Genomic DNA, 60,840 nt, shown 5'->3' on the forward strand with positions numbered 1-60,840 from the left:
CTTATTTATGTCAATATCCATGATCTGCAGGGGATCAACTTTGTGCATGTATATACCATACCAGCATAATATCCGACCCTCCAATATAAATATATATGTATGTATATGTATTGGCGTGGTATCCCTCTCTTCGTAATATAACATGTATATATGATATAACTTACGTACCAGCACGGTATCCGATCCATCCATGCATTTCAAGCATTCAATTTTACATCATTAATAATAAAGATGTTTGAAGACCAATCAACAAGCATTTAACTCAAGTATATACATGAATCTAAGTCAAATTTAACTTCAAATAGTCATAACCAACTAATTCCTCATCCATTATCATGATCGTCAGCCTAACCCGAATTACAGACTCAGCAACACACCCTCAAGCCATCAACAAGACCAGGTCATCCCTACAAGGGATACTTAATCCAAACCCCTAGCTTATAAGTTCATATTGTTCTTTTAATGTTACCTACATTTACATATTCACCTCGTAATTCATCAAGTAAGTCATACCAACACAAATATGCATTAAGGATTCATATAATAACATATCAACATGCACGTATACCTCTTTTAATCCTTAACTCTATGTCTTATCCATCCAAGCATTATATCCTCAGGCATAATCATGATTCTTCCATCAAATCTATGTTATGTATACATTTTTCTAATCATAGTCTACTATTAATAAATCATAGCCTACAGATACTACCCCGGAGATGCGAATACCTGTAGCTAGACCCCCCTTCCAGCGAGATTTTGGAGGAAGGACATCGCTAACTTGAGACTGGAGGTGAGTCTGGGAGGGATCTGTTGAAAAACTATATGCACAGTGGAAGCATACCAAAATCATACTTGCTTACATGAATAATAGATAACTAATAATGTTTATGCTAGAACACATAATCATGCTAGAACACATAAACTTGCTGAAATTTAATTCAAGAATTACCTTACCTTCAAGTGAATTCACAAATTAGATAAACCTTCAAGCGAATCCATAAGATAGACAACAACTTTGCAGTATTCTACAATGATCCCAAGTTCATATTCGAACTCTCTCAATACTTGGGTGGGCAAGTATGAATAGAAAACTGATTGTCTTGCTAGGTTAGGAGAAACTACTTATAGAGATTTCTTCCCCGTTCAAAAAGCAGTCCTTTTCCTTCATGAAAAAGAAACACAGGTTTCTTCTCCAAAAAAAATACACCCTCCGTTTTTTTCCCCTAGAAAATAGGATTCTGAGTTCTAGTTATATATGAGCACTGTAGGGACCACATAATTAATTACTGAGGCTTCCTATTATGGAAATAATTCCAAATAATTAATTTAAATTATTCTTACCATAATAAATTACAAATCATTCTACTAGAAATTCGTAATTGCACTACTCTATTTATATTTTGAAATTTCCCATGTTAAGATTACAAATACTAATCAATAAATTAAATTACTGACGAATTTAATTTAATGATTAGTTTCCTTTAGAGCACTAATTAAATTATTTCATGTGTCAGATTCATAAATCCACTTGCAAGGTTTGACACGATGAAAACTTATAAGGTTCTCAAAAAGACATATCTATCAATCTTTATAACGAGACATGAATTTCATCAACTAACTTATTATTTCACCAATATATATTATCATCATCCAATCTACCAGGCATATTGACCAATCTCAAAATCTCACATTTTAATAAGTCAAAATGATAATTAATATATACATATCATAATAGTTATATCAGGTTTAAGAATATACGCACATTTAATAGTTTAGAGAATATATTTTTATTAGTCAGTCTAAAACAACTATCTCTACTCGGTCCCGTTCAATACATACAAAATGCACTAGCACAAGAAGTTGGAACTATACCGTTCCCATAATCAAGATAAATTACATATAATCTTGTAATGCAATCGTACCGATGGTATGCCCAGTTTCCATCTCAGATTGTGAACAAAAACTTTATACTTATAAGAACCGATGATTTAATCCTCTGTGTATAAGCTAAAACTTTATACACTAAATCATATACTAAATAAGTAAATAGACACCATAAACGAATATATGATCTATTAAGACTTTTATTAAAACTGAATAAATAATTATTCTATAATAAATATTATATCTAAACATATAGTTAATAGTATATATCTCAAGAATCTTCCATTTAGACTTTTAACCATCACAATTGTTATAATGTTCTATATCTAAATGCATGGTTAATAGTATATACCCTAACAATCTCCCACTTAGATATTTAATCTTGAAAATTGTTTGAATATTATGTCTAAGCACACATGATTAATAGTATCTAACCTAACAGGATCCTGCCTCCATGTTATCAAGATTTTTCTATTAGAATAACCCTAGGGTGTTTTTGGGAGGAAAGAAACCTTTTTGAACTTGAACTAAGAAAATATTTGAAAATTTTGATGGACCACTACTAGGTGCCTCTATGGTGATGCCATGGCGGCCTCCTCTATGGCGGACAAACCCGTTGTAGTGGTCCTTGACAGCTTCCCACTCCAAAATCCATGTTTAAAAACTTTATCCCATTTTGTCACGATTCAAGACTCCCCCGTAGTTGTAACATGGTGCTTAGAGTCATAAGTGACTTCAAGTTACATAGTCATGAGCAACGAAATATGAACATATAAAATAACTAAAATGATTGAGTGGAAGCATAATTATATAATATTGGTTCAATATATTTTTTAACAAAGTTTTGTATACAACAACTATAATTTGAAAAGAATATGGAATAGAATAGACTGAATACAACAACTCTAACCGACTATCTATGAAGCTTTTATTAATATTGTTATAACAAGTTAGGACATGACCGTTGCTCCATTTAATCAATACATGCGAATAGAAATAACATAATAGAACAACAATTTGACTTGAGTACTCCAAATAAGAGAACTTATCATCTGCTAGCTGGAATCTGCAATCCGACTGATTCGGATCCTGATAGTAAGAACCTGAATCCACATTACATGAAAAATATAGGCACAAAAGGTATGTGAATCAGTACTTTGAATGTACCGAGTATGAGATATATGCATGATAATTTATAAAGCTGGACATGATGAATATGAGAAGCTAAACTGAATATGAAACTGAAATACATGAATTGATGCAATGACCAAGTAGTAAAACATGCAAATTGAACTAACTAACTGCAAGGTCAAAGCAAAAATCTGAAAAACTGAGTTGTGGGAGATACCGTTAACTGACATAAACCATGTGAGCTATAACATGGAGTCTGGTGTCTTTCCTTATCAAAAAGAGATTATCCTACTTGCCAAGGTAAGGACCATAATCTTAAGTTTAGGTGGATCGACTACCTATATATTGTCTTTCTAAGACAAAGTCCTACAGGGACACGTAGTTATGGAACAAGAGAATTGTTTCTAGAGTCCCAACCTCTACTAACAGTAGATCCTCCTTTCCAAAGTCCTCTCGGTGCTAAGTAAACTCCCAACAGAAATAAGCATAATCAAAATCTTAGTCTTTGAAATAGTAAGAATCTAGTAATATCAATTCAATCATAAATACTCATAAATCATAAGAATAGCTCCTTTAAAATATCATGATTTCGTAACATATTAATTCATAAGAGATACTTAATTGAAAGCACCTAAGTCATGATAATCTTTCATAATGAGAATACTTCAATCAGAAGCAACCTAATTTTATAAAAATAATTTTGACACTTTATTCGGAAGTATACTTGAATCATAATGTCTTCAATTCATGATGCATGCATATAATAAAAGCTTGATTTCATAGTCAAAATACTCATACAAAAATCATTGGAAACACATAATTATGATCAAACCATGCATAATAAGATCAATCATGCTGAAAAAGTCTTAAATCAATTTAATCCATAACAAAATCATGAAACTCTAATAGGAGATAAAGGGAATTCGAAATCATAGAATCTTGAATGAAAATCCTATCTTTGATCTTACTAATTGAAATTGTAAAAGTAAGGTGTGAGGAAGAACAAAGTTCCTCACTTTGATAATCTTACGTACGTTAAACAATCCATGAATCTTGAAAACGAATCTTAATTTGAAGAAGAACAATCAAGAAAGGATTTCTTGAGATTCTTGAATTAGTTCTTGAAAATAAATGACCAAGGCTTAAGATTTCTATCAGAATGATTCATAATTATAAAAAGAAATTTGAATTGAAAAGACTGAAATCTTTGGAGAAAGATTTACCTTGAAGAAGAATCTAATTGTTTTTTGAAAGAATCTTACTTGAAAGTTTGTGTTTGTTTTTCGTTAGATTTTTGTCTTAGGATTTGAGAAAGGAGATGGATGAATAAAAAAATGAAAATATGATTGTGTAGGGCTTTATAGGAGTTAAGAAATCTGTATTACGTTTTTCCTATGGGTATAAGCACATAAAAATTACTTTTCTTAGAATTTATCCATCGGCCAAAACGGAACTACACTGCATCATTTAGTAAAATGATCATAACTCTCTACTTCAAACTTGGTAGTGTTGGAAAAAAGACTCATAGACCTTTAATTTGATAGGTTATGTGTCACCTAACTCTTCATGTTCTAAGAGATATGGTCGTTTGAAGTTGACCACAGTAAAATCTTATATGGAAACTCTATCGGTAAGGAAACTTTCAACACAACTTTGTGTTAGAGGATTCTTATGACCTTAATTCATCTCCAAATCACTTCACACACTAAAGAATTAACCTTAACACCTATACACAGTAAAAAAACACTCGGTACGATCCTATACACATATGAAGAATGGTTGGGGTCTTAACTTGGTAATTTGCAGGGTGTTATGTTACATGTTCTATTGGGCAAAACTTGTTTTGGTTCAACTAACTAGATCATTAGCGTGACTTTGGGTATTAACACATATATTATTAATTACGACATAACGGATCGTTACAAAATCATGTAAGTTTTATCATTTGAACAAAAAAATTGAAAAATTTAGAGATAGTTAGTATAAAAATTGTACGAAAGTCATATCGTGTTGGTATAACTGGTGAACAAGTAGGGGCAGAGACAAAATATTTTCACTAAGAAGTTTCGAAATATATAAAAGTAAACACACAAAGATGTTGAATGGGGTTCAACATTTATTATATATACATAAAAAATTAACCATATATAAACAGTGTAAATTTCCATTGAATTGGATTAGAATGAACCCTTGGACCCTTACTAGCTCCACCATTGTTAATAAAGTCTTGCAAATGCAACAAAACTTCTGAATAATTTTAAATTGAGCAAAATGGAGATTGTACTAAATAGAGACTAACAAAATTAGAAGTTAATGAATTCTTACATAAAATATAAATATTTGTTTATATTTAGTGAATTTATAAATATAAATATTAAATTAGAATAAAAATTATTGAATTTACATGAACCCATAAATTTAAAGTTAGATTCGCCCATGCTAGTAAAGTCATGTCCTCCTACCATAATTTGCAAAATTTAAAAGATCTTAAGCACATTTTGTGAAGTGTTGTTCTAAGGGCGTAAAAAATGAGCTTAACTATAGATAATCGCCCAATTCATCCATAATTTTAAAGGTTGTGCTCAAGATAATTTGAACTGGGTTCAATCTCAACCCGTCAAGTCTTAACTCATTTTAAGAGAATTCTCAATTGTGTCCAATTTAATCTCCAATTTCAATCAGTTTTAGGACTCCTTATTTTCATTGATGTAATGTATGCTACTATATTGAAGGTATGAATTACTATTTATTTTATATATTTTAAAATTTATATATCCATATGTAACTTCTTTTTTAAAATTTTCTTGAGTTGGAATTCAAATTGTGGTTATAAAACTTAAGTAACAATATATTAAAATTATTGAAATTAAGCGGGTCAAGACCCAAACACGCTTTCAAGCCATTTGAGCCCAACCCATTTGAGCCTAAAGTAAACTTGGGCGGGTCAAACCCAACCCAATTTTTATTTCAACCCATTTAAATATCTCAAATTTCAACTCAACCCGCCCATTTGACACCTTTATGTTGTTCTATACCTGTCATTAAGGGCCCGTTTGGTCATGCAATATGATATCATAATATGAAATTATTAGATGAAACTGAAGTTTTGTTTGGACATGCGATATGGAATTTTGATGTTGTATATTTTCTCATAAACATAAGAATCCCATAAGTTGTATAAAACTATTAAAATAACACCAATTGTTTATTTGGACATGCGATATGGAATTTTGATGTTGTATATTTTCTCATAAACATAAGAATGCTATTTGTTCTCCACTTAAGTAACTGTTTCATCTAACTTTAATTCAATAAAAAAATTAAACATAAATTGTAGTGTACTAGTCTTTAATATTACTCAACAATCGGTTGATGTGAGTTAAATTAACTATATGTTGGTGAGGATAATAAATCTTAAAAAGTAATGATGTCATTATAAATTTTATTTACATACACAATAAATGGTTAGTAGATATAAATGTTAGTTGTTTTAACAAAATATAAACTTGTGGATCAATTTTGTATTAAAAATATCTCAAATCATGATATGGTATTCTCATATGATGGTTTTTGGAGAATATGGAATCACATCTCATGATATGGAATCACATATCATGATATGGAATCATGAGATGAAATCAGCGTAAAATTACATGTCTAAACGCTAATTCCATCTCACGATATCATATCGTGATATGATGTCGCATGACCAAACGCCTACTACGTGAAATTTTTCGTTCTTTTGGATACGTAGCGCAGAGGCCACTTTACCGCAAATTTTTACTCGGGATAGACGATAAATAGTGGTCTTAAATGATTTTACTTTTGCAAATCAGAATCCTAATTATTTGATAATTGCAATTTACGCCCACCAAACGAATTTCATTAACTTTTTCGTATTCAACATTTGATCCTTGATTTTTCATGGTGTTCATTCAACTCATCCTTGAGTGTAACTTACTTATATATATGGATGTGTTTGGAATGGATGCGTAATTTACTTTAAAGGTATGTTTGGTGTTGAGGAAAATACTTTTTTTGATTCTTTCATGTTTAGTTGATTAACATGTTTTCTTTAGGAATTTTTTTTTTTTAAATGTGAAAATAGTTTTTCGGATAAAAGCATGAAAATAAATTTTATTAAGTGACATTTAATATTTTTTTTCTCACCCACCCAATATCCCAACCCCTACTCTTTGACCAACCCACTCCTCACCCCCAAACTCTCAGTTCTCACCTCATTTCATAGTATTTTGATAAATTATATATAAATAATTTTATTTATATATTTATTAAATATTAAAAAATAAAAATAAAATATCCTCATACCAAACACACAGCTAAGAATATTTTGTTAATTTGATTTAGTTTGAATTGAATGACAGCTCAAAGATGGACCTTTGCCCTTTTGATTAAGGGGAAAGTGGGTACATGGTGGGGCACATGTTCGGCAATATAATTTATGATAAGGATGAGTTTTAATTGCTGACAACTTTATCTAACAAAATAATAGGCTGGCTTTTGCTCATAGTTGGAGACAATAAAATAAACAAATAGCAAATAGGTGGGGTTTCCTTGCTCTTTGTACTTTCCTAGAAGGATACATATTATTAACATACCAAAACTAACTTTGAAGAATGTGTGTTAACATGTGGAGTATCATGAGAAGATATAGGTCTCTCCTGAATTTGTTTCGAAAAACTGAATACACGTTTAAACTAATATGATGATCTATTACATATTTATACTACTTAAAACTGAATTTATTCCACTTAGGGGTGGGTTTAGGAAGATCAAATGTTTTTTTTAATAAATAGATATATACAATTAAGAAGCAGAAGCAAATGTAGAGTGTATATTCTTTATCTTTAAGTGACACCTCCTAATCAAAGTTGTATGTAGCTTGGTTGGTTTGGGCTTCTATAGGCAATCGAGTTTGAATTGTAGCTAGCGTCATTTTCATATATATTTTTGTGAATTGTGTGTGTGTTTTTTATATATATTTTGTTTTTTTTTAACATGTTACATTATTTCATTTACTGTTTTTCATTTTAAAAGGTGATACCACTTATGAAGAATTATGTGTACACCACTGTCCAGGGTTCGAAGAAGACCCTCGTATTCACTGACAACCCCTAGTTAAGTGTTTGGTTAGTTTGTTTTAACACAAATTTCAACCCCAAATATAAGTTTAGCAATCAACAAGAACATATTTAACTAAAAACACCCACATACTATCATTCCATTGGTTCATAGCTTTCCGATATATGGTTCATGAACCCTAAGTTAAGTAATCAAACCTAATTCAAAGAGGAAGTGAAATTGAACACTCACCTAAATGAATTTTGAGAGATTTGTGAGTGATTCGAAGATGAAACTTGCACAATTGTTGCCGCAAATTGAACCCTAGCTGGACCCGGAATATGCTCTATATTTCTTGAGGAATTCGATGGATTTGGTAGGGAATGGGAAGCAATCGATGTAGGCGATATATGTGAGGAGAGGTAATATTAAAAAGGAGTGAAATAAGTGTGAAATTTTTGGGGAAATTTGATCATGGAATGATTTCAAACGTTCAACTTGTCGTAGGTTGGGTCAGATTTACTTTCTCAGGACTAAAAAGTACAATACCATCAATAGTGTCGTGGATTGAGTCCAGACTTAAAAAATTAAGATACATACCTGAGACTTGTGAACACTATCTACGGACCATGGTTATTTTACGGCTCGTAAAGAGGGTTCGTAGATCTAAACCTGCAACTGATCATTATCCTCCGATCTCAACGAATGTCAACTACGGTCCAAAAAATTAATTACGACTTCTAAATGTGGCTCATAGAAGAAGTCCTGCAGGTTTCCTCTTTTCTCTGAGTTCTATAAGTTGGATCCGTGAACCATGGAGTTAACCATACCCATAAACCCTGCTCGCAAATACTCACTTACCTTGAAATTTTCCAGATTGCTCTCATAATTACTTGCACACTTCATTCTAGCTCGTTATTTTTTTTCCAACTAAAACTAGACTAAAACTAATCTAAATTTGCTAGTGTTATACTGAACTTAAATGGTACATCAAAATAAAGAAGAACTAATATATCGGATTGCCTCCCAAACAACACACGATTTAACATCGCGACACGATACAAACTCCTTGGTTACTCAAACTTCACCACGAGCCCATGTTTCCACCACCTTGATTTCGTCAATAGTGCCCAAATAAGATTTCACTCTTTGCCCATTTACCTCAGCCTCTTTCCTTCATGATTTTCAAGCTCAATTTCACCACATGAGAAAAATTCAACCACATGAAAAGGTCCTAGCAACTTTGACTTTAGCTTGCAAGGAAACAAACGAAGTTTTGAGTTGAACAGAAGCACCAAATCGCATGGTGCAAAGTTTCACTTTTCAATCTTCCAGTCATGATACATCTTCATCCTCTCATTGTACAACACTAAACTTTCATATGTTTTCATTCAAAATTCATCAATCTCATTTAGTTGACTCTGCCGCTGATCATATGCATCTCCTCAATCCATGTTTAACTTTTTAAGCACCCACACGACTTTGTGCTCAAGCTCTAAAGGCAGATGACAAGACTTCCCAAATGCAAGTTCATAAGGAGACATATACCTATGAGAGTCTTATGCAGTCGGATATGCACATAAGGCATCATCAAGCTTTCTGGACCAATCTGTATAATTGATGTTCATAGTTTTCTCCGGGATTTGCTTTATCTCACGGTTTGAAACTTCCACCTGTCTACTAGATTGCAAATGGTAAGGAGTTGCTACACTGTGTCTCACCTCATATTTGTCAAGTAAAGCTCGAAATAACTTGTTGCAGAAGTGGAAACCTCCATCACTAATAATTGTCGCGGCGTATCAAATGTGAAGAAAATATTTCACTTCAAGAATGATGTGTCACTTTTGCCTTCCTTATTGGGGAAGTATGACTACCTCCACCCATTTGGACACATAGTCAACTGTCAAAAGTATGTACTTCATCCCATTAGAGCTCACAAATGGGCTCATAAAATCAATGCCCCACACGTCAAACAATTCAATTACCAGAAAGGGAGTGAGAGGGGAGCTCGTGTATTCTTAAAATAACTCATTCTCTCTCTTTCACAAAATTTTGTGAAATCATGAGTGTCTTGGTTTTGGCCAATAGTATCCGCATAGAAAAATTTTATGGGCGGTCCGGATATCGCTATGATGCCCTCAAACTGGAGAGAAATGACATGCCTCAAATATACTCATCATCTCCTCCTCAGTTATGCAACGACGAATAATTCCATCACCACATACAGAGTAAGTATAGATCTTCCCAAAAATCTCTCTGGCATCTGACATAAACTTTCGGCGCTCGTGAAAAAAGAAGTTAAAATGTGCTACATCACTCACCAAATAATTACCGAAATCAACAAATCATAAAATCAAAGCATGGGATGCAGCTAGCACTTGCTCATCTGGGGAAGTATCTTATATCCCAATACTATCTGTATTGGCTCTTCTTCAAACCTGGACAAGTTATAGGCTACCTGATTTTCATATATCCCAAGCACTACTACACTATCATCACACATAACCTCAAACAATTGGGTTCAATCTAGTGTGATAATAAATGGGATAAGATATCAGCTTCTCCTTGAACCCTTCAAATGCTTTTAGACAAGCATTATAAAAAAAAAAAAAACTCCATCTCCTTCTCTAGTTATTTGCACAATAGGTGTGAAATCTTGGAGAAATCTTTGATAAATCGTCGATAAAAACCATTATGTCCCAAGAATTTTCTAACACCTTTGGTAGAGATAGGTGAGGCCAATTATTCAATCGCCTCAATTTCCGCTCTATCAATCTCAATACATTTACTGGATATCTGGTGGCTAAGAACTATACCTTCTTTCATCAAAAAGTGACACTTCTCCTAGTTAAGCACAAGATTGTATTCTTTACACCTTTTCATCACATCACATAAATGGGCCAATCAATCATCAAAGGAGTGACCTACCATTAAGAAGTCATCCATACATACCTCAATCATGGCCTCTACTATGTCTCAGAATATTGACATCATACATTGCTGAAATTTCATCAGCGTATTACATAACCTAAAAGGCATCATCTAGAATGTAAACGTCCCATATGGATAGGTAAAAATGGTATTCTCTTGATCTTTAGATGTGATCGATATCTGATTGTAACCCAAATAACCATCAAGAAGATAATAACATACTTTACTAGCAATATGGTCCTGAATCTGATCTATTAGTGCATTGGGAAGTGATTTTTTTGGTCCACTCATTAAACTTTCTCCACTCCATGCATACTCTCCAATCTGTGACAAGCTTCATTGGAACAAGATCATTCTTCTCATTTGGGACCACAATGATTCCTCTCTTCTTTGACATACATTGAATTGGGCTTACCCATTTAGTGTTTGCAATAGGATAAACTACTCCAGTATCCAACTACTTGATGATCTCCCTCTTGATGACTTCTTGCATGAGTGGATTCATTCTGCGCTAGTATATAATACTAGAAATCATGAGTTCAATTTTGTGAAACATATAACGAGTGGAATACATATAATATCAACAATGGACCATCCAAATTCCTTTTGATTCAATAACCCTACATAATTTCATGAATCTCACTCAAAATCTAGCAAGAAACAACCCTCATTCGCAATACCCCCACTTCAAGAACTCGAAACCACCATTATTAAAGGATGAATTCAAAACTCAAGAATTCATCAAGAACCTTTACATAAACAATTTCATCAGCGAATTTAATGGAACGACTACATGATTGGCGCGAGGAAGAACAATTCCATCACTATGAGAAACCTCACATACCTGGAAGAACAACGTGCTTGATGAAACTTGAAGGAAAATCTTGGAAGATGAAACCTAGACTTAACGTCTTCTTGAAGTTCTTGAGCGTAGAAATTTAGGAGAGAGTGAAAGGGTTTGATTATGAAAATTGATTTTTCTACACGATTGGGGTAATTTAAATGACTTTCTAAGGGTTTTTAGAACTAAAATACCCTTAAAAAGTAAATAAAATGAGCTGGAAGTCAGAATAATTTTCAAGTGGGCAATGAGGTCTGTATTGGCTCTGTAACGCGGAGCCAGCGCGGACTTGCTGGCAGGCTTGCATGTTTCTAGTAAATCAGTCATAACTTTTTACTCAGAGCTCTTATTGAGGCAAACTTGGTGGCGTTGGAAAAAGGACCCGAAGACCTTCGATTTGATATCTTATGGGCCACCTTACTCTTTATGTGCTAAGAGATATGTCCGTTTGAAGTGACCCAAAAATAAATTGAAGAGCACTTATTCGAATCTCAATTTAACTCTTTCTTAGCTCTTCTAAGTCCGGGGTGTTACACTTTTATCTTAATTAGTGGGTAAAGTTTTTCACAATCTTAATTTACCTTCAAATTGGCAAAACGAGAGATAAATTGAAAACTTGTAACACAGGAGATGATACCTTGCACACAATAGCTATGTCTACAACATACCAATTGAAAATTATAGTGTATACCCTGAAAAGGAGAGAAAAGAAGAGCACATGAGTTATTTAATAAAGAGTACTTACTCTATTAATTGAAAGAAAGTAGTCGTGGATCATGAGTAAATTCCAACTTTTTAGTGTAAGTACTCACATATACATCATTTGTGAATGATGAATTGAAGACTTGTGGTAAGGGATGAGAATTGGACCTCACTAAATTAACATAGGTGGGACCATGAAATATTATTATTTTACAAAGGTATTATTTAATCGATAAATTAATATTTATTAATTTAAAGAGTGATATGAGACTCAATGAAGGTTAATTTTAATTACATCAAACTCATTGTATTTTACTAATTTAGGTATCATATTTATTGAATTCACATAAAAATAAATTTATGGTACAATTTGAAAAACACTTATGGCATCTAAAATAATGTTACACGTTCAGAGCCTAGAGCTAAGAAGAAATTGTGAATACTATTGAAAAACAATGTTGATGATGAAGTTGAAGATGAACAATACTTTTGAAATCAGTTACGCGTAAGGAAACACTTATCGCATTTAGAACACTTCACAATTTTATGATGCAGTTTGAAAAGACATCACCGGAAGTTTTGGATGCAATATGAAGAGTTAGAAAGGAGCTTCTACTAAATTCAAATTTTAACAAAAAAAAAATAGAACACAATAGAATCATATTTCACTAAATTGAATTAGATATATTTGTACTTTTAAAGAATTATTAATTTATAATATTAATGGGACCATATATATTTATACATGGGTCTTTTGAAAATATATTATGTTATTAACTTCGAAATGAGTGAATTTTTTCATTAGCCCAAGTTGGGATCGGAGAAAAATATTATCTTAGAGAGATCATTAATTTACCGAATTAGTGAGGTTTTATTGTGTGTATATATGTGTGTGTGTGTGTGTAACATCTAACCATGTATTTTATCTAGTTTAATTGTCATTATTGATTTTAATTGAAAAAATAAGTGAAGGACATTTTCGTAATTCAACTTTGAATTTTAAATATTTTCACTTACAATAATACTAGTTTTTTGACATGTGCATTGCACGTGATTACCAATTCAGAAATATATGTTATAGTAAATAGTATTACTTATTTAAGTGAAGATTTGTGTCACGCCTTGAGCCTACACCCCAGATGCGACTACCAGTCGAGAACCATTGCTGGCCTCAAGCGAACCCTTAGCCTGACTCAACTCTCAACGGAAGACTTACTCAACAATAAATAAAACTCAAAAGCAGAACTTTTCTCAAATGTCTTTAAAGGAAATAACTCATAATCAGATAAAACATTCACAGGCCAAAAGAAGGCAACTCAAGTCTAAAACATTAATAACTGAAAATGAAGCAGACTTCTCAAACCTTTACAGTCTATCTATGAAGCCTCTAATAACTATGATGGAACTCAGGACAAGACCCACGGCATCCTAACAAGACTGAATTATATAAATGAAATCCTCCGAAAGCAAGGAGGCTCACCAAAGCTAACTCGAACTGTTGTAGTATCAACGAAGCACCCGTTGACGACCCTGATCTCTTGTATCTGCATCATGAAACGATGCAGGCCAAAAGACATCAGTACATTAAATGTACGAGCATGCAAGGGGAACGCTAAACCTAACATAAAAGCTTGAACTTGAAAAGAATGAAATATACTCACCTCATCTCAACTCAATCTCAACTCAACCTCAACCTCAACCTCAACTCATGGACACTCAACTTAATACAGTATAAGAACAACAACAATAAAAATGTATTTTATATAAAGCATATAAAATAGTAGATAACAAATCAATGTATTTAAAAATACAATAATAAGTCTTTATTCTTATTTGGGAGATTCTCTAACCGACAACCATCACTATGAGCTATGTGATGATACAACGTCTCGCCCACGATGCTAGAACTGTCCTACACCTTTCCAGAGTATAAGACATCCTAAACTAAGTGGATCCACTAAGCTATGCTTAAAGGGAATAAGGAATCATCTAAAAAGTATGACCACTTACCCATGTTGGCATACATAGTTTATGAGGACTTTGAGTTGTCTGAACTGGTCCCCATATCGGTGCTCAATATTACTCCCAATAATATAACTAATGCTCATATGTTTAAAAACATTTCCTCATCCATTGAGATTATTACTAAAAGAGTTCTCTTAAAAGAGATTATGCTCAAAAACTCCTCATGAACTCATTTGGAAATCAAGGTTTCCTCTCATTCTAAATGTAAAGCATTTACTCTTGGGAATACTTAGTTCCCATATATTCATTTTGAAAAATGAAACTCAACTCTTCTCATACTCAAATTCTCAAGTCTTAAAACAAGTTTTAAAAGTTTAAAAACGACTTCTCAAAATGACTCGAAAGAACTCCCTTGAACTTTACTCTTAACTCTATGTTGAATTTGAATTATGTTTTCAAGAGTTATGATTTATGATATGAAGGATCTCGTGATGATTAAATGGAGTTTAGATAATTGATAATAGAAAAAACGAGCGAAGACACAGACTAGGGAGAAAAGGCGCGACGTGGAGAAGAATTAAAATATTTGGTCACAAAATAATTTTTGAAACAGTGGAGTCCGCGTTCTCTTCGCGAGGCTGAGAGGGAGGTACTTTCCTGGCTGGGCACTGGATTTTAAAGCATGTCCGCGACGCAGACCTGAGCGCTTATTTTTGCCCAATCTTTTCTTCCTCTCCCAAACTCGATTCAACTCATACCCACTGAAATTCTAAGGTCAAAACTCTCAAATTCTTATAACCCAGAACAAACTCAGTGAAACCCACACAAGAACTCTCAATTTACTCAACTCATTCGCAAACCCTCGCCTCAATTTACTCAAAACAACACTCCATTACCAATTAAATTCAAGAACTCAACAATTCAACATTAACAGTGAATTCATGGGTAAAGATTACAAGATTGGCGTGAGGGAGAACAAACCCAACACTATGGAAGCTTACATACCTTAATTTGGCAAAATAAATCCTCGATTTGCAAGAAATCTTGATGAACGCTTGAACTCCTCCTTGTTTCCTCTGAACCTCTCAAAACCCTAAACGTGATTTTGAATTATGAAAACTAATCTAAGTCAGCTTAGACCCCTAAAATATTTCCAAAAATGTTTAGAGCTAATGGGGTAAGGAAAAGACAAAATTACCCCTCATTAATTTGGGTAAATTTTCTTAACTGGACAGACTGACTTCAAAAGGGCTTATCTCCCTCATCCGAACTCAAAATTTAGCAAACTTAGTAGAATTGGAAAGAGGATTCAACGACATTTCATTTGATATCTTATCGGCCACCTAACTCATCATGTACTGAAAGTTATGGTCGTTTGAAGTTGACCCAAAACTCACAACTTAAGCATAACTTAGAAAAATCTCAAAATGGTTCTTTCCAATTTAGTTCTTTCTAAGACCAAGGTGTTACAATATCTCTCCCTTGGGATCATTCGTCCTTGAATGAGATTACTCTAAGTAGAAATGAGGGTGTAAACATTTACACCAAACTAAAACACCCCACATGCAATAAATCATAATTCAACATTTCAACTTAAAGAGTACCAAGAAAAGAATTAGTACCTTGGTTTAAAGCTTATCTCTTCATATCCTCCTCAGTCTCCCAAGTAGCTTCCTCAACAAACTGATTCCTCCATAAGACCTTGATTGATGCTACCTCCTTGGTTCTCAACTTGCGAACCTGACAATCAAGTATCTCAATGAAAATCTCCTCATAAGATAGGTTTTCCTTAATACCAATATTTTCTGTCACACCCTGACACTACTCCCTGGACGCAACACGAGACTTAGGATCATGAGTGACCCCAAGCTAACCCTGCTGGCATAATCGTAAGCATACTAAAGATAAACTGAAATAATAAATACTATGTTGAAGCTAAATCATGATAAAATTGAAATAATGGGGAATACCCATATACTAAATCTGAATAAGGATAACTGAGAGTTTGAATATAAAATAAAAGTCAAACTCTAAGACTAAAGCTTAAACTAGTTATGTCTGAAATAAAGCCTCTTCTGACTAGAAATACTGGGACATGCCCTAGCTAGATCTAGCAAAACTGAAACTAAAGCTAAATAAATAATAAGATTATCATGTCACTAGTCCTCGAAGAATAAGGACTCACCACTGATGCTGCTGAATTGAAGATCAGGAATTGATCTATGCGTGATCTGACTACTGAGGACCTGAACCTACATTACAAAAAGATGTAGCGCAGAGTATGCGTCAGTACTTGAAAGGCACTGGGCATGTAGGATAGAGTAAAGCTGAATAATAGTCATAGCTGAACAAGCAATAAGCAATAGTGTAATCTGAACATGATAAGGATGTTGAAAGTACTGTACATGACTAAACCGAATACAATGACCAAGTTATAACATGCTGAGACTGAGTACTGAACTATACTGATAATATGGTCAATGCAATGGAAGTTGACTGAACTGTAAGGGAGCTACTAATAACCGACATAACACCACATGAGCTAAATATGGAGTCTAATGTATATGCCCCGGACCCAATATGCCCTACCAAAGGTATAGAGGCATGTTGGCGTGATCACTAAAATGATGCCCACATAGTGGACTTACAACCTACGGGGCACATAGTTCTGGGACTTGAGAGTGACTGACCCTAGTCCACTCGGTATTAAGATTCCTATATGATTAAGTAATTAACACTTTATGACTGAAATGTTGTAATACTGGATAGCTCAAAATACTGACATGCAAACTGAGATTGCAACATTAATATGATGATTGTGATGCATTCGAAAGCTGAGGCATGTTTATATATAACTGAATTAACTGACCTAGCATGTGTAATTCATGAACTGAAATAACTACATAGCTAGGGTTTTGAATTTATGCATGAATCTAGGCAAAACAATACTGAATTCATGATAATATGATTAGGATCATTCTAACAGCTAAAACCCAATCAATTCTACCATTCAAGAAACCCTAAGTCTAGATAATATTAAGGGGATCAAGATTCTGACTGAAATCTAGGGACGTAATGGGTGAAAGGAAACCACTAGTGAAATCCCACATACCTGGTGATATATTCCATGGAGAAATATTTTAATTTTGGGGTTGAAACTGAAGGAACTGTGTTGCGTTCTTGAACTAGGGTTCTTGACTTCTCTCTCCTCTTATGCTGTAATTTTTCTAAATTCTGAAGAATGATCTGATTTAGGCAAGTTCTAGTTTTGTTTCTAGGCTAAAACTAACTAAAACCACGTAGTTTAGAGTCTAAACGACGTAGTTTAGGGGTCCAACACATAAGGAAAAGACCAAAAGACCCCTGACTTAAAAGCTGTTAGGGTCACCCACGGACGGGATTGATGGACCGTCGATCGACAGATTATTGATTTAAATTGTTGAATTATGATCTCTTACGCATGAATTGATGAAATACTATGATTTTATGGTGATTTACCCATGGACCCATGTAAATCCCATATTTTCCCAATAATGATGATATGATGTGGGTCTTTGCTTATGAAAGAGGAGCTTTATGAAATCAAGCATAAAATGATGGAATAACATGAATTTATGATGAAATCCATATCTAATCCTTGTTTTCTAGATGTGGTGATTGAAAGTAGATTTTNCTGTCAGGGTCACCGACGAACGGGATTGATGAACCGTCGATCGACAGATTGTTGATTTAAATTGTTGAATTATGATCTCTTATACATGAATTGATGAAATACTATGATTTTATGATGATTTACCCATGAACCCATGTAAATCCCATATTTTCCCAATAATGATGATATGATGTGGGTCTTTGCTTATGAAAGAGGAGCTTTATGAAATCAAGCATAAAATGATGGAATAACATGAATTTATGATGAAATCCATATCTAATCCTTGTTTTCTAGATGTGGTGATTGAAAGTAGATTTTAAACCTTGAAAGGTGAATTATGAGATTATGCATCTTCTTATGAAACCTATGTAAATGATTTAAGGATGCTTGAGAGTAAAGTATCAATGATGATGTTGTTGTTGTGTTGTTGAAATGAGTTTGTCATGAACACATGGAAGTATGATTGTGAAAAGTCTTCTCACCTAATTGAATCAAAGATAAAGAACTATCCTAATGAAACATAGCTTGGATTGGATACATAATTGTACCTTCCCATGGATAGCTTGGATTGTATACTTAATTGTACCTTTCCATGGATAGATTTGATTGGATACTTAATTGTACCTTTCCATAGATAGCTTTGATTGGATACTTAATTGTATCTTTGCATGAATAGCTTGGATTGGATACTTAATTGCATCTTTCCATGGATAACTTGGATTGGATACTTAATTGTACCTTTCCATGGATATCTTGGATTGGATACTTAATTGTACATTTCCATAGATATCTTATGACTTAGCTTGGATTGGTCATTAAATGACACATTTCCATGGATAGCTTGGATTAGAAAGATAACGTGCCCTTTCATGGATAATAAGAACAACTTAAGAAAATAACTACTTCCCACGTTAATAATGAACTAAGGTTACTCAGGGAGTATCTCATATGTGTTCAAAGGTTTTAAAGATGTTAGCTTGCATTGATCATGTTTTATGACTTATGTTTTCTAAACTTCTTATATCGTGTTTTAGCTTGGTCAATTGCATGTCATGAAATGTCTCCTTTTAGCACGATTTAAATGTTTTATGAATGACTATCATACTTGGTACATTGTTTTTTTTCTAACGCATATTATTACCTACATTTCCCCAAAATGTAGGGTACGATATTCAGGGTCTCAGTTTCGTGGCTAGAGGTTGACTTGGTTTATTTTTGAGCTTGGTGAGTCCTCATGCTTCGAGGATGGATTTTCATTGTTCCTAGTTTCATTCTTATTTTTTGTTTTGAACATGACACTACAAGAAAATGTACATACGACGACATTAATTTGGTGACATTTGAAACGAATGTCGGAAAATAAAGAATTTCACGACATTTAAGAACAAAACGTCATAAAACAATGACATTTGATGTCAAATGTCGTAAAAATAATGGCATTTGGTATCAAATATAGTAAATATAATGACATTTGGTCCAAAATGTCACTATGATAATGACATTTATTGCAAAATGTCGTTGTTTTTAGCGACATTTAGCGAAAATGTCATTTAAATGATGACATTTTGCTAAAAATGTCGAATATAATATGACATTTTGTAATATGACATTTATTACAAAATGTCATTGGTTTTAGTGACATTTAAAAAAATATCACTTAAATAGTGACATTTAGAAAAAATATCACTTAAATAGTGACATTTAATATAAATGTTGAATATATTATGACATTTACTGCAAAATGTCATTGATTTTAGTGACATTTATTGTAAAATGTCGTTTTTAGCGACAATTAGCAAAAATGTCATTTAAATGATGACATTTGCTACAAATGTCGAATATAATACGACATTTATTACAAAATGTCATTGGTTTTAGTGACATTTAGAAAACATATCGCTTAAATAGTGACATTTAATATAAACGTCGAATATGTTATGACATTTACTGCAAAATGTCATTGATTTTAGTGACATTTACAAAAAAATGTCACTAAAATAGTGACATTTGTTGTAAAATGACATTGATTTTAGCGACTTTTAGCAAAAATGTTACTAAAATAGCGACATTTAATACAAATGTCGAATATATTACACTACTAGAATTTCGTTGTTTGCCAACTTCAAAATTGGTCGGAATGTAGTTTTCCGATGACTTTCCAACTACTTTTGAGTAGTCGGCAAACTGAGTGTCGAAAAATACTTGCCGACTACCAGAGTCACTATATATAAATTAAAACCCGACCATTAAAGTACCTGAATTGCTGTTATTGGTCACACTTTAAAAGTGTCGCCTTTTATATCTCATCTACAACAACACTCATTAAGTGTAAGTTTTCTTATGTACATGCTAAAATTTATAATCCATAAGCTAAGCAAGTGTGGCCTTTGCTTCCTTATTGCCCACGATTTTAAAGTGTTGCCTTTTCTATCTTATGTATGACAACACTTTGAAGTGTAGTCCTTGCCCATGTGCATACCACAATTTACAGTCCTTTGGCTACACTTTTAAGTGTGGTAATGTATTATTTTGGCTATAAAATATTTATATGCCACAATTTCTAATTAAAAAACACCAATATTGTTTTGCGATAAATAATCTCAAACATTAAATTAGCTAATAAGTAATTCAAATATATAGATTTGCAATAAACTTCAAAAGATAGTATGTCTTGTGTACATACACATATAAAGCAATATTCTAAATATGTGTACACAATAGTTCAAAAAGTACTCTTACAATAGTTCAACATATATTCTAGCGATGAATATATTTGACAAAATCAAATATAATGTATTCAAATTTTTACAATAGTTCAAAAACTCTTCACTATCCACTTCCACTTCAATGAGATCAAATTGACTTGTGGCGACCCTTCAAATTTGATCACCTCCATTTCCCTAAACATTTAGAAAGAAACTAACAATCAAAACAAACCATGTACAACAAATCAAATTGCAGCAGTTATAGAAGTTGGAAGTTTTGTTGGAGTGGAGGGTCTTGTTTAATAAAAGTATAAAGTTACTACAACCCAAAAAAGAGACATGAACTTCATGTCTCTTTTTGCTTTTTTTTTTCCTCCATCTTCCTAAAGGAAAAAGTATAAAGTTACTATAACCCAAGACACTCTACTGCAAACACCCAGACAAGCATAGAATCAAAGTATTATTGCAGATTACAGATTTCAGATTATTGCAGATCACAGATTACAATTCCAGATTGCAGGTTCCAGATTCCTCCCAGCAGCTAGAACATTATTCAGATTTCATGAAAGTGGATGTGTAATTCAAAGATCAATACAGATGCCCAACAATTCAATAAGCAAAAAAAATTCAGCTGCAACAGAGTTTCAAAAGCAACTTAGAGCTCCAATCTTAGAGCTCCTAGAATTCTACTTCAATCTTAGAGCTCAACAATTCAGCTGCAACAATTCAACTTTGTTTTACTTTTGGTGTAGCATGGAACTTTCAGATGAAGCTTTAATCTATCTTAGAGCTCCTAGAATTCCTACAGATTTAGATAGAGAAAAATCCCAAGATATTCTCTTGGGAACCCAGGCACTCTACTGAAGACACTAAGACAAGCATAGAATCGAAGGAACCTCACAAAATACCTTTTGGAGGACTGGGAATAAATAAAAAACGAAATAGAAATAAAAGAAAAACAAGTAACATGCAGAACAAGCATGCTTTGGGCTTTTCATGTAGTTGTGCCATCTATGAGCACCATTAGGACGAAGATGATCTTGAACTCGAGCAGCTGATTTTCCATTTCTGTAAGTCAAAAAGTAGTTAGGATTACCACGAGTTGCTTCCTTGTAGTTTCCAAAGTACATTTCTTTTGTGAGATGGTCATAATTCTTCTTGAACATCGAGACCTACCACATGATATAGATGTATTACTGGTAAACAATCTAAAAGAACTTTAGTTGCATAATTAAAACAAATTACAGACTACATAAACTTTCTCGAAGAAATTCTAGTTGCCACAAACAAAGAGTAAGGTCTAACACTCAAGCTACTTATTTTACTTTCTTGGCTCCACAGTGTCTAACTCCAACGCAACCTTCTTTTTCATTCGTCTGGAAAGAGATGACTCTTTGACTACTAGGTGTTGCTCCATTCTCAAGTATTGGGTAATAGAATTATCCAAATTTATTTCAAGAAAATCTAAACCTATTCCTAGCCAAACGATTGAATTTAACACTAGAACTTGAAAGATAAGAAAAAAGGATATAGTGAAAAGATATCTTACTTCACTAAAAGGTTCCTTCACATCATCTCTCTCAACACTGCTCTCCTGAAATATTTGTCATCATCAGAGAAGATATTAACAAGAAAAAAGACAGCAGAATATGAAAATGAAGCAAATGCATGTTTTTTGACTATTCGTGCATGTAATTACATGCTTAGACAGAGTTAGAAGACAACCTAGAGCAATCTCAATGACTTACATAGTTAGGAAATATGACCATGTCAACATCTTCAGGTATATCTGCTAGAAGTCTCCGTAAAGAATACTCACTAGTTCCAGGCTTCCAGCTGGATGCATTAGCTCATCAGTATCAAGATGAATGATCCAGTCCACGCTAGCTTCCTGTAAAGTTACAAGGCAATGAAGTGGATCAAAAGGTAATCATAACTGGAAACATATACTATGTCCACGTTTCTAGTTTAGAGGTTCAAAAGGTGACTATATGAAGAATGCTTTTAGCCTAATAAAATGAAGGCTAAAATAAGTGGCACTAAGCATATATATCCTGAAATTTCTAAGCTTCCAGTCTGAATATTGATAAAATGAAGGCTAAAGTGTCATAACCTGTTTCTTAGGTTGCACTGAGAAAGTTCAAATGGAAAGATTGTCGGTATCCAGCCAGTACGAAGATTGCAAGCATTGCTGACCAGGAACTGCTCCGAGAGAACGTGGTGTTTGTCATTGGAAGGAACGGACGCTTATACCAGTATAACAAAGTTACTGAACTATGGCATGAGCATTACCAATCTCAACATTTGGTTCTATCAAGATCTCCTGGAATTGCAATGAGGTTTTCTTTACTGTCACTGCAAGGTTCTCTTTTCATGCTTTCGGCAGATGGTGGACTAGTTGAATATAATTGGAAACTGTCCAACGGATGAAATTGGATAGAACACGGAACACCAGATCCAAGTGTCATTCTTGTTGGTTCACCGGGACCATGCTTCACAGGAGCTCATCTGTTCTTAATAGGTTCAGATGGAAAAGTGTATCTAAGGTTCTTGGACGATGGAGCATGGAAATGGAGAAGCTGTGGCTTCCCATATATGGAAAATGAAAAACATGTATCAGATAATCATGATCGTAAAGAAACTTGTACTTCCTATATCTTGTAGATCATTTAGAGAAAATAGAAGAAAACCTCCAAGCCTTAAACAAAAACTGTGACTCCAAGGTTAGTGTTTATTTACAATTCCTCTACTTGCTTCTTGAATATTTGGACTATGTTATACGGACTTTACATCCCTTTGCACAATTTTGATTCCAAACATTCCCAACTACGTGATCTCACTACAAATAGCAGGGAAAAGATGACAACTCCTCTTTCACACACATATTATCAGAAAAGGTTGTGAAGGAGAAAAACTTTCAGAAATTGCCCAAATTTGTGAGAAATATCGAAAGTACCCTACCTGAAACAGAGTCAATGAAGCCAGATGTTCTTCCTCCGAAACAAAGAGGTGATGGGTGACCCACTTCTCGGCGGAGTCATCGCTCCTGACCTACCTGACGATAACCCGCACCACCCCTTCCTCAAAGGCTGAGAAGAAACCTTGTTTTATCTCCATTATCCAAAAACATCAAAAGTCCCAACACTTTTTTCCACCAAACAAGGAGACTTAAGGTTACCATGGATGAAATTTCCAAGTCATAAATCAGATAAACGCATAAGAATGGAGAATTTAGAATAAGCGACTTAGCTAAACTGATTGAGAAGAAACCTTTGAAAGAAATTTAGGGCTTTTGTTTTTTTAGAAATTGGGGGGAAATAGAAAATATGGGGGGAGCTTATTATTTTAGCCAAAAATATGGTAGTACTCTTATTTTCTGAAATTCAGGCAAAAAGTTATTGGAGGGAACTTGTTAGTTTAGCTTATTTTCTAATGAGTATTTATAGGGCACACTTATAAATATTTGGGGAAAAATTTGGCCATAGATTTCCCAAGTAATATTTGGGAAAAAATTTCGCAAATAGTGTTTGTCCATACAATTTGTCATTAGTTGATAAATATTTTTGGCAAATATCTCAAATTTCCCAAATTTCCATTTTATTTAGCTTAAATATTTTTGTGTGTTCATTTCCATCATTGTACCGTATGTTTTAAAAATTAAACTTTCATCTTATATAACTTAAAAATTAAACTTTCATCTTATTTAGCTTAAAAATAAAATGTTCATCTTATTTAGCTTAAAAGTAAGATTTTCATCTTATTTATGCTTAAAAATAAAACTTTCATCTTTTTAGTTTAAAAATAAAACTTTCATCTTATTTAGAATAAAACTTTCATTTTAAGTTTATTAAAAGTAAAATAAAATCTATTATTAAAGTTATCCACATTTTAATTATAGATCAAATATAATTATTAAGTGAGTAATAAAAAATTTAATGAAAAATATGTAATTTAGTAGTAAAGTGAACATTTTAAGAGAAATCAAAATATAAATAAACATAATAATTAAGGTTGTACAGGCGAGTCCCAATTATAGAATCTTTTAATGGATAAAGATAACAAACGGGTCAAGACCCAACCCAATTCAAATTTGCTTGAGTCAAGTCCGGTAATGAGTTATAGAACGGGTCAAAACTCAATCCAACCCAAATTTTACTATGTTTTACTTATTTTATTGTTCTTTTTACAATATTTTAGTACCTAATAAAATTATTATTTTTCTTTATAATGGCTATATATAACATATCAATTTTTTAAGAGAAAATACATAAAAAAAAAACCCTGAACTTGGTTGGATAACTTACTTTAGTACTTAAACTACACAGGCGTTTAAATACCCCCTTAAATTCTTTGAAGTGATTTTTTTTCCACCCTGAGATTATAACACCACTCTCACCCGCCACATCATAGCCACATGAAAATTTTGTATTTTATTTTTATTTTAAAATATTGCTTGAGAGCTTCTCATTGATTATTTTTTTATTATTTTTGCCATTATATATAGTATGATATCAATTATGTGATCTTATTAGTATAAGTATGATATTTTTCATATTTCTAAACAATTTCTTATATCAAATTTAAATATTTATCGGCTTACATTGAAATTTTTATTTACTATTTTTTCATTTTCTTGTTCATATGTAGCGTATTGTGTTAACATTTTGTCATGTGTGTGTTTTTTTAAAAATATTTGTTCACTTATGTCCTTCTATTACTCATCTTTTAATATAGATAAAATTTTAGTTTCTTGCTTTCACAACTCTATTTATTTCTTATCATACTTTTATTTAATTAATCAAGTATTCTACGTGATGATGGAATCTGATTGATGATTGCACTGCACAAACAAAGAAGATTAGTGAAAGAAACAGGGAATACATACATGTTTGAAATATTTTTTATTTGATTTTTTTTTATTTTTTATAAAATAATTTTTAAATTTTGTCATAAAAACATACGTAAGACATTTAGAATTATTCCTTATGATTATATATTATGTTATATATTTATAAAAAATATGTTTATAATTTGTCGATTCCGTTTCGTAATATTTTTATTTTTTAAAAAACAATCAAAACTAATTCAAATAAAATATTATTGGTATTTTAAAATGTAAGTTTAAACGTTTATTTAGGGATAAGATTAGTGAATATTTGAAATTCAAATTTTAAATTGATTATTTAATGGTTGTGGGTTCTTTTAATTTTTTTTGGATTGGAAGTTTTTTCTTTATATTATTAACTAAGGTTTGTTATATGGATATAATTTAATATATTTTAAAAAATGAAAAAAAAAACAACCCCATTTAACGTATGAAGATCCACAATTTTTAAATTATTTTATAAATTTTTTTGATAATCAGTTTTAATTTTTTTTATATTACTAATTTAAAATAAATTTAGAAAAAATAAAAAAGAAACTACCCCATTTAAAAATAAAAAAAATCACTCTTCTTCCTTTTTTTTTTTAATTAACAGTGAGGCCCTTTAAACCTCATTTATTTAAATAAAAAAGAGAATATATCATCAAAACAAAATTTAAAAAAAAAAAAAAAGTTGAAAGAGAATGGCAAAACCAAATTAGGCAACCAAAGAAGGACATAGAAAGTCATCTTCTTCCATCTCTATGCCACCGCCACGGATGATCTCCAAGCACCAGTCGCTCGCCGAATATCAACTTCCCAATGTCGTATCTCTATCATTTCAGCTGCTTCCACACTCAAACTTGACTCCGGAGATCGGAATCTATGGAGACCTCCCAATCTGAGAAAATGCTGCTCTTGGGTGCTGCTATAAAATGCTCCAGGTAAGACTTGAAAAACATTATATATGAACTAGAACTCCTTTTCTCTAGTCTAATCATTGATGGGTTGAATCCCACAAAGAGATTAATACCACCATCTAAATTTAGAACTTTGAATTGGAAAACTAACTCATTGTTGCTTATATGATTTATGGGTTTGCAAAAATTTTGGATTGGATCTGTAGAGGATGTAGATAGGAGCTATCAACAATTGAATACACCACTAAGAACTTCGGAGTCTTGATTTCGTACCACTTTGGACACCCATATGCTCTCACCAGGTGCATGGTACGGTTGGTTACCGAAATAGTTTCAGACTTTAAAAGTTTGCTAAAGTTATGCATCAATTGTAAAATCCTTCATGCTTCTTATCGGTACTTGTATATCTTATTGTTGTGTAGTACTTGCGAACTAGATAATCTAATTAGTACCTGGCGAATCTGTTTGCTTGATTCTTATGTATGGAGTGTTACATTTTCCTAAATTTATTATCTTCTTGGCTGTTGTTGGGACTTCATGGAAAGAATTGAACTCATAATTACCTGCAAAAACAAAAACTAGGTTAGCAAAAAAATCAGCAAGAGTATTTCCCTCCCTGAAGGAGTGTTGTACTCTTATTGATATAGAATTTCTGATTCTATTGATGGAGTTGACCTCCATTGTCACACTCCAAGGTGACTCCCACTCTCCATTAAGAATATTAACCATTGACAAAGAGTCAGTCTCAATAATAATCTGTTGAAAATGTTTGTCTAAACAGTATTGCAGGCTCTCTCTAATTGCAATTGCCTCAACCATCAAGTTAGAAGAATCAACCAACTTCACACCCTTAGCCCCTACTAGATTACGATTATGATCTCTCACACAAAAAGCAGCAGAACTAGGACCAAGATTACCCTTGGAAGCATCTAAGACGGGTAACCCTCCTATCTTTTCTTCCTTGTTTAAAACTATAGTAAAATCACCCCCAATCAACCAAGGCCTATCAATACAATCTGCAACCTGATATAGATCCTCCCACAAGTTCAACCTCTGCATAGCATCACACTTAGCATATACAATTGTTTAATAAAAGCTCTGGGGCTGAGTTTGATTCTTCAAACTCAAATTGAGTTGTTGTTCAGTATCTTTGACAATAGTGATGTCAAAGTCATGATTAGTAAAGATCCATATCTTTTCGTTGCAATTTGAATTGGCTCGTGGCATTTTTATTCTTCTCCTGTATTTATTGATATATCTAACATGCTAAAAAGGCTCAAATAATGCAACAAAAGCAAAGTGGTGAACCTTATGCAACAATTGAACCCTTTGAAAAGCTTGTTGTGACTTCACTGATCTAATATTCCAAATAAAGGCCTCCATCATTAATGAGATATAGCTTTATTTCTCTTTGGTTGAACTCTGATTGGTTGTGTACTCTCACTACTGCCCTGCTTCTTTCCTTTTCTAGTTGTCATCTCTCTCAATCTCGACTATAGGGCTTCAGATTTTTTGGGATCGTGAAGAACAACACCGTACGGGATGTCGAAACGAGAATGATGAGGTTTCACCGGGAACAAGTTCAGAATGTCACTTGGTCTGCCGGTGGTGGCGACGGTGAACTGTGCCGATAACACTGGTGCGAAAAACCTGTACATCATTTCCGTGAGCCTGCTGTCATTGTTCGTCAGCGCAAGCCATTGTGTTAGTTTCGCTCTTTCCGTCCATCACTAGCCAAGGTTCATTTGAGTTCGAGGTCACCAGTGAAGTCGGTTGTGGTGGAATAGCTTATTTCAGCTCGTCATTGTCTCAATCGCTGCTCATAACGAGGTAAATCACTCTTAGCTCTTTTATTGATTCAGTTTGCACTAAATGTTTGATAATGATGTGTTCTTTGATTGGTTCTAAGATTCTCTTACATGATGTGTTTAAGTCTAACTTTTATTCTTAATCTTCATCTTATTTTCATTGAAATTGGTAGTGTAGGTTTCGTTTCTAATATCACTTAGTGTTTATTTTGAAATTATTTCTCTGTCTGTAGTCTTCATAATTCATGGTCACTATGCCTGCCTCATGTTTTAGCTTATTTCACTGGTTCATCATGATATTGTTCTGTTCTTATATTGTTGAAATAGTATTCATGCTTTCGTTATGTGTTTGGAGGGTGCCGAATGAGTTATGCAGTTGCACATTCAACAGATTTTGAAATAAGTTGAATTTTGAGTTTGTACTCTTTAAAGAATGTTCAAACAACTGTTCGTATGTTGTTTTAGGAGAGAAATGTCTTATACATGTCCTCTGCTGTCATACGTTGCTCATTATTTTTTTAGAGTATGAGAGTGTTGGTAGTACACTTCTATAGTATTCTTGATGGTGTTGTAATGAAGCCTTTGACATGTTTGGTATTAAATCAGATTCCTTATGTTAATATTTTCTTACATATGTGTCCAATTTAGTATTAAACATGTGTAGTTTCTTTCCCTATATGAATCCTGTTCTTCATGACTATCATTTGTACTACATCTGTAGTATATTTTTCATGTTACAGTGATATCTAGTTGAGCATGGATTATGAAGCTTAATTGTCCTTATTAATTGTAGTATTAAGTTGATAATAAGCCCCCTAGCTCCTATCTTTGTCTAAATATAAAAATCTCTCTCCTGATTTCAATATGTTCTTTATCTTAGTCATTTACTTGATGTTACTGCTCAATATTGCCATCCTATATATATAGCTTAGTGTGAGCCCATGATCATAAGTTTGAGTGGAAGTAAGTGGATTTTATGTAGTCCTAGAGCAACTTTATAGTTTGAGTTGTAGTGATTGGATTTTATAGATTTTTTTCAGGTTCTAAGTGAAAGTTTATAGTTTTAGTTGAAATAATTGGCTTAAAAATAAAATTTTCATTTTAAGTTTATTAAAGTAAAAGAAAATTTATTAACTTTTCCCTCTAATTTTTCATGCTTTTAACTTTTCCCTCTAATTTTTCTACTACGATAAAATATTCCCTCCTATTAGTAATAGGCCTCCTATTAGTAATAAGAAACTTTTTTTTTAAAAAAAATAACCCTAATCCTGCTTAAAGTCTATATCGCCTCATGCCCTCAACACATTGCTCAAGCAAAGAAATTCAGGGTAACCATCTCCATCCACATGTAATCCTAACGTACTGGTTAAATTTTTGGATGCTCTACCATGAGCAGCCTTTGCATGTGAAAAGCAAAGAAAGAAAAACCACTGGAGTTCAGAAACTATTCTTCTCGACTCCTCTTTTTTCGTATTAGTTTTAAAGATTTCATGTTTTCTTTTGGCTCTGGATATTAATTTTCACGTGTTGTGATCTTGATGGCTACCGTTAGCATCAACATGTAAAGGGTTAAGGAAGCTGCCAAACCTCCCTTTGTCTTGAACTGCTTGTTGCTGTAAATAAACTGCAATGCCTTCCCATTCTCAATTGGGAATTCTCTGCAAAAAATGACAATAATTGATATTCATATAGTTATATAGGAATACATGATCTTTCGAATTATTAAAGGGAAAATAGAAACTTGATGAACACTCCAAGATGCAAAAAAGAACACCACATGGCTATTGGCTACAGTTTAAACAGAACAATAGTTGAATCTAATTACCCTGCTATTAGTATGTTAAGCATGACAATGGTACCTACTGCAATTTCCGCAAGCTCTCCCACCTATAGTAATAATATTTTTACCTGTATGACTGTGACTTTTTTGGGAATCTGCCTGATCCATTTGTTCTTGAGGTGTCTTAGGTCTCTCCTCATTGTTTGTATTATTTTGTTATTCTTCTTTTTTTGAGTTTGCCACTGTTCTTCCTGCTAATTTGGCTCTTCTTCTTGGTAAATCTCTCTTCTGGCATATTCTATATTAGATTTCAGCTAACCTAGGAAGAATGTGAAAGTTTTAGTTTGACAGTCATATGAACAGTTTATTGTATGAACAACAAACCTATAATTGCAGGTAAGTATTGTACTCCCAACAAACCTAGGAAAAATGATACCTAGTTATGGTATGACATTATTTGTTTCATTTCAGTTTTTAAAAGTTTTGTCATTTATATATTGAAACAACAAGAACCAAGTAAATTCTGACATATAATGCAAGACGTCTTATTTGTTAAGTCAGCTTGGTCACTTTGCCTAGTTGACTTCTTTTATCCAGTAATTTAGATGCATCATGTACAAGTCTTGGAGAAGAACCTGTAATGATGTACCATTACCTTTGTCTTCATTGTTCCGTTAGATTCACCTTTTGTCTCTCTTCCTCTTCTCTTTTACTACTTGATTTACTTGAGGTGAGTATATTACCTCAAGTACTAATAATTTCACATGACTAGCCTTCATACATTATATTGATTTGTTGAAATTTAACTATTGATTTGCAGTTTGAAGATTACAAAGAAAGCAACCGTAGTGGAAGAACATTGATATTAATTTCAGGACTCTTTGTGTGGACTTTGCAAGTTAGTATGTGTTTGGTTGTTTTCTTTAATAGTATGGAGGTATTAGTCTTTAATAGTATGAGGGTATAATTCTTGTTTGCTATATGTATAGGTTATATACTTAATGGATAAAAGTTGGATAAATATATTGAATAGGCTTGATCCTTTATATGAGAATGGAGCCAAAGAGTTTCTTCATTTTGCATCATTAGATAGGCCAGATGCATCTGCAATATTGTGTCCATGTCGAAAGTGTCGTAATATGAAATTTGTTCGAAAAGATTTGATTGTTGAACATATTGTGGTTGATGGATTTCTAACTAGTTACACTAGTTGGATTTATCATGGTGAGGAGCTATTTTCATCAAAATTGGTCAATCAGTTAGATAAAGGTGATGAGATGCAAGACATGTTACATGAAGCATTTGGAGTTCCTCCTACATCTTTTGTTGATATGGACACTAGTGCTGAAGGATTTGATGGGTCAAATCAACATAACATGGGTTTTGATAAGAAGACTGAAGAATTCTTTCGCTTACTGAAAGAAGCTGAACGTGAGTTATATCCTGGAAGCAAGTATTCACTACTTTCGTTTCTTGTTCGTCTATTACACTTAAAGTGTCTCAATGGATGGAGTAACAAATCATTTTCCATGCTATTAGAGTTGTTAAAAGATGTGCTTCCAGAAGGTGAAACATTGCCCAAGTCCTTTTATGATTCAAAGAAGATTATTAAAGATTTAGGACTTGAATATAAAAAGATACATGCATGTCCAAATGATTGTATGATTTATTGGAATGAGACGAAAGATAGAACGTCTTGTAAGTTTTGCAAAGCTCCAAGATACAAACAGTTCAAAGGTGCATCAGTTAATTCCAGTTCAGAAACATCAAAAATTCCATCAAAGGTGTTTAGATATTTTCCATTAATACCACGACTTCAAAGACTATTTATGTCGGCTAAAACATCTACTCAGATGAGATGGCATGCCGAAGGTCGCACTAGAGATGGGGTAATGCGACATCCTGCAGACAGTATTGCTTGGAGGAAATTTGATGAAGCGCATACAGACTTTGCTCGAGATCCTCGAAATGTTAGACTTGGATTAGCTTCAGATGGCTTTAGTCCATTTAAGTCTATGTCTATCTCACATAGCACATGGCTTGTTATCTTGATTCCATATAATTTGCCACCATGGTTGTGCATGAAACAACCATATATGATATTATCAACTATTATTGATGGTCTTCGTGCACCAGGTAATGATATTGATGTCTATCTACAACCCTTAGTTGATGAGTGAAAATAATTGTGGGTTGGTGTTGCCACTGATGACATATCAAACAATCACATGTTTCAAATGTGTGCAGCATTGATTTGGACAATTAGTGATTTTCCAAGGTTAGGTAACTTATCAGGATATGGTGTGAAAACTAGATATGCTTGTCCATGTTGTCTTACCAAAACTAAATATACAAGATTGAAAAATGGGCGAAAATATTGTTTCATGTCTCATAGACAATGGTTATCTCATGGACACAAGTTTTTAAAAGATAAAGTGGCATTCAATGGCCATGTGGAGTTAGATGGAGCACCTAAACGGTTGATGGGAATTGAGATTCTTAAGCAATTGAATAATGTTAAAAACAAGTTTGGTAAAGATCTATTGGCCAAATCTCGTAAAAGGAAATGGGATGATGTTGATAAATTGGTGCAAAATATATGGAACAAAAAGAGCATATTTTTTGAGTTGGAATACTGGAAAGACAATATGATTCGTCATAATCTTGATACAATGCATATTGAAATGAATGTCTTTGACAATATATTTTGGACATTATTGAATGTTGATGGAAAAGGAAAACATAATTTAAACTCCCGTTTAGATTTACAAGAGATGGGGATCCGAAAAGCTTTGCTTCCTAAGAAAAAGGCTAATGGAAAATATTATCTTCCTCCTGCATGTTTCACATTGAGTAACACACAAAAAGACATCCTCTTACAAGTGTTAAAAGATGTGAAAGTGCCAGACGGATATGCTTCTAATATCTCAAGTTGTGTTGATCTTAAGCAACACACAATGCATGGGTTGAAGAGTCATGACTGCCATATTTTAATGCAACAACTCCTTCCTATTGCCTTGCGGAATCTCCTGCCAGTGAATGTACTTAAGCCATTGATTGAATTAAGTAATTTCTTTAGGGGCATTTGTTCAAAAGGTCTGAAGATAGGTGACTTAGAAAAACTCCAAGATCGAGTTGCAATAACTCTATGTCATTTGGAGAGAATATTTCCTCCATCTTTCTTTGATATCATGGAACATCTACTTATCCATTTAGCTGAAGAAGCAATGTTGGGAGGACCTTCACAATATCGCTCAATGTGGTTTATCGAACGGTATCATTTTGTTATTTTTTTAATCATACTTACAAGAAATTGTATTTGTATTCTAAAAATTGTCTATTTTAGGTTCTTGCTTTGTCTTAAAAACTACGTAAGGAATAGATGTTATTCAGAAGGTGCTATTGCAGAGGGACGTTGGATAGACGAGTTAATGACGTTTTGCTCATGGTATTTAGATGACGTCGAGACTAAGTCTAATCCACCTTTAAGAAATGATGTTTTATCTAATGAAACGACAGACCAAGAGGGTCGTCGATCAAGTAGAGAGAAAGGATTTAAGCTTGATGACACTACACGTGCTCAAGCCCACAGATATGTTTTATTTAATTCTACATCCACAACTTCATATCGTGAGTAAGTATTAAATCATAATTTATACTTAGTAATTAATTATTAAATAATTTTCTTTCAATTTTTTATTAGATAGTTATGTGTTTTACTTCCGTAGTGAACATATAAAATAAATCAAGAAGGAAAATCCTCGTCTATCAAGACATAATGTGGATCGAATTCATAATGAAAGATTTCAACTATGGTTTAGAAATCATGTAAGTGTCAACTAGCTAAAATATTTTCTCATATATTACTATATATGTAATTATACCTTTTAGATCACATCTTTATTTTTGAATGCTAGGTCGAGAAGATGCATATGGCTGGTGAAAAAATATCCGAGGATATTCAAACTTTAGCTATTGGCCCATTAATACAAGCAAAAAGAATGACTGGATATATATGTGATGGAGTTAGATACTTAACAGAGTCTCGTGATGTTAAGAGATAAACTCAAAATAGTGGTATTATGTTAAAGGCTATCACTCAAAGTTATGCAAGCACAAACGATAAAAATCCCCTATTGGCAGAGGTTTCTTTTATGGAATCCTCACAGACATAATTGAGTTATATTATTCCAAGAATCTCAAGTTTGTATTGTTTAAATGTAAATGGGTGAACAATAGCAAGGGGCTTATTGAGAAAGATGATTATGGATTTACTCTTGTGAATTTTAATCATCTACTCTATACAAGACATCAGTTATCAGATGAACCATTCATCTTTCCTTCTCAAGCTTAACAAGTGTTTTATGTCAATCATCCTATGGAAAAGGAGTGGCGAATGGTTGTTAAACTTAAGCCAAGAGGTTTTTATGATTTAGGTGATGACACACCAACAATTGAGCATAAGGAAGGACATATGGAGTTGTGGCCTGAACAACAATTGGATGACACAATATTTGAAACTGAAGAAGACATTGAATAGGTTAGAGAAGGTGTACCAGGATTAGAAATTGACCCAAAAACTTTGGAAAGAAATGAAGCATATGATGAAGATGACAACATATCTTATGTTTTGTTACTATAGTAGTATAATCACTATTTCAGTACAATTGATTTTTGAACAATAATGACTTTGATGTTTTTACTCTTCATTCAACTATTAAAATCTCATATGTTTATATATCTTATTATTTGACATGATAATTAGATATTATTTTATAATTTTATATAGTAGAAACTACTTTAAATTTGGCAGGATTCATAGCTGCTGAGGAACTTCGTTGAAATGGCAAGAAAAAGACAGAGAAATTCTAGTCAAGGTGAGCTTTTATATGATTCTTCGGAGCAACAAAAACAACAAATTGGAAGTATGTCAATGCCTCAACCGCCCCAAAATTGGCCACAAAATGAAAGAGATGACTCACATGATACAAAAAATCTTCCAGGTATTAAATATCATGATATTTATTCTTCCTTTCATAGTATAAAGTAGTTAGATAATTTTTATATAAATAATAAATTTGCCTCTTTTTATCTTTGATTATTTATAGATTCTAATGAGAGTGAAGAGCAATCTAAGCGAACTAGGGGTCCCACTATGATGCACTCGGGATGGGGGAAAGATGGTGGAAATTTACATATTGAATTGAATGAACATGGTCAAGTTATTGGGTCAGAAGGAACTAGATTGAGTTCAAAACTTGGTGTGCTAGCACGAAATGGCATCTTAGCGCCACTTAATCATAAAGATTGGAGGCTTGTACCTAGTAGGTACAAGGATAGAATATGGGCTCATATCAAGGTTCTTAGTATACACAAAACCTATATACTAAGATGTTTTTGTTTTTATATTTTATTTTATAAATGAGTTGTGTATTAAATATATGTACAGGAAAATACTGACGCAACTGATGACATGAAGCGCATACTGATGATGTCATTTGGATCTAAATGGAAAGAATCAAAGCATGAAGCAAAAATTATTGGATATGACCCATATAACACTGATATTGAGCGTTTAGCGCATTGTCCAGATAGAGTTGAAGAAGATCAGTGGCGTTCATTAGTTCATTATTGGAGCTCAAAAGAAGCAAAGGTATGTGCTAGATTTCTATTTCTGCATTTGCTCTACTAAATGAGAATTTCATAGAAGTTGTCATAAATTATTAAAGTTGTGTTTTCCCTGATTATACTTCTTATTGTAGAACAACTAGAAGTTCTTTCTGATTTGTCCCTTTCTTCTAATTGGCAGAAATAATGTTGTTGTACATGTCCAGTTTGCCAACCTGCACAAAATGTTATTGTATAGAAATTGATTGCACTTTGTGAAACTCAACTATGCTGCTTTTTTATATTTTTTCTTGGCTATTTCTTTTATATATTCAAGATTGCGCATGTCCTCTTATATATTGTTGTGTTCAAATTTCTAGAAAAAGAGTGAGAGAAACAAAGAAAGTCGAAAAAAATTGACTATGCCACACACATCAGGGAGAAAAAGTCATTCTCAAATTATAAACGATGTACGAAGTAATCACTATTTATTTTCCATAATTTATATATTAAATAATACTTATCATGAATATTTAATGTCAATCTCTTACTATTCAAACAGATGACAAAGATGAATAATGGTGTAAAGCCAACTCGTATTGAGGTGTTCAAAAAAACTCACATTAGAGCGAATAAACAACCAGTAAATGAGATAGCTGGTGAAGTTATGGTAAACTCTTACTCTTTACAAATATATAGGTACTTTCTTTCTATTACAATTTTTTTTAAAACTTCTCATTACTTTACCTTTCTTTCAAAAAGAAACAAATGGATGATCTTGCCGAGGTGTATCCTGAGTTGAATGTCCCTGGAAGTGCTCCTAATGATGTGTACTCCCAAGTAATGGGATCAGACACTCATGGAATTGTCCGAACTCTAGGAAAAGGAGCATCTCCTAGCTTAGTATATGGCCCCGCATATAAACGATCTCAAGCTGAAAAAAGAGATTTTGATACAAGGGTTGAGATGAAAGTTCAAAAAGCTACCGCAGCTATGAAAATTGAGATGACAGAGAAGATGTATGAAGCAAAAAAAGAAATGGAAGTGATGGATAAAAAGAGAATAACAAAGTGATGGAGAGAAAATTATCGGAAGCAAAAATGGATATGGAAGAAATTATAGCGGATAAAGTGAAGGAAGGAATACAAGCATATATAGAGTCTTTGGGAATTAATATTGATGCAAATTTAAAATCAGAGCAGGTGAAATAATTGTGTTGCTCACAAAAAATTACTTTTTTTAGATGAAAACTTAGTTTCTCTTAATTATAATAGTCTTCCTCTTTTGCAATAGGTTCCTGATAACCCACTTGAAGATTGTCAACAACCATCATCACTTGTTGCAGGTGTTCACACAAGAAAGGTTAGAGAAAATTTCATTAAAATTTTGAATTTTATTTTAATTGCGAAAATCCCAACATTTATATGATCATGAGATCAACCAATTCCTCTTTCTTGTTTAATATGGATTAATCGACAAACTGTTAATTGCGTGTCATGTACACATAAATAGTCTAAGTGATCATCTTTTTCTTTTGGTTGTTGTTGTTGTTGTTATTTTTTAGTTGGTATAGAGAAATAAATTGTGTTAATTTATCATATTATTTCTAGTTTTCACCACAAAAGCTAAAACGCCTAATCGTACACACTCCAAATAGAAGCCTCAAAACCCGAACCAAACATCATTCTAAACCAAAAGGACCCAACTATAGCTGATGGAACTGACGGAATTTTGATCCGACATCAGAATCTTCGGATGTTGACAAAAGTCAACTCTTTCATGCATTAAGCCTCCAAAATTGAAAAACTTGCACCAAAGACTATGTGTCCTGATCATACTCATCCTCAGAATGTATCATTTCATAATCTGTATTTATGGTGTTGCTATGTTCATATTGACCAACTTGAACCTGTACCTCTTGCCCCTTATTCTCTTTTGTCCCTGCTGCTTGTTGTTGCCTTCTTTTGATCGCATCTCTCTTCTTTTCTCTTAGTTTGCCCTGAGATTTGTTGTTGATAGTTTGCGCTTGCTTTGTGCCCCCACTATCTTGTATGTTCTGCTCCTATTCTCTCTAATGAACATTCTTTTTTTTTTATTCTTTTTTTGAGTATTATGAGAAGTATTAAGATTACCCTGTTGATCATTTTGTTTACTGTGTCCCTGACCGGAAACCTTTCCCTGATGGATGAGTTGATTGTGCTCGTTCTCTTGTGTGGTCTGATGAGAAGTGGTAGTAGAATCTCTAGGGTCTTTCTTAGGATAAGTGTGTAAATTCTCATGTATATCATGATGAACCCCCCTTTGGATACGCCTTCCTACAAGTTAGTAAAATTCTCCTTCAACCCTCCATCCAACACTCCAACAGCTTCCACAACAGTTAAACAATTATCTAAAGAGGTGAGGGGTAATGGGAGCATTGATTCAATACCTGTGATCTTAGAGGTCTTTGTATTTCCTTCTTTGTCCATGCCTACAAGTACATTAGGCATAGAGAGAGGATTTTGGGATATAGGAGTTGGTAACACATAATCGGTTTAAAATGTAGGCACTAGATCAGGACCATTTATTATTGTAGTGATGAGGTGCTTTCCTAAATCTGCCAACTCCCACGTCATACAGGCAGCTGCACAACACTAACACAGTAACGATAAAAGAAGGAAAAACACATCAGGACATTGGAATTCATAGCCAAAGATGTAAGAGATGCTAATTTATCAAGTAGACACTAGAAATGTATCCAATATTAAAATTGTAGGTACGACTCAAAATGGAAAAGAAACTATGATATTATACAACCTCAACATATCCAAAATCATTAGAGTAGCACTTCTAGAACACAGGTCATTTACTCAATTTTATAAATACCAAAAAATCAAAATGACAGAATCAACAGATCACCACACGAATAAAGATAGAATAACTGGTGCAAATAGTTTAGAGTACTAAACTACTAATAGAGCATAAAAAGAAGTATAAAGTCTAAACCAGGTAGAAGAGTCACTTCCTTCCTTATATAGGACCACAGTCAAGTAAAGGAGATTGAAGATTTCACTTTCTTCCTGGTCAAGGGATAGAGATGTGGACTTTTTCAAGGATTTCACTTGTTTGCCTGTGTTTTCCCAGCCGCTGCCTTGTCTTCATTATGATTTTTGCCTGTACCTGGACTGTTTGGCAGATCTGGTTCAACAAGATCAATATAAGAGCTATGTGTAATAATATTTTTACCTGTATGACTGACTTTTCTGGGAATTGCTTGTGCAGCTTCAGTTAAGTTTGTTTAATATTCCTATGCTTAACTCTATATACTTAAATATGAGTCTAATCTATGTTAGCAGACCTAACCAACAGTTGCTGAGAATGTGCTAACCAAAGTTGGCTTTATCCTTCAAGAGTACCAATTTGGTGAAGTACTTTGCCTCTGGGCTACTTCAATTATTATATTCAAAAAGAAGATATTAGTTGTTGCTAAAGCATTTCTGATGCAAAATACCTTGTCTAAATTTCCAAAAATTATGAACCAATTACAATTTGAAGTTGCAGATGCCTGATGGTTACCTGTGCTTTACATAGAGCTTTACTTAGGGTCGATTACAATTCTTTGATTGACTTTTGTTGTCCTTTGCCTACTCTCTTTTTGATTCTTTGACTCTATGCGTGAAGTCAAGTCATGGTGTAGCTATTGTTTTTCTTTATCATTGGTTCAATTAGTCGGGATGTACGAACTTGGTTGCCCTTCAAATGATAGACAGTTCGTCACATAATATTAATTGTGTTGTTGCAATAGCTTTGGTTCTTCTTTAATACTAATTATTAGCTTGCTGTTATCTCTTGAATCTATTGGATTATGGTAAAATAATCTCTACAACGTAGGACGAGACACCTTCACAAACATTAGTCATTGTCCTCGTATATGTTTGAGCTTCTAATCCAGGTCCAATTGAAAAGGAAGATAATTTAGTTCTGCTTCAGGAATTGTTGATGAGTAATTCACTTTTCTCAATACAAACATATAAGCTGCTTTGTTTGGGTATTTTAAACCACATAAATAATGAACATAATCCTCGGGTTTGATGTCATAGATTAAGCATGGATCACCTCATGTGCTGCTGGAACAACCTGTGGTTCGTCAGAGATATTGAACCCTCGCAATTCATCGTTCATGAGTATCATTCCAGCACCACTAGCATCCTTCACATGATGTCCCTTATCAATTCTAGTAACATTACCATCAGATATACACAATACAAATTTTCCTTTGACATTCATATTCTCCAGTGCCTCTGCGCTGCAAAATGCATCATTGACATTTCTAATCAGTGGTAACAGTGTCTCGGAGAAGTCTTTGGGTTGGAATCCTGATTCCCCATCAATTTCTTTTCCATCACCAAGACATACTGTGGCTCTTAGTTTTCTATCAGTAGTGCTTGCACCAACGGCGAGAAGCCATGGATCTCAATTATTTACAGTGCCTGGTAGTGGACCTGTATTGCCAGCTGAACAACTAACAATTAATTTGTTGATTCTCTTGTTGCTTTTTTTTATTTTCCTTCCGGAAAAATTGGCACACTTATGTATTCAATAAAATGTTAAGTTTTGTATTTCATAAAGTATCAAAATAATCAATTTAATGTTTTTTCTCAGGCTAACATGATCAAGAAGACTGGAACTAGCGTAGTTGGCACAAATAAAAAGAAGTGGGTATGTTTGAAAAAAACTACAAGATGTTTCTTTTCTTTCAAAAGGAGGAAAATTTCATGTATATAATTACTGCTTTTGCATCAATTCCTTAATATTTTTGTTTTTAGAAAAATTCAATTAGTCATTTTTGATATCCCAATTTGTTCTAGTTAATGGGGATCTAATTTCTATTATCATATAGTTATAAATTTTCTTATGTGCATTTCTTGTGCAGAATTTTTAAGGAAATTGAGGTCAAGTATCAACTTCAACATGCTCGACTTTTGGATTGATGATTTCATAAAGATTTATTGCAAATTTACTGGAGATTTTAATTCCATTTGAATTAGAAATTAATTAGTTGGTTTTATGTTGAGATTATTACATTTAGTTAGATCTCAATTTTACTTGAGATAGAAAAGATAATTTGTTTTGACATTGTTTACTTTTACAGGAAACTTATTATGTTGCTATTTTGTTCTTTGATTATAATATTAGAAAATATTTTCTTTATATAATATTTCTTGCTTATCATGAAGAAGATAGTTTTGAATGCACAAATTGTTTGTATGTATTTGTGTCTTGAGAAAAACTATATATAGATTTTTTTGGGATCTTTAAAGAAGCTTGGTAGCGACATTAGAATATTAATATGACATTTAGCAAAATATAAAATAATGTCACCAATTTTTATGACATTTAATAATAGTATTTGTTGACATTAACTAGAGTGTCAGAAATTTCAATGTGACATTTTATAAATGTCACAAGTGTCTTGAAATTTGTTTTCCCAACATTTAATCTAAATGTCAGAAAGTTTAAGTGACATTTCATAAATGTCATTTATCTCATATCAACATTTACTTAAATGTCAAAAATAAATGTCATATATTTCATACTGACATTTACATAAACGTCAAAAATAAATGTCATATATCTCATACCAACCTTTATCTAATTATCGAAAATAAATGTCATATATATCTCATATCGACATTTACCAAAATGTCGAAAATAAATGTCATATATCTGATACTGACATTTACCTAAATGTCGAAAATAAATGTCATATATCTCATACTGACATTCACCTTAATGTCAAAAATAAATGTCATATTTCTTATCGGCATTCATATAAATGTCAACAAATAAATGTCGTAATAATCTTACCAACATTTACATATATGTTGCAAAGTAAATGACGCAAATTCTTTCAACATTTACCTAAATGTCACAAAATAAATGTCACAAAATCTTCCCGACAATTACCTAAATGTCGAAAAAATCCCCGACACTAAAATTTACGACATTTGGTCCAAATGTAAAATAAATGTCGGTAAACAAATTTGTGACATTTAAACATCATAATACGACATTTAGAAAATTTCGTTGTATCTCCACTTTCTTGTAGTGTGATGTATGGGCTATGACCAATCTCATTCTATTGTATTAGATGGCTATTGAGACAAAGTGTTTTAGACTTCCACTTTCCTTTATAAAATGTTGGACTGGAAATGTTGTCTTTACTTCTTCTGTTTTATTTCCTATGTTATGAATGCTAAGTGGCTTGTGTGGGGCCTCTCAGGGTCATATACACCATGTTACATCTAGGGTGTACCCCTAGGTCGTGAAAAACTTGGTAATAAGAGCACAAGCTTTAGAATGGTCCTATGATGTCTCATAAGCGATGTCGAGTAGAGTCTTGTTCATGAGTGTGAAACGCACCACATTTATGAATAAGAGGCTATATGATGTTTAGGAAAATACACTTATTTCATTACTCTAAAGTCGTGTGATATAGTGTAACTCTAGGTGTCTTTCTCTCCTAACCCCTATTTATCTTTTTTAGAATATACTTCCACGAAGAAATCCCGTGAGAATGAATAGGAATATTCGTGAAAATGTGAGACAAGAGGTTCCCCAAGTGTCGGTCAACCCTTTGGCCGAGAAAGTGACTAATGATGAGTTTCGAATTGCATTTTATGCATTAGCCCAATTTGTGATGGCTCAAGAAAATAGGGAAGTTGTGGCTCCCGTGAACCCAAATGTGGGTTCGACGACAACTAGAGTGAGGGACTTTATTAGGATGAATCCTTTGGAATTTTATGGGTCCAAAGTTGAGGAAGATCCTCATCTGTTCATTGATGAGGAGTATAAGGTGTTGATGATTATGTGAGTGACACCAGTGGAAAAGGCGAAATTGGACGGTTATTAACTTAAGGGTGTTGCTCAAGTTTGGTTCAACCAATGGAAAGAAGAGAGGACAGTTGATAAAGGTCCTATTGATTGGGAGAAATTTAAGGTTGCTTTTATCGATATTGTCTTTCCTATTGAGATGAGAGAGGCAAAGGTACTAGATTTCATTAACCTTTGCCAAGGAGATATGAGTGTGAATGAGTATGCTTTGAAATCCACACAAATTGTCTAAATATGCTCCGACTATGGTTGGCAATCTAAGGGCAATGATGAGTATGTTTGTATCGGGTGCTTCCGACTTAGTGGTCAAAAAATGCCTAACCGCCATGCTTCTTAAGGAGGAAATCTTTCTCAAGGTAAGGGTGGTAGTGAGCAAATATGTCCCGAGTGAAAGAAATGTGGGAGAAGACATGAGGGTAAATGTCTAACCGGTTCTAATGCTTGCTTTGGGTGTGGAAAGAGTGGCCACAAGAAAAGAGATTGTACAATCCTTACTTCTAAGGGAAGGGATAGTAGGAAAGATCAAACTCAAAAAGATCACGAGGGTTCCCCGAATGCGGTAATTGGTAAGTTAAGGTTTTTTAGCTTGTGGTTATGTATTGCTTATTGTTGAGTGTTTCATTGGATATGGTAAGACTCCATGTATGGAGATTGTGTTTGGAGTAATTCTTAAAATCCTTATGGAAACTTCTTAAGTGTTTACTTGTATCAATGGTTTAGTGGTTGTTAAGACGTTTGTGTTACGTTTAGATTGAAGGAGTTGGATTTGAAAATAATAGTGGGTATTGCTCTTTAGTGGGAGATAGTGTGCTTCATGGTTGGTATGTGAGTAGAACTATATTGGTTTTGGAAGAGTTACTTGTTATGGTTCTGTGCGTGAAAGTTCGAAGGCGATGTGATGTCTTAGTATCCCTATCTATCCTTTCCTTCTATATTCAAGTCTAGCTTGAGGTCTTAGCCCTCATGGTTCACTCTTTAGGATTCTTGTGTCTTAGTTATTCTTATGTTTCCTCATGTATGCATGCTCATGGAAAATTTGATTTGGCTTACTTGATTGCTTCATGATTATGTGCATTTCAGTATGAGTTGCATATAGACCTTATGAAAAGATATTTTGAATATGCTTTAGCTTGGAGATGAAGTTTCCTCCTTTGATATGTCCTTTATGTGATTGCATTCATCATGGGCTGCTAGTCTTGAGTCTTTTCCTTTACGAGGTGTCTAGAATTCTATTCGAGGATGAATGCTCCTAAGGGAGAGATAATGTAACACCCCGAATTTAGAGAAGGGAAAATATTCACTTCATAGTCGATTTGGTGAAGTAAGTCGATAACGCCGAGTCGACTTGGCGATCCGCTGAGTTGACTTGGCCATCTGTTGAGTAGAGTCCTCACCTTTTTGGCTTGATTTCAACTTCCAGTGTTCTGGATCTTTAGGCGAGCTAAGTCGAGCTCGCCGTTTCATTCGGAGTGTCGCCAAAGTCGAATCCCCATCGTCTAGGTGACTTAGCCCCCAAGCTGACTTACAGTAATTTTCGATGAGCTAAAGGCTCACTTGGCGAGTCGCCGAGTGGCCTTTGGCGAGCTCCAGCATGCCTTGTTTTCAGTTTTTAATTCAGGGCCTTAAAAGTCTTTTTAGATTATTTAATTCGATACTACGTCGTTTTACCTTTCACCTAGAAACCTATATAAGTATTTTACCCCCAATTTTCCCCAACATAAAATCATTCTTCTAAGAATTCAAAAGAAAACCAAAGTTCTTCCTCTCCAAAATATCTCTCTCTAGAAACTTGAAGAAGAAGAAGAGTTCAATCTAGGGTTTCAAGGCAAGCCTCCATTTTCACCATTGAAAATAAGCATTTGGCTTTGAGGTATGATAGTTTTCATCCATGGAGTTCCCACATTCTCATATTTTCAAAGTTAGAAATCCCCAATTAAGTTAGGGTTTTCTTCAATTGCAATGGATTCTCTTCATTATTGATTTAAATGATTGAATTATGATCTCTTATGAATGACTTGATGAACTACTATAATTTTGTGATGATTTCCCCATGAAACCACGTAAATCCCATATTTTCCCAATTATGATGATATGATGTGGGTCTTTGCTTATGAAAGAGAAGTTTTATGAAATCAAGCATGAAGTGATGGAATCACATGAATTTATGATGAAATCCATATCTAATCCTTGTTTTCTAGATGTGGTGATTGAAAGTAGGTTTTGAACCTTGAAAGGTGAATTATGATATTATGTATGTTCTTATGAAACTTATGTAAATGATTTAAGGATGTTTGAGATTAAAGTATCAATGATGATGTTATTGTTGTTTTGTTGAAAGGAGTTTCTCATGAACACATGGAAGTATGATTGTGAAAGGTCTTCTCACCTAATTGAATCAAAGATAAAGAACTATCCTAATGAAACATAGCTTGTATTGGATACTTAATTGTACCTTTCCATGGATATCTTGGATTGGATACTAATTGTTCCTTTCCATGGATATCTTGGATTGGATACTTATTTGTACCTTTCCATGGATAGGTTGGATTGGATACTTAATTGTACCTTTCCATGAAAAGCTTGGATTGGATACCTAATTGTACCTTTCCATGGATGTATTATGACTTAACTTGGATTGGCAAGATGACGTGCCCTTCCATGGATAATAAGAACAAGTTAAGAAAATAACTACTTCCCACATAACTAATGAACTAAGGTTACTTCAAGAAGTATCTCATATGTGTTCAAAGGTTTTAAAGATGTTAGCTTGCATTGACCATGTTTTATTACTTATGCTTTCTAAACTTCTTATATCATGTTTTAACTTGGTCAATTGCATGTCATGAAATGTCTCGTTTTAGCACGATTTAAATGTTTTATACATGGCTATCATACTTGGTACATTGTTTTTGTACTAACACATACTCTTGCCTATATTTCCCCAAATGTATGGTCCAATATTCAGGGTTCTCAGTTTCGTGGCTAGAGGTTGACTTGGTTGATTTCTGAGCTTGGTGAGTCCTCATGCTTCGAGGATGAATTTTCATTGTTCCTAGTTTCCTTCTTATTTTCAGTTTTGAACATGATGTATGGTCTAGACCCAATCTCATTATATTGTATTTGTCATGCCCCGAGCCTACACCCTGGGTGAGACTGGCACTCGGAGACCATTTCTGGCCCCAAGTGAACCCTTGGCCTGGCTTACTTAACTCAGCGGAAGACTTAACTCAATGAAACAGTCTCAAATAATAACTTAAAGAATAATAAGTTGTCCAAAATGACACTTAAGTCTTAAACAACACCTGAAAGATAAAGAAAGACATCTCAACTAATAACTATCTGACTGTCTATGAAGCCTCTAAAATACTGAGATGGATGTTAGGACAAACCCCACAACATCCTAATAAATGAAAGACTAAAAGCGAATAAAAGAGTCCTCCGGAATGCAAGGAGGCTCACTACTGACTCTGAGCTGCTCACTTGGATCAACGAGGTGCTGGATGCTGATCTTGGCTACCTGCGTCTACATCATAATAAGATGCAGGCCAACTGACATTAGTACATTGAATGTACTAGTATGCGAGTTGGAATGCTAAACCACACATAGGCTAGAAGGGATCTGAAAGAAACTGAATAACTTACCTGCTCACTCAACTCAACCTGACTGACTCATTTCAATATAGAGTAATTTAAAGCAAGTGAAATATAAAGAAAAGTTGTTTAAAACATGTTATAAACTTTGTGTGTATGCAAAGATACAATAAATCTGAGATGTATGTAGAAATACAAATGACCTGATGTATATAGAAATACAATAACTGATGTGAGAGTTTCTCTAACCGACAACCATCACATAAGAGCTACAGTGATGATACAACGATCAACCTCACGCTGCCAGAGCATTCTATACCCGGCCAAAGGTACAGAACCTAAAGTGCCTAATGGATCCACTAGTCTATCTTGAAAAGGATTTATCTAAAAAAAGTATGATCATTTTCTACCAATGGTGGCTACATGGTTCTATGAGGGTTGTGGGGTCTTTGAACGCTCCCTCAATTCGGTGCTCAATACTACTCCCAAAAACTTAGCTCAAAGTCTATCTTGGAAATCTCAGTTCCCCTGTTTGCTTCATTTAGAAAGCTATTACTCTTTTCTGAAAACTAGCCCGAAGGCTCTTTGGAAATCTCAGTTTCCGTTCTTATTTAAATGTGAAAACATTTTAAATCTCTTTGGGAATACTTAGTCCTCATATACTTTTGAAGAAATGAACTTCAAACTTTACTCTTTACTCTTTACTCAACTTGAACTTTAAGTCTTAAAACAAAGTTAAAACATTTGGAAAAGACTTTTGGAAAACTCAAAGAACTCATCTNTTGTGTGTATGCAAAGATACAATAAATCTGAGATGTATGTAGAAATACAAATGACTTGATGTATATAGAAATACAATAACTGCTGTGGGAGTTTCTCTAACCGACAACCATCACATAAGAGCTACAGTGATGATACAACGATCAACCTCACGCTGCCAAAGCATTTTATACCCGGCCAAAGGTACAGAACCTAAACTGCCTAATGGATCCACTAGTCTATCTTGAAAAGGATTCATCTAAAAAAAGTATGATCCTTTTCTACCAATGGTGGCTACATGGTTCTATGAGGGTTGTGGGGTCTTTGAACGCTCCCTCAATTCAGTGCTCAATACTACTCCCAAAAACTTAGCTCAAAGTCTATCTTGGAAATCTCAGTTCCCCTGCTTGCTTCATTTAGAAAGCTATTACTCTTTTCTGAAAACTAGCCCGAAGGCTCTTTGGAAATCTCAGTTTCCGTTCTTATTTAAATGTGAAAACATTTTAAATCTCTTTGGGAATACTTAGTCCTCATATACTTTTGAAGAAATGAACTTCAAACTTTACTCTTTACTCTTTACTCAACTTGAACTTTAAGTCTTAAAACAAAGTTAAAACATTTGGAAAAGACTTTTGGAAAACTCAAAGAACTCATCTTGACTTGACTCTTACTTCTCTTGACTTTGCTCTTAACTTTCCTTGAATTGGATTATGGATTCAAGGTTCATTATCTCATGCTTATGGATGATTTCATTATGTTTAGATGTATTTTAGAATGTTAGAATCAACTAAGAAACATAGGTACATCACTTAGAAACACGTATGAGAAGGTGGGGAATGAATGGGGAGAACTGGCGTCTCTGGCGCTATGAGAGGCATGGGGCGCCAGGCCCCAAACCTCTGAGATCTGGGTGGGGCGCTCTGGCTGAGGCGACGCGAGAGAACATTTTGGGGGGCGCTGAGAGGCGCGACGCCCCAACCCCTGTACCCAGGTGTTCTCGACTTTTCTCCTCCGTTTTTCATCTCTAAACCCTCCAAACTTCCATGATACTTTCCCCAAACCCCTAGGATCAATTGTACCCTCAATAAACAACCAATCTAACTCGCAAAACAACCCGGAAATAGGAATCAATTCAACACTAGGCATTCAACAATCAACCCACAAGAATTCAACAATGTTCTTCAAGAACTTCACTTTCTTAACATTCAAACAACTCCAATTTCGCTGAATTAAAACAAGCTAGTGTGTGGGTGAACTAACCCAACACGAAATAAATCTCACATACCTTAATAGGGATCACCCCCGATGAATTCCACTCGCAATCTTGAATGATCTTGGCTAATTCTTGCCTTCTTCTCCCGTTCTTTCCTTCTTTTTTTCTTCTCCAAGCCCTAAGCGTAGTCTAACTTTTCAAAAGTGAATTAAGTTCTGTTTTTACCCCTATAAATCCCTAAAAACGAGTTAGAAAATTAATTAGAGAAAAGACTACATTGCCCTTCCCTAAATCCGGATTGAAACTTTCCTCGATCCAACAACCCAACTTCCGGAAGGCATATCTCACTCATATGATGTTGAAATCGTGCAATCTCGGCGACGTTGTCAAGATCTCTCCAAGGGATTTCCAAACATGTCAAGATCTGATTCTAACTTCTCCTGAGCTAGGAGTTATGGCCGTTTGAAAATGGCCAAAACTCACTTTCTTAACTTAGACAATTTTCCACATTTCCTTATTCTTTCCAAAAATCAATATTTTCGTATTTTAACTCTTTATAGTCATTTCTAGGTGCGAGATGTTACAATATATCCCCCTTGGGAACATTCGTCCCCAAATGAGCTTTATTTCACTAAGCTAAGGGTAGCAACATCAAGTTCAACACTCAACAAGCAAACACATGTAACAATAAGCATACTCATAATTTAGCTAGTACTAAGAAGATGATTAGTACCTTAATCTTAATTTTCTCCGGATTGAAAGAGATGTGGATATCTCTTCTTCATATCCTCTTCAGCTTCCCAAGTAGCTTCTTCAACAAATTGGTTCCTCCAAAGGACTTTGACTGATGCGACCTCCTTTGTTCTCAACTTGCGAACTTGGCGATCTAAAATATGGACCGGAATCTCCTCTAAGATAAATTATCCTTAATCCCAACATTTTTAGTTTGCAATATCAATGAAGGATCTCCCATGCACTTCTTCAACATAGAGATGTGAAATATCGGATGAACCGCCGCTAATTCCTGTGGTAGCTCCAACTCGTAAGCTGCACTGCCAATCCTCTTAGCTATGAGATAATGTCTAATATACCGGGGACTAAGCTTCCCCTTCTTACCAAACCTCATAACACCCTTCATGGGTGAAACTTCAAATATACCCAATCATCTACTTCGAACTCTATCGCCTTTCTCCTAACATCAGTGTAGGATTTCTGACGACTTTGTGCTGTTTTCAATCTCTCTTGAATTACTCTCACTTTCTCTACAGCTTGATGAACTAAATCTGGTCCTATGAACCCTGCTTCACCAACTTCAAACCATCCAATAGGAGATCTGCATCTTCTCCCATAAAGAGCTTCATATAGAGCCATCTGGATGCTAGAATGATAACTGTTGTTGTAAGAGAATTCAATGAGAGGTATGTGATTATCCTAATTACCCTTGAAATCAATCACGCAAGATCTCAACATATCTTCTAAGGTCTGAATAGTGCACTCTGCTTGCCCGTCAGTTTGAGGATGAAAGGCAGTTCTCAAGTTCACCTTTGAGCCTAAACCTTTCTGGAAAGATTTCCAAAATTGTGCACCTCTATCTGAAATAATAGAGATTGGAACTCCATGAAGTCTTACCACCTCCTGAATATAAAGCTTAGCATAATCTTCTGCTGAGTTGGTAGTTTTCATCGGCAAAAAGTGGGCTGATTTTGTCATTCTGTCGACAATCACCCAAATAGAATCATGTTGCCTGCGAGACCTTGGTAACCCTGTGATGAAGTCCATATTAATCATCTCCGACTTCCATTCTGGAAGTTCTATATTTTGAGCAAAACCACCAGGCTTTTGGTGCTCTACTTTCACTTGTTGGCAATTTGGACACTTAGAACCAAATTCAGAAATGTCCTTCTTCATACCATTCCACTAATATACTTCTCTCAAATCACGGTACATTTTGGTGGAACCCGGACGGATGGAATATCTGGAGCTATGAGCTTCCTCCATGATTCTCCCTTGAAGTTCATCCACCATTGGTACACACAATCTACCTTGGTATTTCAACACACTATCTCCCCCTTATTCAAAAATTAATACTCTTTGTTTTTGAACATTTGCCTTCAAGTCAAGCAAATTGGGGTCTTGGTCTTGCTTTTCCTTCACTCTTGACACTAGTGATAATTCTGTCCCGTTCGTCACCACTATTCCTCCTTCTGTGGAATCCATAAGTCTGACTCCTAAGCGTGCAAGTCTGTGCACATCTTTGGCTAACTCCTTCTTTTCTTCCTCAACATGGGTGGTACTACCCATAGATAACCTGCTTAAAGCATCAGCAACCACATTAGCCTTAACTGGGTGGTAAAGAATACTTATGTCATAATCTTTGAGTAATTCCAACCACCTCATTTGTCTGAGATTGAGCTCTTTCTGAGTGAACACATATTGCAAGCTCTTGTGATCAATGAATATATCAATATGAATACCATACAAGTAGTGTCGCCAAATCTTTAAGGCGAAAACTACCGCAGCCAACTCTAAGTCATGGGTTGGATAATTTTTCTGATGAACCTTCAACTGTTTGGAGGCATAGGCTATCACCTTTCCATTCTGCATTAACACAACCCAAACCAACTTTGGATGCATCACAGGACACCACAAAACCTTGAGTACCCTCTGGTAAGGTCAAAACTGGGGCACTAGTCAACCTCTTCTTCAATTCCTGAAAACTTTTCTCACAAGCTTCAAACCATCGAAACTTCACTATTTTCTGAGTCAACTTCGTCAAAGGAGACAAAATTGACGAGAAACCCTCAACAAATCTCCTATAATACCCAGCCAAGCCCAAGAAACTCCTAATATCAGTTGAAGATGTGGGTCTAGGCCAATTCTACACTGCCTCAATTTTCTGAGTATTAACTCTAATACCATCACCGGAAATAATATGGCCCAGAAATGCCACAGACTCAAGCCAAAACTCACACTTAGAGAACTTGGCATACAACTCTCTATCTTTCAAAGTCTGAAGAACTATTCTGAGATGACTAGCATGATCTTCTTTATTCCTTGAATAGATTAGTATGTCATCAATGAAGACGATAACAAATATATCTAAATAAGGTTTGAAGACCCTGTTCATAAAATCCATGAACGCTGCTGGTGCATTGGTCAAACCAAAGGACATGACCAAGAACTCATAATGACCATATCTAATCCTGAATGTTATCTTTGGAATGCCACATTCCCTAACTTTCAAGTGATAGTAGCCTGATCTGAGATCAATTTTCGAAAAACAGGTGGTACCCTGAAGTTAATCAAATAAATCATCTATCCTTGGAAGAGGATACTTATTCTTGATGGTAACCTTATTTAATTGACGGTAATCTATACACATCCTACGGGAACCATCTTTCTTTCTCACAAACAAGACCGGAGCGCCCCAAGGTGAGACACTTGGTCGAATGAAACCCTTATCTAATAGATCTTTTAACTGCTTTTTCAACTCTTTCAACTCTGCTGGTGCCATTATGTATGGCAGAATAGACATAGGACGAGTATATGGAATGATGTCTATGCTGAAGTCTATTTCTCTCTTAGGAGGGACTCCAGGTAGATCATCAGGAAAAACTTCTGGAAACTCTCTTACTATAGGAACTGACTGAAAATGAGGTATCTCAACACTAGAGTCATTATCTCGGACTAAGTGACAGACACAACCCTTCGAAACTAACTTTCTTGCCTTAAGGTATGAAATGAAACGACCCTTAGGCACTGCTGAACTACGACTCCACTCTATAACCGGCTCATTAGGAATCTGAAACTTGACAACTCGAGTTCTGCAATCTATGGAGGCATAACACGCATGAAGCCAGTCCATACCAAGAATGACATCAAAGTCTACCATGTCTAACTCAATTAAATCAGCCATGGTACCCTTGTGATTGACAGAAATGGGACAATCACGATAGACTCTCTCTGCTAGAATGGACTCACCAACAGGTGTGGAAACACTGAATGGTTCACTAAGTTTCTCAAGAAGAATTTCAAACTTATTTGCAACATAAGGAGTTACAAAAGACAAACTTGCTCATGGGTCTAGCAAAGCATAAACATCAAAAGTAAAGACTTTGATCATACAGTGACAACATCTGGAGAGTTCTCTTGCTCTTGGCGACTGGTGATTGCATAAAGGTGGTTTGCTCCTTCGCCAGTACCAGAAGTAGCTCCTCTAGGTGTAGCCCTATCTGGTGGAGCAATTGAAGAAGACTGGGCTCTATTGCCCCCATTACCCTGCATGTTCTTAGGACACTCTCGCATGAAATGCCCACATTGACCACACTTGAAACAACCAGTGGAGCCTTCATGACAAATACCTGAATGGTTCCTACCACACTTGGCGCAGGCAGGAGGCTTACTACCCCTTGCGCCACACTACTCTGTGAATAGGTAGGTTTAACTCTGGAATTCTGACCATAGTACTCACTCTTGTTCTTAGGTGCAGGAGCACTAGCAGGTGATGGAGTAGGTCCCTTCTATTTATGTTGGAAAGATGATCGGTTTGCATTACTCTTCTGCTGTCCGGACTCATTCCCTGTCTTGGCTCTCTTGTTCTTGAACTCCTATCTATCCCTCAACTTCTCTTTCTCTACCTGCTGCATATAGACCATTAACCTCGAAATGTCCATGCCCCCAATAAGCATTGCTGCTCGGCCCTCCTTGCTTGACAGACGATCCAAACCAGCAACAAAGAAACTCATCCTACTCCTCACGTCCGCAACCATTTCAGGAGCATAGCGAGACAGTTGGGTGAACTTCAACCTATACTCATGCACACTTAAGGAATCCTATTTCATTGTTAGAAACTCTCGTACCTTAGCCTCCTTTAGTTCTCGGGGAAAGAAAAGCCCCAAGAAGGCTTCCTCGAAACAAGCCCAACTAGCAGGTGGTGCGTTCTCAGGTCGACTCCCTTTCCACTGATCGAACCATGTTCTAGCAACATCCTTAAGTTGATATGCAGCTAGTTCAACTCGCTCAGTATCTGCCACACGCATCACATCAAATACCTTCTTCTGCTCCTCAATAAAAATTTTCGGATCCTCAGTAGTGGCCGAACCAGTGAAACTAGGAGGATTCATTCTCAAGAATTCGTGAATCATCGAAGTGTCAGTCTCTTCTTGCTGAGCTCCTCTCTGCTGCCCAGCCTGATTTGTCACAACTTGGCTAAGCATCCTTATAGCTTCACTAAACTCAGCATTAGAGACCTCTCCTTGTAGTTGCACTTCAGGTGCTTTAGATAATTCTTGCTCTTGTGGTTCAACATTTATCCTAGCTAGATGACCTCGTTCTACTCTTCGTTGAGGCATGGTTATCTGTGACATGCACAAGCATGAATTAGAGGGAAACTTTTAGAGATACACTCTACTGCACGAGATGGATATGAAAAAAGTGAAGAATTTCCTAAATGTTGTAGCCTCCTAATTATAGATGTGGTGCGCTTCACAGTGATAACTAGGACTCTACAAACACGTCTTTATAGACTCCCTAGGACTCTTGAACTCTGTGCTCTAATACCAAATTTGTCACGCCCCGAGCCTACACCCTGGGTTGGACTGGCACTAGGAGACTATTTCTAGCCCCAAGCGAACCCTTGGCCTGGCTGACTTAACTCAGCGGAAGACTTAACTCAATGAAACAGTCTCAAATAATAACTTAAAGAATAATAAGTTGGCCAAAATGTCACTTAAGTCTTAAACAACATATGAAAGATAAAGAAAGACATCAGAAATAATAACTATCTGAGTGTCTATGAAGCCTCTAAAATACTGAGATGGATGTTGGGACAAACCCCACAACATCCTAATAAATGAAAGACTGAAAGCAAATAAAAGAGTCCTCCGGAATTCAAAGAGGCTCACCACTGACTCTGAGCTGCTCAACTGGATTAACGAGGTGTTGGATGTTGATCCTGGTTACCTGCGTCTGCATCATAATAAGATGCAGGCCAACTGGCATCAGTACATTGAATGTACGAGTATGCAAGTTGGAATGCTAAACCACACATAGGCTAGAAGGAATCTAAAAGAAAATGAATAACTTACCAGGCTCACTCAAATCAACCCGACTAACTCATTTCAATATAGGGCAATTTAAAGCAAGTGCAATATAAAGAAAACCTGTTTAAAACATGCTATAAAATGTGTGTGTAAGCAAAGATACAATAAATCTGAGATGTATGTAGAAATACAAATGAACTGATGTATATAGAAATACAATAATTGTAGTGGGAGTTTCTCTAACCGACAACCATCACATAAGAGCTATAGTGATGATACAACGATAAACCTCACGCTGCCAGAGCATTCTATACCCGGCCAAAGGTACAGAACCTAAACTGCCTAATGGATCCACTAGTCTATCTTGAAAAGGATTCATCTAAGAAAAAGTATGATCCTTTTCTACCCATGGTGGCTACATGGTTCTATGAGGGCTGTGGGTTCTTTGAACGCTCCCTTAATTCGGTGCTCAATACTACTCCCAAAATATACTAGCTCTTATGTTTTCAAAACATACTTCTTCTGTGATTTGAGATTAATGCTCAAAAACTTAGCTCAAATGATATCTTGGAAATCTCAGTTCCCTTGCTTACTTCATTTAGAAAGCTATTACTCTTTTCTGAAAACCAGCCCGAAAGCTCTTTCGAAATCTCAGTTTTCGTTCTTATTTAAATGTGAAAACATTTTAAATCTTTTTGGGAATACTTAGTCCCCATATACTTTTGAAGAAATGAATTTCAAACTTTACTCTTCACTCTTTACTCAACTTGAACTTTAAGTCTTAAAACAAATTTAAAACATTTGGAAAAGACTTTTGGAAAACTCTAAGAACTCATGTTGACTTGACTCTTATTTCTGTTGACTTTGATCTTAACTTTCCTTGAATTAGATTATGGATTCAAGGTTCATGATCTAATGTTTATGGATGATTTCATGATGTTTAGATGTATTTTAGAATGTTAGAATCAACTAGGAAACATAGGTGCATCACTTAGGAACACGTACGAGAAGGTGGGGAATAAATAGGGAGAACTGGCGTCTCTAGCGCTCTGACAGGCGTGGCGCGCCAGGCCCCAAACCTCAGAGAGCTGGGTGGGTTGCTCAGACTAAGGAGACACGCCAAAGGCCAAACCTCAGAGAACATTTTGGGGCGCGCTGAGAGGCGTGACGCCCCAACCCCTGTACCCAGGTGTTCTCGACTTTTCTCCTCCGTTTTTCATCTCTAAACCCTCCAAACTTCCATGATACTTTCCCCAAACCCCTAGGATCAATTGTACCCTCAATATACAACCAATCTAACTCAAAAAACAAACCAGAAACATGAATCAATTCAACACTAGGCATTCAACAATCAACCCACAAGAATTCAACAATGTTCTTCAAGAACTTCACTTTTTTAACATTCAAACAACTCCAATTTCGCTGAATTGAAACAAGTTAGTGTGTGGGTGAACTAACCCAACACGAAATAAATCTCACATACCTTAATAGGGATCACCCCCGATGAATTCCACTCGCAATCTTGAATGATCTTGGCTAATTCTTGCCTTCTTCTCCCGTTCTTTCTTTCTTTCTCTGTTCTCCAAGCCTTAAGCGTATTCTAACTTTTCAAAACTGAATTAAGTTCTGTTTTTACCCCTATAAATCCCTAAAAATGAATTAGGAAATTAATTAGAGAAAAGACTACTTTGCCCTTCCCTAAATCCGGATTGAAACTTTCCTCGATCCAACAGCCTAACTTCCGAAAGGCATATCTCACTCATACGATGTCAAAATTGTACAATCTCGGTGACGTTGGAAATATCTCTCTAAGGGCTTTCCAAACATGTCAAGAGCTGCTCCTAAATCCTCCTGAGCTAGGAGTTATGGACGTTTGAAAATGGTCAAAACTCACTTTCTTAACTTAGACAAAATTTCCACATTTCCTTATTCTTTCTAAAAATCAATATTTTCATATTTTAAACTCTTTATAGTTGTTTCTAGGTGCGAGATGTTACAGTATTAGATGGCTATTAAGACAAAGTGTTTTAGACTTCCACTTTCCTTTATAAAATGTTAGACTTGAAATGCTATCTTTACTTCTTATGTTCTATTTCCTATGTGAATGCCAAGTGGCTTGTATGGGGCCTCTCGGGGTCCTATACGCCATGTTACATCTAGGGTGTAACCCTGGGTCATGACACAAACTCTAAGTCTCTTCTCCAAACATCAGTATCGGATTTCTGATGCCTTTGCGTTGTTTTCAACCTTTTATGAATGATCTTCACTTTCTCCATTGCTTGATGAACTAAGTTTGTTCCTATCAATCCAGCTTCATCAACTTCAAACCATCCAATAGGAGATCTATATTTTCTTCTATAAAGAGCCTTATAAGGAGCCATCTGGATGCTAGAGTGATAATTGTTATTGTAAGCAAACTCAATGAGAGGTAACTCATCATCCGAATTACCCTTGAAATCGATCACACACGCCCTCAACATATCCTCCAAAGTCTGAATAGTAAGCTCTGCTTGACCATCAGTCTGAGGATGGAAAGGAGTACTCTAATTTACCTTCTAACCCAACCTTTCTGAATAGACTTCCAGAATTGTGCGGTGAATTGCGCACCTCTATCTGAAATGATAGACACCGGAACTCCTTGAAGTCTGACTACCACTTGAATATATAATCTTGCATAATCTTCTACTGAATAGGTAGTCTTTACTGGGAAAAAATGGGCTAATTTAGTCATTCGATCTACAATCACCCAAATCAAATCATGTTGCTTGCATGACCGCGACAACCAGTAATGAAATCCATATTGATCATCTCCCAATTCCATTCCAAAAGATGTCATACCACCGGGCCTCTGGTGCTCTACTTTGACTTGTTGGCAATTCGGGCACTTAGCAACGAACTCTGTAATACACCTCTTCATACTACTCCACCAATAGACTTCTCTCAAGTCACTATGCATCTTTGTGGAACCCGGATGGATAGATTATCTGGAGCTATGACCTTCCTCCATTATCCTCTCTTTTTGTTCATCCACCCTTGGTACACACAATCTACCTTGACACCTTAATACACCATCTCCCCCTTGTTCAAAAGCCATCACTTTTTGCTTATGAACATTTGCCTTCAATTCAAGCAAAATAGGGTCTTGATCTTGTTTCTCTTTCACTTCGGACGCTAGTGATGATTTAGCCCCATTTATCACCACTACTCCTCCTTCATTGGAATCCATCAACCAGACTCCCAATTTTGCAAGTCTATGCACATATCTTGCTAACTCTTTCTTTCCTTCCTCAACATGGGAAGTACGACCCATAGATAACCTGCTTAATGCATCAGCAACAACATTAGCCTTACATGAGTGATAGAAAATACTCATGTCATAATCATTGAGTAATTCTAACCACCTTCTCTATCAGAGATTAACCTTTTTTGACTGAATACATACTGAAGACTCTTGGAATCGGTGAACACATCCACATGAACACCATAAAGATAGTGACGCTATATTTTCAAAGCAAACACTACAACAACTAACTCTAGATCATGGATTGGGTAATTCTTCTCATGAATCTTAAGTTGTCTGGAGGCATAAGCTATAACTTTGTCATTGTGCATCAATACACAACCCAGCCCAACTCTGGACGTATCACAATACACAACAATGCCTTGTGTTCCCTCCTGTAAGGTCAACACTGGGGCTGTAGTCAACTGTGTTTTCAATTTCTAAAAACCTTTCTCACAAGCTTCAGACCATTGAAACTTTGTTGTCTTCTGAGTCAACTTTGTCAAAGGGGACAAAATAGATGAGAAACCCTCGACAAACCTTCTATAATAGCTAGAAAATTCTAAGAAACTCTTAATATCAGTTGGAGATGTGGGTCTAGGCCAGTTCTACACTACCTTAATCTTCTGAGTGTCAACTCGAATCCCATCACCAGAAACAGTATGGCCTAAGAACGCCACAGACTCAAGTCAAAACTCATACTTAGAAAATTTGGCATACAACTTCTTATCCTTTAAAGATTGGAGAACTACTATGAGATAATTAGCATTATCCTCCTCATTCCTCGAATAAACAAGAATGACATCAATAAATATGATAATAAACATGTCAAGATATGGGTTAAATACTCTGTTCATAAGGTCCATGAACCTGTAGGAGCATTGGTCAAACCAAAGGACAGGCCAAGAAACTCATAGTGACCATAACGGGTCCTGAAAGTTGTCTCTAGAATATCACTCTCTTACTCTCAACTGATGATAGCCCGACCTGAGGTCTATCTTAGAAAAACAGGTGGCACCCTGAAGTTGATAAAAAAATCATCAATTCTTGGAAGGGGATACTTATTATTTATAGTAACCTTGTTGAATTGGCGGTAATCAATACACATCCTAAGAGAACCATCTTTCTTTTTCACAAATAAGACCGGAGCGCCCCAAGGTGAGACACTTGTCGAATGAAACCTTTATCAAGAAGGTCTTTTAACTTATCTTTTAACTCTTTCAACTCAGTGGGAGTCATTCTATATGGAGGAATAAAGATAGGTCGAGTATCAGGGAGATATTTATACCAAAGTGTATTTCTCTCTTAGGAGGGACTCTAGGAAGATCATCTGGAAAGACCTTTGGAAACTCACTCACAACTGAAACTGACTGAATAGGCGGTGTCTCAACACTAAAGTCATTAACTCGGACTAAGTGATAGATGCACCCCTTGGAAACTAACTTTCTGGACTTAAGGTACGAAATAAAATGACCCTTAGGCACTATTGAACTACTCCTCCACTCAATAACTGGCTCATTAGGAAACTGAAACTTAACTACTCGAGTTCTACAATCAATTGAGGCATAACAGGCATGAAGTAAGTCCATACCTAGAATAACATCAAATTCCATCATATCTAACTCGACTAAGTCTGCCATGGTGTCCTTGTGATTGACAGAAATGGTACAATCACCATAAAATCTCTTAGCTAGAATAGACTCACCAACACGTGTGGAAACACTGAAGGGCTCAAGAAGTTTCTCAAGAAGAATATCAAAATTCATATCAATATATAGAGTCACAAAAGACAGACTCGCACTTGGATCAATTAATGCATATACATCAAAAGTAAAGACTTTGATCATACCAGTGATAACATCGGGTGAATTCTCTTGCTCTTGGCAACTGGTGATAGAGTATAGACAGTTTGCTCCTCCGCCTGTCCCTGAAGTAGCTCCTCTAGGTGCAGCTCTGTCTGGCGGAGCCACTGAAGAGTATTAGGTTCTATTGCCCCCATTACCATTTTCCTGCCTGTTCTTAGGGCACTCTCTCATGAAGTGACCATTCGACCACACTTGAAGCAATCAATGGAGCCATCACGACACGTTCCTGGGTGGTTCCTACCATACTTAGCACATAGAGGAGTCTAATTACATCCTTGTGCCACACTACCTTGAGATTTTGTAGGTCTAGCTCTGAAGTTCTGAGAATTCTGATTCTTAAACTCATCTCTATTCCTTGGTGCAGGTGCACTAGTAGATGATGGAGCAGGTCCATTTGGCTTTTGTTGAAATGATGACCGGTTCGCATTGCTCTTCTGCTGTCCGAACTCATTTCCTTTTGTCTCAGCCTTCTTGTTTCGAAACTCTTCTCTATCTATCAGCTTATCCTTATCAACCTGTTGCACATGGATCATAAGTCTTGATATGTCCATGTCTCATGTTAGCATAGCTGTCTTGCCCTTCTTACTTGACAAGCGAGACAACCTAGATACAAATAGACTCATCCTGCTCCTCATATCAGCAACCATCTCCGGAGCATAGTGGGTCAATTGAGTGAACTTTAAGAAATTCTCTTACCTTCGCCTCCCTTAGCTCAGGGGGGAAAGAAACGCCCCAAGAAGGCCTCTCCGAACACAACCCAACTCACAATTGTTTCACCCTCAGATATACTCTTCTTCCCTTGGTTGTACCAGACCTAGCAACACCATTCAATTGGTATGCAACTAGTTCCACACACTCAGCATCTGCAACATGTGTCACTTGTAACACTTTCTGCAACTCCTCCACAAAGTTCTACGGATCACCACTTGAACAGGTGAAGTTTGGACGATTAATCCCCAGGAACTCACGAATCCTGGATATATCAGTCACATCTTGTCAATTCCATCTTTGTTGCCCAGCTTGGTTGGTCACAACTTGACTCAACATCCAGATAGCATCCCAGAACTCGGTGTTAGTGACCTCTCCTTGGGGTTGCACTTCTGGTGCATTGGGAACCCCTTGATCATGGGAATCAATATTCCTCCTACCAGGACGAACTCATATAGCTTTTCTTGGAGGCATGATCTGAAAGATATGCGCAAGCACGAATTAGAAAGAAACTTTTATAGAGTTGAACTCTATCGCACAAAAAGAATCTGAAAGAAATGAGATAGTTCCAAAATGTCGTAGCCTCCTAATTATAGATGTGGTGCACTTCACACTGATAACTAGGACTCTACAAA

At 35.0% G+C, this 60,840-nt stretch overlaps 3 protein-coding genes across 9 annotated transcripts; 2 read left to right on the forward strand and 1 right to left on the reverse strand.

Moving 5' to 3' along the window:
* Positions 1-20,918: 20,918 nt before the first annotated feature.
* Positions 20,919-24,105, reverse strand: LOC125862200 (glycosyltransferase-like At3g57200). 6 transcript variants are annotated; one of them, XM_049542213.1, is made up of 5 exons: positions 23,858-24,105; positions 22,716-22,787; positions 22,446-22,490; positions 21,881-22,068; positions 20,919-21,091 (listed from the first exon to the last, which is right to left on the reverse strand). In XM_049542213.1, exons 2-5 carry the CDS (start codon positions 22,740-22,742, stop codon positions 21,007-21,009), a joined length of 345 nt encoding a protein of 114 aa, XP_049398170.1. In that variant the 5' UTR covers positions 22,743-22,787; positions 23,858-24,105; the 3' UTR covers positions 20,919-21,006. The 6 variants fall into 6 exon arrangements, with proteins under 6 accessions (XP_049398170.1, XP_049398171.1, XP_049398174.1 ...); XM_049542217.1 differs by having other exon boundaries at positions 20,920-21,091; positions 22,446-22,482; positions 22,645-22,787; XM_049542215.1 differs by having other exon boundaries at positions 20,924-21,091; positions 22,645-22,787.
* Positions 24,106-26,499: 2,394 nt separating this feature from the next.
* On the forward strand, positions 26,500-40,922 carry LOC125863427 (uncharacterized). Of its 2 annotated transcripts, XM_049543623.1 has the most exons (9): positions 26,500-26,704; positions 28,152-28,510; positions 31,089-31,166; positions 35,082-35,271; positions 35,377-35,627; positions 35,718-35,921; positions 37,169-37,237; positions 40,517-40,573; positions 40,788-40,922. In XM_049543623.1, exons 4-9 carry the CDS (start codon positions 35,112-35,114, stop codon positions 40,794-40,796), a joined length of 750 nt encoding a protein of 249 aa, XP_049399580.1. In that variant the 5' UTR covers positions 26,500-26,704; positions 28,152-28,510; positions 31,089-31,166; positions 35,082-35,111; the 3' UTR covers positions 40,797-40,922. The 2 variants fall into 2 exon arrangements, with proteins under 2 accessions (XP_049399580.1, XP_049399581.1); XM_049543624.1 differs by lacking the exon at positions 37,169-37,237.
* On the forward strand, positions 28,268-34,332 carry LOC125861334 (uncharacterized). The gene is made up of 8 exons (XM_049541253.1): positions 28,268-28,319; positions 28,372-28,510; positions 30,947-30,998; positions 31,089-31,166; positions 31,258-32,404; positions 32,516-33,542; positions 33,615-33,864; positions 34,186-34,332. Exons 1-8 carry the CDS (start codon positions 28,268-28,270, stop codon positions 34,330-34,332), a joined length of 2,892 nt encoding a protein of 963 aa, XP_049397210.1.
* Positions 40,923-60,840: the final 19,918 nt, after the last annotated feature.

The sequence above is a fragment of the Solanum stenotomum genome, chromosome 4, assembly GCF_019186545.1.
Source record: "Solanum stenotomum isolate F172 chromosome 4, ASM1918654v1, whole genome shotgun sequence".
Lineage (NCBI taxonomy): Eukaryota > Viridiplantae > Streptophyta > Magnoliopsida > Solanales > Solanaceae > Solanum > Solanum stenotomum.

Excerpts from the sequence above, each read along its gene's own strand:
- LOC125862200 (XM_049542213.1), bottom strand. The coding sequence starts at position 22,742 with ATGCATCCAGCTGGAAGCCTGGAACTA. Across the intron at positions 22,069-22,445 it reads TGAAGGAACCTTTTAGTGAA|GTCTCGATGTTCAAGAAGAA; the intron begins GTAAGATATCTT and ends ATCATGTGGTAG. Across the intron at positions 21,092-21,880 it reads AACTACATGAAAAGCCCAAA|GGAAATGGAGGTGATCAAAT; the intron begins GCATGCTTGTTC and ends CTAAATGTTTAG.
- LOC125861334 (XM_049541253.1), top strand. The coding sequence starts at position 28,268 with ATGTCACTTGGTCTGCCGGTGGTGGCGACGGTGAACTGTGCCGATAAC. Across the intron at positions 32,405-32,515 it reads TGATGGTCTTCGTGCACCAG|CATTGATTTGGACAATTAGT; the intron begins GTAATGATATTG and ends AAATGTGTGCAG. Across the intron at positions 33,543-33,614 it reads TCAATGTGGTTTATCGAACG|GTTCTTGCTTTGTCTTAAAA; the intron begins GTATCATTTTGT and ends TGTCTATTTTAG.
- LOC125863427 (XM_049543623.1), top strand. The coding sequence starts at position 35,112 with ATGGCAAGAAAAAGACAGAGAAATTCTAGTCAAGGTGAGCTTTTATAT. Across the intron at positions 35,922-37,168 it reads GGAGCTCAAAAGAAGCAAAG|GTTCCTGATAACCCACTTGA; the intron begins GTATGTGCTAGA and ends CTTTTGCAATAG. Across the intron at positions 37,238-40,516 it reads CAGGTGTTCACACAAGAAAG|GCTAACATGATCAAGAAGAC; the intron begins GTTAGAGAAAAT and ends GTTTTTTCTCAG.